The 59,274-nt window shown below is 37.1% G+C and overlaps 4 protein-coding genes, 1 long non-coding RNA gene, 1 other non-coding gene and 1 pseudogene across 6 annotated transcripts; 5 read left to right on the top strand and 2 right to left on the bottom strand.

The window, feature by feature from the left end:
• Positions 1–3,640: 3,640 nt before the first annotated feature.
• Positions 3,641–4,598, top strand: LOC147549503 (protein trichome birefringence-like 4 pseudogene; annotated as a pseudogene).
• Positions 4,599–4,861: 263 nt separating this feature from the next.
• Positions 4,862–5,920, top strand: LOC147549502 (uncharacterized). Its single transcript, XR_015238268.1, has 3 exons — positions 4,862–5,094; positions 5,194–5,348; positions 5,645–5,920. It is a non-coding gene; the product is annotated as an uncharacterized LOC147549502 (long non-coding RNA).
• Positions 5,921–7,267: 1,347 nt separating this feature from the next.
• Positions 7,268–10,162, top strand: LOC147549501 (1-aminocyclopropane-1-carboxylate oxidase-like). The gene is made up of 5 exons (XM_086666209.1): positions 7,268–7,454; positions 7,512–7,908; positions 7,992–8,218; positions 9,039–9,372; positions 9,596–10,162. The coding sequence occupies exons 2-5, from the start codon at positions 7,795–7,797 to the stop codon at positions 9,923–9,925; spliced, it is 1,005 nt and encodes a 334-aa protein (XP_086522335.1). The 5' UTR covers positions 7,268–7,454; positions 7,512–7,794; the 3' UTR covers positions 9,926–10,162.
• Positions 10,163–11,355: 1,193 nt separating this feature from the next.
• Positions 11,356–11,480, top strand: LOC147549500 (small nucleolar RNA snoR111). Its single transcript, XR_015239008.1, has one exon. It is a non-coding gene; the product is annotated as a small nucleolar RNA snoR111 (small nucleolar RNA).
• Positions 11,481–18,069: 6,589 nt separating this feature from the next.
• LOC147549499 (uncharacterized) lies at positions 18,070–36,431 on the bottom strand. Its single transcript, XM_086668313.1, has 6 exons — positions 36,044–36,431; positions 26,184–26,565; positions 23,181–23,286; positions 22,790–22,939; positions 22,335–22,426; positions 18,070–22,210 (listed from the first exon to the last, which is right to left on the bottom strand). Exons 1-6 carry the CDS (start codon positions 36,429–36,431, stop codon positions 18,070–18,072), a joined length of 5,259 nt encoding a protein of 1,752 aa, XP_086524439.1.
• Positions 36,432–47,348: 10,917 nt separating this feature from the next.
• LOC147549498 (uncharacterized) lies at positions 47,349–47,984 on the bottom strand. Its single transcript, XM_086668312.1, has one exon. It carries the CDS (start codon positions 47,982–47,984, stop codon positions 47,349–47,351), a length of 636 nt encoding a protein of 211 aa, XP_086524438.1.
• A 7,694-nt stretch (positions 47,985–55,678) lies between these two features.
• On the top strand, positions 55,679–58,768 carry LOC147549497 (triacylglycerol lipase-like protein). The gene is made up of 5 exons (XM_086671444.1): positions 55,679–55,976; positions 56,155–56,227; positions 56,836–56,900; positions 57,787–57,896; positions 58,426–58,768. The coding sequence occupies exons 1-5, from the start codon at positions 55,866–55,868 to the stop codon at positions 58,643–58,645; spliced, it is 579 nt and encodes a 192-aa protein (XP_086527570.1). The 5' UTR covers positions 55,679–55,865; the 3' UTR covers positions 58,646–58,768.
• The last annotated feature ends 506 nt before the right edge of the window (positions 58,769–59,274 follow it).

Raw genomic sequence — 59,274 nt, 5'->3', positions numbered from 1 at the left:
AAGTCTTGGTGGCTGGTTTTTGGTCTTCTTAAAATAATGTTCATTACTTTATGGGTCAATAGGAAATGTAAGATAGGGTTCAAAGTGATTTGATTGGATATGAGAGAAACCTAACAAAGTTGGATTTTAGTTTTTGGCAAGTCAAATTTTCTCAATCAAACAACTAGCATGTGACCTGAAAGTCAAAGTTTGGCAAGTCAGTTAAGTGGTCAAGTCCAAGTCCATTCAAACTTTAGACTAAAGAAGTGAAGTCCATATTCAAAATATAAATTGTGATCTTCTTTCACACATAATTTACCTTCTCACTCTTTATCTGTCATCTGTCTCATACACAGTGATGATCTGAAAATTAGTTTGTTTTCCAAAGTAGATCTAAAATCTAATTAATTTTTTTTAAATAAAACAAAATTTTATTTATTTAACGAAATTTACAAGAGGAAACAAAGATTACATGAGCTACACACATAAAACTAAAGCATAACACCCCTAACCAGTTATCAGCTGATTCCTTCAAATACTTGTGCTTCTACAGAAATACTGTAGTGGATACTGAAGAAGACAATAGCTGTCAAACTTTCCGTGCGCTAGAAAATTCATGATTAGCAACCAACGAACTACTGATGATCATGCCAATCCAAATATACTTTAAAGACAAAGACAAACATAACCTCTCTCAGTTAGAGTGAAAATAGGAATTAAAACTTTTGGTTAAGGCCTTAGGGTCAAAATAAAAAAGTTCTAAAGTTACCCCCCAGAATTGCATCGACGGAGAAAATGTGACCAATCTTGAGAAGAAAATGACTTAGATATCGGGTAAATAAGGTTCCCAACCCAATCCAACTTAAAAAATTAGTTGATGGCAAAAACACACTCGTGGTGACAAAGACATATCCATATGTGTATCGTCATTATTTTCAATAAGCTTTTTTTTGAAACTACTCTAATAAGAAAAATATTATTTTTTGTTTGGCTCCCTAGTTTATGAAGGTTTTTTGTTTAACCCTCTATCTTTCATGAAATACTCAGACAATTTTGTCTTCGCTTTTTTTGACAAAAATCTATTAGAGTAAGCTATTGTCTTCCGCTTTTACATTTATCATTAATTATATTTCATCTCGGAAGTGTTAAGCGTACAGATGACAAAATTCTTGACTTGATGAGTCACACGGGTAAAAGAACGGCCTAGATCAAAGTCAAACTTTGAAAATTTTTGCCTTTTAGTGAAAGTGAGTTATTAAGTCAAGGATTGTGTCATTGTAACACTCCTCTTTCATCTCAATTGTTTTTTTTTTGTCCATACCGACTTCATCTTCAACATCTTTTTAGAAGCCAACAACTAGTAGTTCTGTTGGTAGTGCATCTACTCCGCAACACGGAGATTTTGGGTTCGATCCCATGGAAGTGCAAATTCATGATTATTGAACATATGTATAAATAAAGTAGTTAGATAAGATTTTATGTATGTGTTTACATTCGGCAATTATCGCGCTTATGACATCAGCTTATCACATCATATCGGTATATCGATCAATGCATTTGTAATGACTATCATAGCCAATATAGAAAAAAACATCTTTTCCATAAAAAAGAATGTTAACACTTTTTTATTTCTCCCTGTCACTTGCTTTTGTTGTTAAAATTGAATCTAAAATCTAAAATAAATAATTTGTAATGACCTTGAAGCAAGTCTTCTTTTCAATAATTCAAACTTATTTAAAAAGTTGAAAACATATGCATTGAATTTGATTTGCTTCAAGATCATCTTAAGATAAAAGTATGTAACACAACTAAATTATAAGTATATATATATATATATATAGATTTATAAATTTCATATACAGGTCTAAAAAATACCCCTCTCCTCTTACTCCCAGTTTTTTCTCAATTTTTAAGGATCACCTTTATTAACGGAGGTCCTAAAAGAAATTTTTCATGTTTTCTTTTGTCTCTCGCCTCACAGTCATCTTCTCTTATTTGCATGTATCTTCATAAATCAGAAGTTTGGGATTAGATTTTTCGAATGCAACTTTTGTTCTTCGATTAGAGTACGGAGAAGGAAGAGGACGAGATAGAGGGAGAAAAATAAAAAGGGGTTTCAGTTGTTTCTACCACCAAGCATTTGTTGTGTACACCCAGTGTAAATATTCTAGAATTTGGATGATCAAAATTGTGAGTAAAATAGTCTTCAAAAGTTCTAAAAATTCTTTAGCCAAACTATAGGCTAAATGTTTTAGATTTCTCATAGAAAAACGAATAACAAGTAATTTTGAACCAATCCACATAGAAATCTAAAGGATCCGACATTACAAGATTATGCAATATGAACCAATCCTTATGTTACCGAACCAAACTCCAGCTGGAGGGTTTGGTACTTTGGTTCTTGGATAACCGGAAAAAACATTACACTTCAACATGAAATTTTGACCTTAAAACCTACTGAACTTTTACCTAAAATTTTGAAAAATAACAATATAATCTAGAGTTTTTGTTTCCTAACCAATTTCTAAAACTAATTAAAAAAATTCAAAATAAATATAATATTTATTGTAGTGACCCGTAAATCATTTTCTACTAACAATCAAACAAGTAATGAAGCAAAGAGAAAGGAGTAGTTGTGGACTCCAAGTACTGTTATAGTCTTGTAGAAGAAGAAGTAGTGGTGCAGGATTGAAGGAGGAGTCATCGAGAAGAAAGAAATATCAAAGGATCCAAGAATGAGGAAGAATCTGTTGTTGAAGAAGAAGATGGACAAAGGGCGAATGAGAAAGAAAGAACGAAGGGATGAAGGAGGAAAAGAAAGTGCTGCTTAGGTTAGGGTTTGTTTTTATTTTTTTCATTTTTGATTTTATGATATTTTACTCTTTTTTTTTTGTTGAATTTCCACCATCCATAAGACCATAACGACCATCATACATTTTTTTTATATATATAATAATACAAAATACATCAAAACAATAGTTTGATTTGGTTTTGTTCGGTTATATCGATCAAACACATCCATACACCAACCCAAACATTTCGCTCATGAACTTTTAGTATTTGAGTCAACTCGGGTAACCCTTTGTTTGGTCACCGAACTACCCAATCCCTTTAGATCAGATTGATTTGGTGGGTTCAGATACTAAATGTACAAACCTAACAAATAACTTCAAAATTCATTAAGAAATTCTGAACCAATAACGCTGACTTTAAAGTTCTGAACCAGTAATGTTCTTAAAAAACAATAACGTTGAACTTTAAGTTTTTATTAACAGTTAAGAACTTTGAAGTTCTAATAAAGGTTCTAAACGAATAATCCTCACTAGAATTCACTACAAAATAGTCTGTTTTTAGCTACGCCCTTTTTGTTATGGACTACACGTACCCGTAGCTATTAGTTAACATTTGTTATGGATATTTATTGATCGTAGCAAATGCCAATCAGTAGCTACAAACTTCGTGTACGCTTGCTACACATGTGTCTGTGTCAAAATCTTCACACACATAAATTTTTGGGAAATCCGAAAGTGTGTTTTTGCTACGGTTCCTTAGGCATAACAATAGGTGATCATTTGTTACGAATAATCCGTTGTTAGTGGGTCAATAGTGGTAGCAAAACTGGATGAAATTTGGTGCCAAAAAAGGGCGCTGAAAAGTTAACATGTGGGCGGTAAAAGGATTCCAAATTTTGGACTCCAAATTTTGGGTGCCGGGTGCCCTAAATTTTCCCATCGAGTTTGAGAAGGAACGAGCAACAAGGAGGAGAGAGGGACAAAGATATCTTTCTGCAAACTACGTCCTTAATTTCAAGGTTTCTTCATCCTTAGATCTTTAATCTCGTTTTCCTTACCTTTGATTTTACCGTTTTGATTTCTGAAATTTATGTATATATTGGTGAGAAGATTGTTCTTTGTGTTTTTTCCTTCAGTTGTAAACCCTAATGTTCTTTATCAATTGTTTTTCCCTTTAGATCTTCCTCTAGGTTCAATCCAGATCTAGATTTCATTGGTCAGAGAGGTTAAGGATTGTGATCATTGCTTCAAGTATAGACGACCTGATTCTAATTTTCTAAGATATCGATGGCACCCCAATGGCTGTCATATTCCGAGGTAATTTTCTAATTTTCTTCTGTCTCTTTATCTTTTTTTTGGATTTTAATTATGTTTGAGGTCTTTCAAAGTTGCAGGTTGGAAGAAAAGAAAATGATGGAGATGTTAAGAGGGAAAAGACGAGTTTTTGTTGGTGACTCACTGGATTGGAACATTGGGGAATCACTAGTTTGTACCCTGAGAAGTTATTTGACTGATTAAAATAGAGCATTTGAGGTTTCAGGACGAGGTGAGAAACTATTGCATATTACTGTGTTATTCAAGTTTTGGTTAAGCCTCTGTCTTGATTAAGCCTAAAAGTTAGATTATGACTATTTGGTCGAGTTTGTTGGATCCCCATTTTTGTTATGGAAAATATCAGATTCAACTGGAGATAGACTCAGAGTGACACTAAGACTAGACTTGGTTCAAAAATCATCTTTGAAGTACCATGAAGAAGATATAACCGTCTTCAATACCGATCACTGATGGACTCGAGAAAAAACTTCTCGCAGGTACGTCTTTATATAGAAGTTGCTTTAAGATAGATTGAAGATCATGAATATAAACTTATTCGTATGATGCTTGACTACATATATAACGAACTAGACATGGCAGAAGCTTACATGAAGGCCTTGCGAACTTGGGCTCAATGTGTCGATGTGAATGTCAATTCTAGTCGTCGCACTCGGGTCTTTTTCCATGCATATGCAGCTTCTAATTTCAAGTAAGAAAAATAGATTTAATGACTATATTTAGTTCAACCTATGTATATGGTTTATGATTTTCATTAGTGGGTGTTTTTCTGTTTGTGGAACAACAGTGGAGGGCAGTAAAATTCAGGTGGAAATTGTGATGGAGTCCGATATGGAAGGAAGAATATCTCATAGCGTATCCACGGATAATGGATATACTCCAATCAGTCATTAGAGATGAAAACTCATGTTTTCTATCTCAATGTAACAAGAATTACTGAATATAAAAAAGACGGGAACCCATAGGTCTTTAAGCTACTTGAGAGCCAATGGTAGCGAGGTTTGTTCCAAAACTGCAGTCATTGGTTCCTTCCTGGTGCTTTCCAAAATTAATTACAATTTATAGGAAAATAGATTCTCAATTATTTAAGTTACCTAGGTTAGGTTTTGATCCTTGCCTACCAGCTCAGACAACAACAATGCTCAAAGGAATTTATACAACCAAAAAGTTGAATTTATTGGGAAGGTTTGTGCAGGTGTATGTCATATCTAGTTCATGGCTCTATATGATGCAATAGTTTCTGAGGTATGTATATGGTGGTCATTTTCTGATTTAATCTTCCTTGCATACACTTGTAGTGCTTCAGGAAGTTGAAACTTATAGTTTTTCTATGTATGTACAAAGTGATATTGTTTCATGTCAAGTATGTAGTGTTCTCCTTCGATTTTGCCAAATACAATATGGTGTTAGTTTTCGTCAAACTCATCACTTATATGAACCAAAATTTATCTATGGTTTCTAAGATTTGGATGGCGAGTCTTGAACATTGATCTGTGGTATTAGTTTTCTTCAAACTCATCATTTTTTCTTCTCTGACACAGGAACTTCACTGAACAACACAAGTTAAATTGCACCAGTACTGACAACAGAAGCTTTCCGTAGCATGCCAAGTTTTGTGAAGATGGTGTTTTATACTCTAATATTACAAGAGATCAAGTTGTAAGAATGCAAATAAGAGAATATTTAATTTTGTTTTTGACTCTTACATAGACATAATCGATGTGAAGTAGTAAAGGTGTTGACAGTTTATTTGATAAGCAAATACTCATGTATTGCGTTTGAATATTAAATAGATACGGTGATTATTTTTTAATGAATTGACGAATGCTTATTTTATAAATGTTAGTTGATCTTTTGTTATAGCTAACCGTTGTAACTTAATCGTGTCTATATTTGCTACCAGCTTTTTGCTACCAGCTTTTTGCTACAGCCTACGCGTAAGTAACTAAATATTTTAATAGCCATTTAAAAAAAAATCACATTTTGTTATGGATAATGTCGTAACTAAAAAACGATTTTTTTGCTATGGTCAAAAGTCGTAGTAAAAAGTTCGTAACTAAAGGTATTTGCGACGGCAATATCCGTTACGGAAAGCAGCCCATAGCTAATGCTCAATTGCTACGACTTTTTGCTTATTTGCTACAGATATTGTCTGTAACAAAAAGTCATCTGTTTTGTAGTGATTAAATTAACTTTTAGGATTTCAATCCACAAAGATATTTGAGTCTGCTGAAGATTGAAGGAAGTCTTTTGGTTTTTTTGGATGTCGACGATCTAAAACAACACAAGAAGTAGGAAGTATTCCTTCGTTTCTTTTTTATGTCCTCGTGATCTTTTTTAAACTTGTTAAGTTTGTGGTCATCCAACTCAAAACCAATTGGCAATGAGTGGAGATGACCTACTCACGTGTGGTGTTCTTTGAGCCTAACACGTGTTTTTTTTTCTCTACGGGTGACGTGGAGCACGTGTGGTTTTTAAGCCTATCACGTGTGGGCCTAGCTCTGATACCATGTTAAGTTTGTGGTCATCCAACTTAAAACCAATTGACAATGAGTGGAGAGGACCTATACTTTATATTCTTGATTGCTAGTTATCCATTCTCCCATGTGGGACTATTCTCACAAAACTTGGTTTTACTATGGTTTATGAGAGATAAGGGAAGAAGAGAGAGCATGGACACCACAAGATTAGTAAAGACATGAATACGAGAGAGGAGATGTAGAAAAAGAACAAGAACAAAAAAGTTTGAGGAAAAGTTGTCGATGATGAAGATGGCTGAAATATATTTTAATGACTGAGATCGACATTTTTTGGAAGGTAGAAAGCTAGGTTGGAACTTGATCGATCATAAATTAGAGGGCTAAACGAAAAACAACCCTAAGAAACCCAGTACAATACTGATAAAATAAAAGAAAGCATACAATATAAGATAAAAGAACTTTATTGTGATAGGATATACAATCTACCAGTTTTTACTACCCCAATTGGATCAAAGTAAGCTACCACTGACTCACTCAGATTATTTTAACAATTTTCAGCAACTTTAGTTCTACCATAATATGGTTTACAATGATTATGTAATCCTCAGAGAATAAAACAAGATAAAATAAACTTAAACCATTAAATTATTTTAAATTCAAAGTTACTAGAGTAAATTGGAAAGTGGATTGTCTTGATAACTAGGTATCCTTATAAAATAAAAGGAAGTGGATGCACATAAAAAATATTATATTATGTAATGAAAAGATCAATCTATACTAGATCTAATCACCCACTTGTGGAAGGAACAAATTAAAGGTATGCATGAGAGAAGTGGGGCATGAATAGAGAGAGATAGAGAGAGAGAAAGGGGTATGAGGGAGAGGGAGAGGGAGAGGGAGGGAGAGAGAGAGAGAGAGAGAGAGAGAGGGGTCCCAAATTAGTCGACAATGCACACGCTATGTCCATTAGTTCCATACTAGATCTTGAAGTTGTGTCTTCCCCCTTCCCACAATCTCTCCACGATTCTAACTTCTTTCTCTCTCTAGCTTTATTACTTTTCTTATCACTATTCCAAATGGCCTATAAATTGGACAACAAATAATACCTCCCCCCACAAACAAGCTGGGTGTAGAGAGAGAGAGAGAGAGAGAATCAGCAAGTTAACTAAGAAGTTACATACATACTAGAGAGAGGGAGATAGAGAGAGAAGATGGAGTCATCAGCAACCTTCCCAATCATCAACATGGAGAAATTGAATGGTGAAGAAAGATCCACCACCATGGAGATCATTAATGATGCTTGTGAGAACTGGGGCTTCTTTGAGGTATACATATTGTTAATTTCTCTCTATACTTCAATTTTCTGGATCAGATTAATTAAAATGTTTTGATCTCTGTTTTTTGTTAGTTGATTAACCATGGGATCTCACATGAACTGATGGACAAAGTAGAAGCAGTAACAAAAGAACATTACAGGAAGTGCATGGAACAAAGATTCAAGGATTTGGTAGCAAGCAAAGCCCTAGATGGAGTTGAGACTGAAATTCAAGATATGGACTGGGAGAGTACCTTCTTCTTGCGCCATCTTCCTGAATCTAACTGGTCTGAAGTACCCGATCTCAGCGACGATTACAAGTAATTTTTCTTTTACTACCTAGTTAATCTTTCGTGGCTGACACCATGCTCGTCCAGTCGCGGGGCTGAATCCCAGAGCGGTGTACGTGGCTAGACCAGATTCGGCCATGTACGTGGCCGGACCAGATTTAGAAAGACAAACACGTACCATGCCGGGGTTCGGCCGGGCATAGAGCCATGTAACTACTTGCATGGTTTAGTATAGGGTTGTGCTGATGAGGCCAACCTTAGAGCTGGTAGCTATACCACATCGGAGTTGCACATGTTGGAAAAAAATTTTTGTTAAAAGCACATGTTGGAAAATTGATCTAATGACTTGATTCTCTTCTTGTTTCTGTGAACCGAGGTCGTCAAAGCTGTAAAAAAAGAAAAAAAAAATTAACGGTGATTTAATTTTTTCAGATCTGAAATCTGGTAGATTGAAAATAATAAACCTAGAATTTTTCTTCAATTTTATTTTTAGAGATTATTGATCCTACAAAGAGATGAAATTGTCACTCAATTTTTAAATTTGAAGATTAATATTAACAATGCTAGAAGAACCACCTTGACGTCTGTCTCTTAATAAGACAAGGGGAATTTTAGTCTTCTACCGAGAGAAAAGACCATAATGTCTCCTGTCTTATTCGCTGCTTAGGCGAGGCGGCCAACCACAAAGTCACCTAAGAAGTCGTTTTACAATTTTGGAATATTTTAAGTAAAGATCTTTGATGAAAAATCCCCCAATTGAGGTAAAAACTTTGGAAGGTTATGGTGAAATTTAGAGTAGCAATACAATTCTTTTGTCTCTCTCTAAAACTGTTTGTTTTGAATGAGACAGGACAGCAATGAAGGAATTCATTGATGAATTAGAGAAACTAGCCGAGCAGCTGTTGGATTTGTTGTGTGAGAATCTTGGACTTGAGAAAGGATACCTAAAGAAGGCTTTGTGTGGATCAAGGGGACCAACTTTTGGGACAAAAGTTGGGAATTACCCACCATGCCCAAGGCCAGAACTGGTTAAGGGCCTTAGGGCCCACACTGATGCAGGTGGCATTATCCTACTCTTCCAAGATGATCAAGTTAGTGGTCTTCAACTCCTTAAAGATGACCAATGGATTGATGTTCCTCCAGTGCCCCACTCAATTGTCATCAACCTTGGTGATCAACTCGAGGTAATTCATTTTCACATTTAAACTCATGACTTCTGAGTTTTTGGAGTAGACGCACAACCAACTGAGTAAGCAGTTGTTGACACATTTAGAAATTCTATCTTGGGTTCTTACTATGTGAAATTGTAAGGCTGCAAGATGAATCTCATTCGCATTTGTCAGACCGTTTCAACTGATTTATTGATATTTGGATGTTTAATTTACGATTTGGTGGTTTTAATTGTAGGTGATTACGAATGGGAGATACAAGAGTGTGATGCATCGTGTTTTAACTCACACTGAAGGTACCAGAATGTCTATTGCATCATTTTACAACCCAGGAAGTGACGCAGTAATCTACCCGGCACCGGAGTTGTTGGAGAAAGAAGAAGTAGATGAAAGCAAGTTGTACCCAAAGTTTGTTTTTGAGGACTACATGAAACTCTATGCTGGGCTTAAATTCCAAGCAAAAGAACCTAGGTTTGAAGCAATGAAGGCTAAGGAAGAACCTAGATTTGAAGTAATGAAAGCAATAGAGACTAATCCTGTCACTTCAGCTCCCATTGCTACTGCTTAATTAAGAGAATAAGAAGTCTTTTTGTGTGTGTGTGTTCCAATGTTGTGTGGTTTGACTACTTTAGAAAGTTGAGGGTTTCAAACTTTTTAAAGATATTGATCAATTATATATGGTGTTATTAGGGTTTTAATGGCTTAATCAAGAAAACTAATGTATGTATTTTGTAAGATCGAGTTGTATTTAGTGTTATTGTGATCCTTGTAAACCATGACCTGAAATAAAGTCCTTGGTTGAAAATTTCGTGAATGATAACGTACGTACTTATGTTTATTCAGTAACTAGTATCATGGCCTTTATGATAGGTTTAAGAAGATAGGTTTACGCCTAACATGGGAATGAGAATGAATCTTTGCAGCCTAACATGCTAGCCATTAGGGAAGAGGTTATAAGATGATATTGTCTTGTGTTGTAGTTAAACAAAATCTTAAAGGGAAATTTTAAATGCACTCACCATTTCTGTTATATACACTCACATCTAAGGTAATTTTAGTTGAAGTCCAAGGAGACGTGAGTGTGGCAGGTAGAAATGGTAAGTGTATATAACATTTCTCAATCTTAAAGTATAAAGCAACTATTACAGTCCTTGCTTTGGGTGGTTAAACTATGGGTAGTTCTATAGCCTATAGGCGCCTCATATTATGTTATGGAAGCCCCATTTACACATGAATGGTTTTTAGTTTCGGCTTAGACAGGGTTTGTAGAGCAATATTATGGGGCGCCTACAGAATCACCGTTAAGACTATTTTCTCGGAATTCAATCCAAATGAGAATTTGAGGGCGGAGATAAGGGGTTTCCTTGGAAATGCTCACACCTGGTATAAAGTTGGTTGTTCATCATTATATGGCCAGTAAGGCTCCTCTGTATCTACTCCGATACAAAAAAAATTATAAGTTTAATTCGTAACTGAGGTAAAATCTTCATTTATTGACTTGGTATAAATAAAGGGGAAATTTTAAATGCACTCACCATTTTTTTTATATACACTCACATCAAAGGTAAATTTTTATTCAATTGAAAGAGGATGTGAGTGCACATAACAAAAATGGTGAGTGCATTTAACAATTCCCTAAATAAAGCCGTGAAAGATGACCCATTCGTTTCTCTCTTGGACGCCTACAAGCCCAGGCTTAGAATACCCATTTCGGCCCATTGTCAGCATCTACTTTCGGCTCTTGAAGTAGAAGTTGGGTGGAAGGAAATATCCAACAAGCTTATCTCAACTTTTATAACTAGGGCAACTCACAATTTTGCTTATAAATTGCCGTAAGATGCTTCATAATACATTCCTACCATTCCGAATTACTTTTTAGGGTTAGGGTTTACTCTTACTTTTCCACAGCCACTCCGCTCACTCTCTCTCTATCTCTATTAAATTTTGGTTTTGATAATTGATTGTTAATTTTGTTTTAATCGATCCCTCTGTTTCTTTAAGAAAACAAGATTGTTATTTAAGTACATCTTGTTAACAAGAAACAGAGGAAGAATAATTTGGTGAGATATCGTTTCAGTCGTCCATTTTTACTGATTGACGATCTGATTGTTGCTCCTCTACATCTTACTTTTATTTTCTTTACTTGTTCAACAAAATCGTTAGGGTTTTCTTTTTATCTGAATTGTGGAGTGCAGATGATGATTCAAATATATTATTCTTCACTTTGAACCTACTGGAGATTAGTTTATATCTCCTTGAGGAATAATTTCAGAATACTGATGCACTAACTTCAAACTTCTCGGTTCTTTTTTGTTTTTGGATTGAAATCTAGGGTTTTGATGAAAAATTAACTTGTAGATTAACAATGGGTAAGAAATAGTACTGAATAGAGAATGGTAATGATTTCAAACTTTGGAGTTGGACAGGATTGTTCCCTATTATCCAGAACGTATCTACCTAGAAAATTGATGATATTGAACTTAAAATAATTGAATATTTGTTACTGATAACTGTGCTGGATTATTCAATACAAGCACAATTTTTATTCTCTTGACGAATCTTTAATGATCCAAGACATAAGATGAAGTTTTTTATGAGTCTATAATAATCTATGATTAAATGGGGTTTGCACAATTTCATCAAAAAAAAAAAAGTGGGGTTTGCACATTTAATAATATCACCACTCCACCTGACTCAGTCAAATGGAACTTCATCCGGTCCATCTGGATCCGGACCATCCCTCGTATTCATTTTTTTATTTGAAAAATCTGTACTAAAGCCCGCCCGATCAAGGAGAGAATAGGCAAATATATTGGCAATATTTTGATTTGTCCTAACCAGGGCTGACCCAAATTAATTTGAGGCCAAAGCCAATTTAAAAGTAGGGGCCTTTTTAGGTACAAAAAGAAAAGGAAAATATAAAATTTGATTTTGCTTGAATGCAGTTTCAATCCTCTGTCTATCATCACCCGAACTAAGTTCCTATCAACTGAGCTATATTTTGTTTTTTGTCAGAAGTCTTGTTCTAATTGTATTTATTTCAGTCGGATAAGTCTATTAAACTTAGAAGTAAGAGGCTCTCAAGTATGTCGGGGTCTGGGCCGCCCCATGTCCTAACTGTACTAAAATAATCAAGGGAGATTTTATAGGGCCCCCTCATTTTTGTTAAAAGGCCTCCCCTCAGTAATAATTTAGCAAGTAAAATGGTTCATGGGGAGGCCTTTTAACAAAATTGGGGAGGCCTTATAAAACTTCCCAATAATCTATTGAGCATGCGTTGTTACATTGTCCCTTAGCTAGAAATATATGTGTTCTATTTTAATATAATATCTGACAACATTACATCTTTAAAAGAATGGATTCTTTCTTGGCAGAATGAAACACAAAGTTGTTATACGTCAAACAACATTCACTTTGTTACCATCTTATCGCACATATCGAAAACCAGATGTGATCATTGTTTCCAGTACTCTATCACCAATACCAGTACAGTGGTAAAAATGATAATGGCTTCTCCAAAAAATACCAACATTAAAGGAAAAATTGCTTCACTTCGGTGGAACATTGGCAACCCCCATCTTTGCCTTACAACAATGAGGAAAGTGAAGCTATAGCAATTCTCGATGGTCTCATTTGGGAAGAAAAACATAACCACAGGAGGATTATCATAGAAAGTGACAAATAATCGGCGTCATCAAATCCAATGGCAATCGTTGATCCATATTAGCAAGATAAGAGCAATCAAAGGCAAACTGGAAAGCGTCACATTCAGCCACACAAAAAGAACCCTCAATTCGCAAGCTGACAAGTTAGCTAAATAGGCTTGAAAGAAGAATAGATCTAAGTCTTGGTCTAGTGTTCTTTATTTTGTAGTTCATATGTATTGTAATGGTACTCTGATTCAGTAATATAAGTATTGTTCATAAAAAAAAGTGGGGTTTGCACATGATGTAGTTAGGTTAGGAGTCCAAAAAGTCACACCTCTGAGTAAATATATGACGTCCCAAGCCGTAGCAGTTGTCGATATTGTCTCCGCTTTAGACACCTCACACAGGTATGGGGTTTTGTTCAAAGCTTGAGCGTACATCTGGAGTACACCTATAGCTCAAGCTCTAGACACTCCCCCCACCTTCTGCTAAGGGGACTCTGATACCACTTGTGATGCCCCAAGTCCTAGCAATTGTCGGTATTGTCCCCCCGTTAAACACCTCACACAAGTACGGGATTTTGTTCTTGGCGAAGGCACCACGAGTCTCCCAAAAGACCTCAATACTTACTATTACTAAGCTTGAGTGTACACCTATAGCCCAGACTCCGAACACTCTCGTTAGCGATGTGGGACTATCACAAAATATCTCCTCAATGCATAGGACATTTACGAATGTACTTGACATAATCAAATGTAAAAGATAATTTGAAAAATATCTCCCAAATGCATAGGATATTTATGAAGGTACTGTACTAATTTTGGTACTGTACTAATTTTGTGTTTTTTTAATATTGTATGTTACATTTTTTAATGTACTTACATAATCAAATGTAAAGAAAAAAAAATTCTCGAACGCGTACATCCATAATATGTAGAAGACATTCAACAAATATATAGTTCAAGCCACGAACGAAATCTAGGACATTTTAAAATGTATAAGGCATTCCCTCGTCAACACTTTGTTGCCCAAGTGGTTGAAAGTTTTGACATAAACTCCAAAAATCTAGAGGTCCTAGGTTTGATTCCCATACGAGGTGGAATCTATTGTCTCTTTCATTTATAGTTTAACTTCAGCAGTTATCATGCTTATCACATCTTGATGATGTATCAGTGCCTCTTAATGACTAACGTAGATCGTAACCCATTTCTAAAAAAAAGGCATTCTCCCAAATTTTCTCAGTGCATTTTTAGAGAGAGAAAATTTCACAACCAAAATTAACTAATTCTGATGGATCTGAAAACCCAACCAGCTGAGCCAAATATTGGTCAGCTTGACCAGTCAAAGAAGTCAACCGATTCCCTAAGCGGCACGTGTTGGATCCCTTCATACGCATGATCGTGACATTGACTATACCAACAAAGATGTTAACCTGAATGAACTCCGCCACTTTAACCGACAACCTGGGAAATATCAGCTCTGCAGAGGCTAGATAACGTCGAATATATGTTTGCCTTATCTTTAGATACAATCGTATTCACAACAAAAGTTTTTTATTCATGATTCTGATTGTCTGCATTACATGGGTCGCCCCTTTTATTTATCTGGCCTCTTTTTTAAGCCCGATTCCTTCTATATTTGTCCGACTATTGTTCGGACCTTTTAGGCCTCCAAATTGAATCTAATCTAACCTTTTACTATCTTCCCTCTAGTCACATGCTTCTGACCAAATTGACACTCTTTAGTGTAACCCGTTATAGGATCCTGTCGTAGTTAGCTGCGAATTGTCAGATTGATTCGACGATCGTAGTTGATTTCTAGCTAAACATTATGATCCCTAATTCGATCGTACTTGGTGATCTTCTTCACTATTTTTCCTACCCGACAAATTTTGGCCGATAACCTTTCGCCGGAGAAGAAAGTATGAGGTGGAGAGAGATATGTGACATGGAGGTGAATTGCGGTGAAGTGGAGGAGATGAGGTGACTAAATGTTTTTGAATTAATTCGATTTTGAAATCATTTTTATAAGAAGGGCAATTATGGCAACAAAAAGGTTAACCATTAAAGTTAACTGACAAAGTTAAAAATGGGGGTTAACTTTGAATTTACGAACAACAGTTTTAAAAAGGAAGCAGATCACAAACTAGAAGGCTAAAAAGAAAATAATTCTAATAATATAATAATAATAAATATCAACCAATTATCCATCGTTGTCCACGGAATCTAGACGTTCACGAAAGTTCAAAAACATATATTCATATAGTAGTAAAATATTTTATTTTATATGATAAGATAATTGTAATTTAAATATCATAATAATAAATATATACCAATTGTCCATCAATAATTCAATATCCACATATACTCAAATGTCCACGGAGACAAGAAGTATATTTCAAATCATAATATATTCATGGGAGTTTTTATAGGAAATGCCCAAAATTGTTATAGGCAATCTCGCTGAAGGCAACCCCTAGTTTGGTTAAAGACAATGTGTGTTTAGGAGGCAATGTCTCAACTAATGTTTGACGTAACGCTGTTAGGTCGTCACCGACCGTCGACCTGCTTCTATCGGCGACCTTGTCTGAATTTTTTTTCTCCCGCTTCCTCGTCCCTTCTTCATCTTCTTCAGATTCGGAAATGTTTCGAAACATACGAGATCTAGGTTGAAGGTGTGGTTTGTCTACCAGGCGAAATCTAGAGAAGATGGAAAAAAAACACGCGAGATCTAGTTTCAATTACCCCTGGATCTTCAACCATTTTTAGATCATCATACTTATCCCCTAGAAGACTTATGTATAAAGTCAAACAAAACAAAAAGAATGTTAACTAACAATAACAACACTAAATTCAAGCAGTTCACTATAAATCAATAAAAGTTCTCCAGACTTCCATCTCTAAGGAAATGCAATAAATCTCAGACTACTAATCTCTTAAAATAGAAAAAACGAGTATTGAGAACACTAGTAAATGTATAATTCAAGAATTAGGGTTTGTAGTTCAAACATAGAAGACCTATTAAAGGGATGGATTTGAAATTCAAAGCCATTATTGATGCTCACAAGAGAGAACTATTAGATTGAGTTCGTCTTTCTTGAACAAAATCAACACGAGATCTGGTGTGGTTGGGAAACAAGACATTCGAAGTCTGGATCGTCGGGAAACCAAACTTCAAAGACAAGACGGAGAGATGGTAGAGAGAAGAAAAGAAGAAGGAAGAGTTTTTTTTAGTTAAGGTCGCCGGTTAGAAATTGTCAGTCGACGATTTTTCCCACAGAAGAATGAAGATAGGCATTGCCTCTAACCTTTTATAGTAAATTTGTTTTGGCCAAGTAGTGAGTGAAAACACATTGTCTTTAACAACTTTGAGCATTGCTTATAAAACTTCCCTATATTGAATATGATAAGATAATAATTTACATCATAATATTAGGATTTTTCAGTTTAAGGTCCAAAAATAGGGGGGGCAATTAGTCATATATCCACTCCTAAATCAATAAATAAAATAAAACCAAAATAAACAAAAAATGTAAAATAAGTCCAAAAATTAACTATTCGGTGGGCCCCATGCATCAATCCTTTAATTTTCACATTTTTGTCCTTTCGTGAATATTTTTTAACTAATGGTTTCTAATGGTTGAGTTAATACAATTGTTCTTTCCATAAATTTTATGAAAGAATATATATGGTGGATATTTAATGTCAATCTTTGTTTCCAAAACTTATATTTTTCTAAAGTAACCTACCAAATCAACGGATATTTACCTAAAACTAGTTTTTCTCTCCCATAAACGAGTTTATCTTTCTGTAACTCTATATTATTTGAATTCAAGAAAATATATTATTTCAAAAACTCATATTTGTCTAAAGTAACCTACCATATCAATTGATATTTACCTAAAACGAGAAGCTCTCTACTAAAGACGAGTTTCTCTCTCTGTAACTCTATGTTCTTTGAACTTCAAGAAAGTATGAATTTGTGATTTGCTTTTTATCCCTACCTTGATCCAATTAGACATCTACAAATTCGTATGTGATGTATGTCCAACTTAAATTGATCGTTAGAAATCTATAAATCTCTATTAACACAATTTCTATTACTACAATCTTCTTAAAAAAATTATTTTATTCTAACAAGAAACTTAAATGTAACATTTTTTATCACTTTTTGGTAAAAGTGAATGTTGAAATCTCTACTAAAATCTTTTTTTCATAAAAAGGTTTTATATGGTGATATTTTTCTTGCTACATTTTCTGTATTCTAATAGCATTTTTTACATTCTATTAGCATCTGTTGAATGAATTTGTTACAGCAGGTTAAAAAGCAAATAATATTTTGCTATCATCTTATTGATTCTAATGACATTTTTTACATTCAATTAGCATCTGTTGAATGAATTTGTTATTGTAGGTTAAAAAGTAAATACTATTTTGTTAGCATCTTATTGATTCTACTAGCATTTTTTACATTCTACTAACATCTGTTGAATGAATTTGATAGAGTTATTTAAAACGCAAATACTATTTTGCTAGCATCTTATGAATTTGTTACAGTAAGTTTACAAATACTTTTTAGTAATTAAAATATATAATGTGAAATTATTTTTGTTACATTTTTTGCTACAGTAGGTTAAAAAAGCAAATACTATTTTGTTAGCATCTGTTATGAATTCGTTACAGTAGGTTAAAAAGCAAATACTATTTCGCTAGCATCTTATTGATTCTAATAGCGATTTTTACATCTTATTAACATCTATTGGATGAATTTGTTACAGTAGTTTAAAAAGCAAATACTATTTTGTTAGCATCTTATTGATTCGACTAGCATTTTTTACATTCTATGGGATCTGTTGAATGAATTTGATACAGTAGTTTAAAAGGCAATTACTATTTTGCTAGCATTTTATGAGTTTGTTACAATGTTGAAGTTTTTTTTTTATTTGAAATTTGTCAGCGGGTTGAAGGGACCCTACCCTTTACACAGAAACATTAAACCAATAAAGAAATAAACCAACTATCCAGAAAAGGGAAACAAAAAAACCGAGAACAAGTAAACAAGAAATTCAATGACCCCTAACTCTTATTATACCCTGTTTGTCTTCCCTCACAATCTTTTCTAATTCTTCTGGTAACACATTTGAACTCATTTCCTTATAGCCTGAATCTGGTTTCAGTTTAGAAAGGTAATCGGCCGCTTGATTTATTTCGCGATACACGTGTATAATTGTGCAATCATCCATACTATTCCATATAGTCCGTATCTCTCTGACTAATCTTGTGATCTGCCATGGTGGCTCTCTCTCGGTTTGTGATAAAATAAGAACAACTAGTGAAGAGTCTGTAGCAATACGAACTTGTCTCTTGCCAAATTTATTTGCTAACTGTAGTCTTAACCGTATCCCCTGCAGTTCGTGTGTTATAACCGAACATCTTTGTGCACGGGCATCTGCTGCCACAATAACATCACCTCGGTCATTTCTAAGTATGGCGCCATAACCACCTGAATTAGCATCAAAAGCACCATCCGTGTTTATGAGAATGTGACCTTCTGGTGGGCCTGCCCATTTACAAGTCGTAGTTGCCTTCAAATGAAGTGGGATCACCAAATTCCACCTTTCAAGGATCTGTTGGGTCCCATTAATCCCAATGGGCCTATGTTTCCAAGCAACCACCTTTATCTTAACATCACTAACAACATCCTGCATTAGCTGTTGTTCGGTCTTTGTCTCTTGCCTGAAAACCCGATTGTTTCTTTCTTTCCAGATGTGGTAGAAATAGCCATTAAACACTAGGCTACCAATGCGACCAAGAACAGAGTTTCCATTAAATGTAGTCACACACCAATCTACTTCCTCCAACCAGATACCCGTATGATTTCTACGTATACCAAGTAAACTTAGCAAGTCTGACCAGATTTGAAGAGAAAATGAGCACTGAAAGAAGATGTGTTCATCGGTCTCTCTCGCTCTTAGGCATAGTGGGCAGACCTCATCCACCTCGAGTCCCCATTCACGGAGCTTTGTCTTTGTCTTCAACCCTCGCTTCATAGCTACCCCTGTGATAAAAGAGTGCTTTGGTATCCCTTCCTGGCACCAAACAAGCTTTGACCATGAAACCAGATTACCATTCCGCCTTATAGAATTATATGTGTCCCTTACTGTGTATTCACCGGAACTAGTTGTTTTCCAGACCACCGTATCACTCTCCAAACCCCCAACTTCCACTCCAGGTAACACATTAAATACCTCACCAAATGTTAATCGAAACTGTTCAGGAATAATCCACTGACCATCTGTGAGGAAATCAGATACTAGGGCGTCTTCTCTCCAGTTCACATCAAATCGGGTTTTGTTGGCAAAATAGTCCATTAGTGAACCCATGGGATGCCAAATATCCCTCCAGAAATAAGTGTGTGTACCATCATGAATGAGATAATGTACTAAATATCTAGCCATACCTCTGCAGCCTAGTATCCTTCTCCAACACCAGGAACAACTACTCGGTTCTTTCATAGTCCAGAAATTTTGCTTGCGAATCAAATTCCGCTTCACCCATCGAACCCATATTGTATTTTTGTCGCTAATAATGTCCCAGACATGCCGTAAATTCAGTGCGTAGTTCATGATTTCTATATCGTGTATCCTGAGACCTCCTTCACTCTTTGGTAGGCAGACATCTCGCCAATTTACTGCTGGTCTGTTGCTTCCCTCTTCTAACCCTTTCCATAGGAATCGATTAAAGATTCGGTTGATCTCCTTATAGACTCTTTTTGGAAGTACAAACACAGAAGTCCAGAAAACCAGCATGCTACCTAATACTGCTTTAATGAGGATAAGACGACCTGCATAGGATAGGAACCGTATCTTCCAAGACTGCACACGAACTTGAATTTGATTGATTAACGGTAAACAATCCTTATACGATAAACGAGAAGCCAGTAAAGGAAGGCTGAGGTACCTAATAGGTAAGGTACCGATCTGGAATCCCAAAATAGCTCTAAAAGACTCCACTTGTTCGACTGTCATCCCTGCACAAAATATGGAGCTTTTCCCAACATTCACAGCAAGTCCGGTTCCCTTAAAAAGGGTGTCGACTGCATTCTGTAAGGCTAAAGCTGAACCAACATCTCCCCGCGTAAAGACCATTAAGTCGTCTGCAAAACAGAGATGAGTAACTATCGGGTCTTTGCAACGGGGATGTAGCTTTAGATCACCATTTCGCTGTTTTTGGCTAATTAAAATAGAGAAAATTTCCATCACCATGACAAAGAGATAGGGGGATAACGGGCAGCCCTGCCGCAATCCCTTTCTTCCCTCGAAATAACCATGCGAGCCACCATTCACCATAACGGAGAATCTTGGAGTGGAGACACACTCTTCAACCCACCCAATAAATTTATCTGGTAACCCAAACTTCTTCAAGATTTTAAACAAAGACGACCAGCGAACCGTATCATATGCTTTCCGTAAATCAATCTTCACCGCACATCGATCAACTCCCTGAGATTTGCCGTAATCTCTAACTAGTTCATGCGCCAGCATGATATTATCTTGTATTAACCTACCGGGGACGAATGCCGATTGGTTTTCACTGACTAAAGTGGACACATACTGCTTTAACCTGGTTGTTAAGATCTTCATGATACATTTATATATCACGTTACAGCACGATATCGGCCTGTAGTCACTTAGCAACAAAGGGTTATAAGTTTTTGGGATCAATGTAATTAGAGTAGAATTTACCTGACGAAGAAGACGTCCTGATTGGAAAAAGCTTTGTATGGCTAGTACGAAATCATCACCCACCATGTCCCATAATGATTTGAAGAACAAGGACGGGAACCCATCCGGCCCAGGCGCTTTATCTGAGCCTATAGAAGCAAGTGCCGCTATTATTTCATCCCGAGATGCCATAGCTTCAAGGGATAACGCTGAATCTGGTCCGAGTATATTCAGGAACTCTAGTTCCGTTAGAACATCATCTTCCTCTGGATGAGGGGAAGCAGTACCAAGCAGTTCTATATAATACTCTACAAATCTGTTTGGAATAGCCTCCAAGTCACTAATTTCAGTACCGTTCTCGTCTTGAATTTTTACAATATTATTGCGAGACCTCCTTTCCTTCACCGAACTATGAAAAAATCGCGTATTCTGATCATCTAACGTGAGCCATTTGACTCGAGATTGCTGCTTCCTTATAGACGTCTCGAATGATAACTTTGATACATACTCTTTGACTGCTATCCTCTCATTTCGTCGTAGGACGGGATCCGAAGGATTTTCGAATAATTGTTTCTGACATTCATGCATAAGAGTGCTAGCCGAATCCACTTGATTTGATAAGTTTGCATACCTCGTTCCCTTCCATTGGATAATCCGGTTTTTAACAGCCTTAAGTCTGGTCATCAATCGATGCATCGGACTGCCAACCGCTCTTATCGACCACGCTGTCACAACCATATCTATGAAACCTGGGTCATCCAACCAGCAATTGTAGAACTTAAATGGGCGTCGACCAATCTGTTTTGTCTCTTTAAGGTTAACCACCATTGGTGAATGATCAGACCAGCCCGGAGGTAAAAACTCGGCCTTAACACCCGGAAAAAGATCAAGCACACTGATGTTCATAAGACATCTATCCAATTTTGAGAGAATATTGCGAGCACCCGCTTGAGAGTTCGTCCAAGTATAGCGATAGCCTGTATATGGGCAATCAAGCAGAAAGGCATTCTGAGTACATAAATAGAAATCTGAATAGTTACTTGGGCGTACCTTATCGCCCCCTACTTTATCGTCTGCGTGAAGAATAGAATTATAATCCCCCATAAGCAGCCATGGTAACTCATAAGTACCCACCAGTTCTTCAATTTCTGCCCATAAAGTAGTTCTACCAGCCGAAAAAGTATAACCATACACCATTGCAAGCATGAACACTTTCTCTTCCCACTCAACACGAACTGCTATAATCTGGGCTGAACAAAAAACTAGTTGAATTGTTACAACATTTGGATCCCAGGCAAGCCAAATTCGTCCATCACCCCCGACATCATAATTATCAAGATAAGACCAAAACGGATTAATACCATTTTGCACCTTTGCTCTGTTTCTTTGAAGTACTTTAGTCTCTACAATCCCACACACGCATAACTTTTGAATACGAATAAAGTCTCGTACCATCATAATCTTCCTATCATCATTCAAACCTCTAACATTCCAGCAATAGAAACGAACAAAAGACGTATCGACAACTGTTTTTTTTAGCTTCGCTCATCAATGGTTCCAGCCAGCGCACCATGTCAACTACCAATTTGACGTTGTATCTATACTACTGGAATTTGTCAATAGAAGAACCATTTTTTTCTTGACCAACAAAATTATACTTTTCCTGCACTTTTATCCTCCTCTTTTTTGATGCAATGTCCTATCAGTGACATAGAAGAATGAAAAACATTAAATCAGTTTCATTTAAATCATAAAATTTCAACTCCCAAAATTTTTATTAACCATGAACAACACAAGCATTTTTAAAGCATTAAGACAGTTTATGCAAAATCGATAAATTTCTATAACATAATGTATTGTACAATGAAATTGTTTTTGCTAAATTTTAAGTATTCTACTAACATTTATATTGATTTTGTTAGCATCTGTTATGAATATTTTTTATTCTATTAGCATCTGTTATTAATTTGTTACCAGACTTTGTATACCTATAACATTCATACATTCATAGAAACAACAGACATTGCATTCACATCAATAAGAATTTCGTGGAAAAACTTACACTTTCAGATTCTGATTGAGCTTCCTCCGCAGAATGATCTATCTTCTTACTTTTGCACTTTGCAGGTCTAACCTCTTTCTCTATCTTTATCTTTTCAACTGGGTCATCTATCAAAATTTTCCTTTTTGTCCTTCCGGGTGAGTCGTTTTGCTACATACACAACACAAATAACATCAGAATTTAAAAAATGCTTAAACATAAAAGTTGTTTTCATTGATATGGCAAAAAAATACTAAAAGATTTCAACTGCTAATTATGTTATAAGTTTTGGAAATAAAATATTAATTATATACCATAACCCAACATCTCTTGATTTCCTCTTCTTTGAATTAGGTTCTACCGTACGCCCCCGTGTCTGTTGTAACATTCTTTTCCTTAAACTTTTTCGCACCTCGTGTTTTTGAGTTACATTATCTTTTGCAGCCACCGAAGTTCGACAATCGAGTTTCTTGTCGGTCTGAAGTTTTAATCTTAACATTTGTCTGAATGTGCCATGACTAACAAAAAAACATATATACTAGTTAAATTACAAATGTGTGTTAACCAAACTAACATACAAAACAAGTTTGGGTAGCCAGAATTTATCTGTTTCTATAAGAAACTAAAAAATGCTAGTCAAACAAGTCAGTTTTTTTATGAAACTAGTTTTGAGTAGTAACCATTAAAAGGTTCTATGATAAACTTGAAAAATGCTAGACAAAAAAAGGAAATTGTTTATGAAATTCGATATGTTCTGGAACTATTACCCATATTACACCATATAATGTTCAATGGTTGTCAAAAAACCAGGTTTGAGTAGTAACCATTGATAAAGTTTTATAAGAAATTTCATAATGCTAGACAAAATATTTACTTTTTATTGAAAGTCACTATATTCTATATCTAAAACTATTCTTGAAATAATCATTATAACTACAATACAAAAACCTAAATTAGATAGAACCCTAAATTGTCGGGCTAAAGTAAATTTTTTTAGAGAAGTTGTAGTAGTAACTAAACTTTATAAAGAGATTAAGCTTTAGATGTTATCAAAACCTAATTCGTATATTAGAAAGTGATGATGCTCTCTCTCTCTCTCTTTTCGGTTTGATTTGGCTCAATTTTAATATAAATCTAAAACAAAGTATTCTGCTAAACGGAAAAGGCAACTTTTTTTCGGAAGGAAAGTTTGTTTTTGAGGAAATCATTTAATGAGTCTCTAAATATTATGGTATATTTTATTTTAGGTTATTTTTTTTAAGTTAGGATAGGTTAGGTAGTAAAAGAGAATGAGAGGATAGACATGTAATTTACTTTGAGTGGATTTATTTTCTATTTCAGTTTATCTTTGGTCTTTAGACTCATTGATCATGCGATTTTGGACTTAAAACTCATCCTCCTAATAATAATAATAATACGTGACATGAATACTTTTCTTTTATGGATTCAATATCTTGAAATGTCTACAACATATTTTACCTATGAAATGTTTGAAATATCAAGGTGAAAACGTGCCTCAGTCTATCAACTAAATATTATGGAATGTCTAAAATATCTATGACATTATGAATTTAATAATCTAGAGAAGAGATTGAAAGATATAATATGAAGAAGTTTTATTCATCAAAACTTGCTTTTATTACTAAGGACCGACTCATTGTTAGTTTTTTTTTTTTTGTTGAACTACTCATTGTTAGTTGTATAACCAAATCATTATTATTTGTTTCTTAACTCGTTTTATCTTTTCACAAGGTAGAGGGAGGACATTATATACTATTAAGTGCATGGATTGATTCACACACCATAGTACACCTCATGGTGCTAATGCTGGATTGGTTCACCACCATGAGACACCTCATTACAAGAGGGTTGGGAGTTATCTTACATTTTAAGAAACTTGATTTCTAAATCACCCGTTTCATTATTTTGAACCCCACATAATCCAATCAAAGAGAATCTTTATGCTATAAGCACTTTTCTTATAGGTACCCTATAGGATAAGACTATCACAAATTTTTTGGGCAGCCACACATTATAACACTCCCCTTGGATGACCACGACTCAAAATAGTTGTCTCGTTAAGTCTTGTCAGAAAACCTAGAGGGACCAAATTTGATAATAGAAAAGACTATAATAAAAGAGATTCTGAGTGGCGCTGGATAGCAAAATACTGCCTCGTTAAAACCTTGTCAGAAAAATCCATTGGGATAAAAATTAGACGAAGGAAAAAGAGTACAAAGCATAGATATCCAGTAGTATAGGCTTGTAAACGGTAGCTTTTCGGATCGGATATAGGCATATCTGTATCCGAATCCGATAAGCTATCCAAATATCCGTATCCGATAATTATCCGACAGATATTATAAATCAATATCCGAATTCGAATCCGAAAATATTAACGGATATCAGATAATATCCGATATCCGAAACTTTAACAAAATTTCAAATTTTTCCTATAAATTTTTAACCATTAGATCTAAATAATAAATCTCAACCATACATTTTATATATTATTATGAATAAATTTAAATTTTTAATATTTTTTTATATTACTTATCGGATACGGATATTTATTGGATCGAATATTAGTGTATCCGTATCCGATAAGCAGATATCCGGAATATCTGAATCCGTATCCGATATCCGAAATTTCGAATATTTTTTTAAAATTCGAATACGGATGCAGATCGGATGTCAAATATTCAGATATCCATTGACAGGCTTACAGTAGTAGTGATGCAAAAATATTCACATGACAATATTCTCCCCCTGATGAACATCATATCGTGGACCTATGTAGTTGTACATCATCAGGTTATTCAAGCTTCGCATTCTGATGCCGTGTACTAGTTTTCTAAACATTGTAGTAGGCAAAGACTTGGTAAACAAGTCAACATAATTCTCACATTATTGTATCTTCTGAATATTAATTTCACCTTTCTTCTGTAGATGGTGCGAGAAAAATAACTTAGGCGAAATATGTTTCGTTTTGTCACCTTTAATATATCATTCCTTAATTTGAGCAATGCAAGCCGCATTGTCTTCATAAATAATGGTAAGTGACTTTGTAATTCTAAAAAGATCACATTAAATTATAATATGACTGATAATTGACCTGAGCCATACACATTCTCTGGTAGCTTCATGAAGAGCAATAATCTCTGAGTGGTTAGAAGATGTAGGGGGCATACTTTGCTTACTCGATCGCCATGAGAAAGCTGTACCGCCACTAGTAAAAACATAACATGTTTGTGAAACTTCTTTATGTGGGTCAGAGAGATATCCTGCATCGGTGTATCCTATTATTTGTGAACCATTTGATGAATAAAATTATCCCATGTCAGTAGTTCCTCGAAGATATCGAAGAATGTGCTTTACTCCCATCTAATGTCGCTTTATTGGTGTCAAACTGAACCTGGCTAATAAGTTTACTGCAAAAGAAATATCAGGCCTAGTACATTGAATCAAATATAATAGAGCAACGATTGCACTTAAATATGGTAATTCTGGACCAAATAGTGCTTCATTAGCTTCTTTAGGACGATAAGGATCTTTTACAGTATCTAAAGATCTGACAACCATTGAAGTGCTAAGAAGGTATGCAGTGTTCATGCGAAATATATTCAAAACCTTTTCAGTATATAAATTTTGATGAACACGTATGCCACTTATACTCCTCTTAATTTGTAAACCAATGCAGAATTTTATTTTTTCATGATCTTTTATCTCAAATTCTTTCTTCAGATATTCTCCAGCTTTTGAGATATCTTCAACTGTTTCAATTAGATTTACATCATCTGTAACACCCAGATTTTTTGAATTGGAAAATCAGACGAATTAGAGCGCCGAGAAGAATTAATTATTTTTTCATGGTTAGTTGTGGGAGGAAAGAGAAAATAAGAAGTTAAATTGGGGGTCATAAAATGATTAATTGTGGTTGGAATAGTGAGTTGTAAATTTAGTGGGACTTATCTGCAAGGGACATAGGAATTGAGGGATTTAAAGCAAAGTCATTTTGTTGGCCACTTTAGTTGTTGACAAGTGGCAACTTCATGCATTTAAATTCTTTACAAACCAACCCACTGCCCACGTATTACTCCAGCAACCCACTTTCAATTTCAATTCCATCAGCAACAACATTGACAGTTCGGGTGAAAGTCACTTAGGCCATGTTTGGCGGACGGGAATGGAATGTGATTCCCGGGAATCACATTCCCATAACGCGATTCCTGGGAATCAGATCATTCAGTTTGATGTTTGGTTTGACCAGGAATAGGAATTCGATTCCCGATAGATTCCTAACTTGGTGTTTGGTTCGTGTAGAATCGGAATATAATTTTTTTGTAAAAGTCCTATTATATCCTTAAACAATATAAATAAAACGTCAATTTTATTATATACTTTAGTCAGTATTATTCATTCAAAATTGTAGATATGAAATAGTAACATGACACACCAATTAAGTAGTATTTAAAAATTTATTTAAAATGCCAACAACTTTTGGTTGGAGCGGTAAGAGGTATAATCTTCCACTTCGGATGTCAAGGGTTCGAGGCACGCTGACCATTCAAAAAAGAAAATTATTTATGGCTAAAAAATTTTCTTTTTAAACATTATGAAATCGATTGGAATGAAAAAAGAACAAGAGAAAAGGAAAAAAACTAGAGGGAGAGAGAGTTACATTTGAGCGAGTGAAAGAATTGCTATGGTGGTGGCTAACCATAGGTTTTTAATTTTTTTAGTTGTCATATTATGTGGAGGACGATTTTAATAATAGTCATTCTAATGTTTTATTAAGGATAATTTGGTCTATAAATATTAAAACAAAGCATTCCCGGGAATGGGAATCACAAACCCACCCCCCTCCCTGGGTTTGTTATTACCCCATTTTGAGGGAATCCTATTTCCCTGGGAATAGGATTCCCCCTGCATTCCCGCGAGCCAAACAATATCGGGATTGTAATTCCCAGAAATCACATTCTATTCCCACGCGATTCCCGCGCGATTCCCGCGCGCCAAACATGACCTTAGGGTTTTATAAAACCTCGATTTTCCCGGTCCAATTAGTTTATCGTCGGTAGTCGAAAAATTGTGCCGTTTCTTCCAGGTAACTCTATTCAACTTCATCTACATTTCTAGCGGTTCAATTTTTTTAGTTTCGTCCCAATTTGAGAGATATTGGATGGTAATATCAGAAGCTATATAGTTGGGTATAATTTTTAGTGGGTTCATATATTGGAGCTATTGGAATAGTTAATTATTAAGTTCTTTCAATGATTTTATGATTTGGGACTCGTTTAAAATCTTTCAGACTTATCTGGGGTACCCATATGCAGGCGAGGTGCTACCGAATTACTTTTAATAGTCGATTTCTGTATAACGAACAGTTTTAGAATAGTTTGGTATATAATGGGTATCTATTATATGTCGGGTTCACTGTTATATAGATGATTTGGCTAAGAAAATTCATATGGTCAAGGTCTATATGATATGATGGCTTCGAAATTACGGATAAGATTATATGGACTTGTCCAGTTGTTTAGGACGCGAGTTAAGTATTCGGTGGAGCTATGTACTGAATCTTATATCGTTCATAAGTTCATTCTCATGCATCTGAGCATCTTATGAGATTGCAGGATCTCCTCGGACAATTTTCTAATTGTCAATTGACCCTCTTGTTTCTTCTTACTTGCAACAGGAAGTGAATACTACGTAGAAGAGGTCTTCGAAGAACCCGAGTCTCAGGTGGAGGATAGTACTGAACCTGAGGTGTATTATATTTGAGGTAGGATCCTATGAATCTTACTTGGGGCACGGGTAATCCCCGTTTCACATATATATATATATTTAGCCATTTTCTTCTTTTTATAGTTCTCTAGTTTTATTTATGATATGATATGGTATGATATGTATGTATGTGGTGTGCTCTATGTTATGGATGTTTCTCTTTTAAAAACAAATCGGTTTTTCTGAAAAATAATCACATGGAGGCGGAATCGCTTGATCTGTGTGATCTTTTTGTGTGAATTGTAAACACGTGGTGGCGGAATCGCTTGAGCTGCGTGTATAACATGGAGGCGGAATCGCTTGATCTGTGTTACGTGTATTGATTGTTTGACGACGGACATTGGTTGGTCCCCTAGTTTATTTTATGTTATGGATTAGCCATGAATTATGTCAAGGGTTACACTCGGTGCGTGGCCAGCCGTTTGGTAACGACCATTCTAGTTTACCCGGAATGGGGTCCGGAGAGGATGGGAGTTGGGGTATTCCGACCCTTGGAGTGAATAGGGGATTGACCCAATGCCATGCTTGTTTATTTATTCTACTAAACCACTGGTGTGTGTGGTTTGAATTCTGTTGTGATTGATACTTACAATGTTTTCACCGAAATGAGAGAGGGTGTTTACCCTAGTTTTCTTAATAAGAAAATACTAATTCCCTGAAAGTGGACACTTGTAAAAGCTTGGCTTTAAACAGGGTTTACCCTACCTTGAGACATGAGAACGCTCTTCTCCTTTTGGTTGATGGGACCTTTAGGAGGGCTCTGTTCTTGTAGCTTTGGGAGCCTATCAGATCATTTAATACTATTATAGGTTCATGCATATGTTTGGGTATTCTTCGAATGGTCAATGAGTTACCTTGCGAGGAAGCGTCAGATCTGGCCGGAGATAGGACGCGCCTCAAGATGAGATAATTGTATCGCCGTGGGTATATGGCTCTGCTACACGACGATGTTCTTATAGTCGTCTGGGTAAGTCATGACATATTCTAAGCGTATCATTGTTTGGGTGAGATTTACTATTCGATGCGTATTGAGATCACAAGCCAGCCCGATGGGCGATGATGATGAAGGGAGAGTTACAGAAGCTCTTACCGGGGTATTACGTGGATCCATGTGTACACTGCAGTAGTCAAACGTTCGATAAGGCGCCGCCTGCCTACATACTAACAAAGGCCGAACGGTTCTTCCTAGCCGAATAGTAGGTGACCCCGACTGAGGGCGTATTCAGTCGTGATCTTGGTAAGCTGGAAAAATTATCTTGCTATATCGCCTTGCTTGATGTGCATATTGATATCTCTGTATATATGTAACATTCATAAACTATTGATATAATAAACTGTTGATGTGTGTGGTGTGGGTAGGATGTCTAGGTATCCTACTGAGCTGACTTTCGAGTTATCTCACTCCTTCTTTTGTTTTTGTTCAGGTACTATATACTTAGATCGATCTCATACTGCCTGTGAGCAATTTCTGATGTAAGATCGATCAGCTTTTGATATTTTCAAGTTATGTATATTATCACAGAACGAACCTTATATATGTATCACTGTAGTATTTAGTTACGTGTGAGATGTTTGGAGTTTGGACTTCGATGTGTGTTATATGAAGTTTATGTGAGTATATATATAAATGTTTGACAGGTTTTTCAGGTTTGATTGTCTCAATTTACAGAGGAGGCTCTGCCCAAATTTAGTCTTGACCGTTTGACTTTTAGTTCGTTTTCAGAAAACATGATTTCTTTTTAGATTTCTGTTGCTTCATTTTATTGGTTTGTTATCGGAGATAAGTGTTTGGCTTTGGTTTATTTTAGAAACTCCGTTTAAGCGAGACTTAGACCTAGTTTCTTTTATAAACTGCATGGCAAACCGTGATTCAGAACACGAGGCGTCACATCATCAACGTATATTGTAATAATAGCGAATCCAATATTTGATTTCTAAATTAATACACATGGACAAATAAAATCATTTACATATCCTTCCTTGGTCAAGTATTCATCGAGGCGATTGTACCACATTCACCATGATTGCTTTAAAGCATATAAAACTCTATTAAGTTTTAGTGAATACATGACAACATGGTTTTCCCTCTGGTAGTTTGAATCCTACAAGAACTTTCATATGAATATCAGTTTCTAGATTGCGATATAGATACGCAGTAACGACATCTAATAGATGCATATCAAGTTCTTCTTGAGCTGCCAGACTAATTAAATATCTAAATGTAATTTCATCCATAACAGGAGAATATGTTTCTTCATAATCTATACCAGGTTTTTGTAGAAAACCCTGCACCACAAGTCGTGCTTTGTAGCGAGCTATTTCATTATTTTCATTGCGTTTTCTAACAAAACCCCATTTGAACCCAACTGGAATTACATCCTTAGGTGTGAGAATCACTGGTCCAAAAACACTAAGTTTATTGAGTGAATTTAATTCTGTCTGAATTGCGTCTTTCCATTTCGACCAGTCGGGTCTTTGTCTACATTCTTCAATAGAGCCTGGTTCATAATCATCATTTTCTTTCAGAATTGAGGTTGCCATGACAAAAGAAAATATCTCATTGACAATTATTTGAGTTCGGTCCCACACTTCTTTCAAACATTCATAATTTATATAGATTTCCTCATTGTTATGTATCTCTGCCTCATTAAGGGTTTCACCCCCTTCAAGGAGTATTTGTTCAGAAAGTGTGAGCATATCATTAATAGTCTCTTCTACAGAATTATTATTTTGCGATTGGTTCTAGAGATAGTGTGTTTAGAACCAATTGATCGTCCACGCTTCTGACGTATTTTAGACGATTCATGTGCTATAACAATTTCTCCTGATTCTTCAGGAATACTAATTCGTGCACGAGCATTAGCAGTATGGATATATGATTCTGTTACCTTTGTTGCATCATTAAATGCATCTGGTAGTTTATTTGCAATGTCTAGCAAATGTATTATTTCCTACTTCTAGCTCATATTGATTTATATAAGGATCAAGATGAGATAAACTTTGAGTATTCCAACATAATTCAATTTGTTTGTTATTCTCTGTAGACAAATTTACTCCCCTTAATGGCGAAATTTTTTTTCGTCAAAATGACAATCTGCAAATCTTGCAGTAAAAGTATCACCTGTCATAGGTTCTAGGTACCTGATAATAGATGGTGAACTAAACCAGCATATATCCCCAGACGTCGCTGAGGTCCGAATTTTGCCTGCTTATAGGGGTAATTGGCACGTGCACCGCACATCCAAAAATACGCAAATGCGCTATGTTTGGTTGATGACCCAAAACAAGTTGCAAAGGAGAATGTTGACCATTTGCTGTAAGTCGTAGGCAAAACTAAGCAGCATCATGTAATACTACAACCCCCCATGCAGAAACATGCAACTTGGTTTTCATCAACATTGGTCGTGCAATCAGTTGTATATGTTTTATGAATGATTCTGCAAGACCATTCTGTGTATGAACATAAACTACAAGATGTTTGATGAGACATGAAAATGTCCCATTTAAATCTCTTAACTCGGGTTAGTTAGTCTAGTTCGAGCAGTTACTCTGATGAATTGTGTATTTCTCTTGTCCAGGTGTCTTCTAAGGAGTTGAGCGCGAAAAACATATAAAATCGGGAGAAACACACATTAGGGGCATTTCGGTCATTTGGTGGTATTGGTGCTCTGGAAATTTTGGTCATTTGGATATTCTGATCAGAATCTAATGTTGATATTTGGATGAGGAGTATAGCCCAAGTCAAAATGGAGTTCGGGCTAGAAAGTTAGATCAAGTCAAACTTGGGGTCAAACAAAATCAATTGACCAAGTCGTCCAGAAACATGTGGCATAAATCCGAATGCTCAACAAAATTTTCGGTATTCTCTCACGATAGTTGCTAAAGAAAGATCCAGTACTTGCGCGCGCCCAAAATCTGGTAGTCCTTGCTCGCCACCTTGCTTCCAAATCTCGTGTCAATTCATTCGATGGTTCCCGTCATCATGTCACATACTAAGTCGGTTGGCCGCGCAATACTGGATCGATTTGCCTTTGTGCCATTAACTTGCACGTGATTGGACCAGGTCTGTTGGTAAGTTGTTATTCTTTCTATCCCTTATCTCCATCTCGTCTCCTCTAATACAGTATAGAGAGAGAAAAAGTTTTGAAACTAAAGAAAGAAAGAAACCGTGAAGACTGGTTAGAGATGTTAAGTTTGTAGTCATCCAACTCAAAACCAATTGGCAATGAGTGGAGAGGACCTATACTCAAACCGAAAGTTCAATTTGAAAATAACTTGATGAGACGATTCTTCGACACATTCTTCCTTAAGGCAATCATGGAATTGGTTGGTCAACAAGCTTTTCTTTGGTGTAAATCGATAAGATTTACTGCAGTAATAACGAACAAACATGACACAATAACAACGAGAAAGGTTGCACTTAGTGAGCATAACCACTCTGGGTTCAGAGGCTCATGGCAACAACACGAGACGTCTGGCTTGTGAAGATAAACCTAGCAAAAACACCAACGGGGAGGCAGCTACTTTGCACTCCAAACGGCGACAACAATGACGGCCATATTATCGATCGGCGAAAACTGTCCTTTATGGATATCGATCGTGCACCAAAATTGAATTGACTTAAGTACCACTTTTACCCCTATTAAAAGAGAGGGAGAGAGAGGAAGATTTACAAAGATGGAAAGAAAGAGAGATAAAAATTGAAGATAAAGAAATATTAGAGATAGAGAGGGATTCGTTGGAAATAACATATTGAACGAGATGATTTGAGAGTGGAAGCAGATTCGATTGAAGCAAGAGATTTCATTAAGAGATTGATGGAGGGATACTGATTACTCTTTGGGCTGCTAATGTTATTTTCTATATTTTTAGAGAATATTCGATTGAGAGGAATGTGAGATTTCTCACTGTTAAACATGAAAGAAAGATAGATGGGTTCCTCTCTCCTTCTTTATATGGAAAATTCAAAGAGAATTGAGATGGATCGATATGGCTGGAAATCGGGAAGATAACTCTTATATTAGAGCAATATTTCCTATTTACAGTAGGGAGAGTAAGAAAAATCTGGATAGAGGAAGACTGGTATTCTTGGCTATATAGAGGGACAGAGCAGAACAGAGAGGGAATCATCTCGGCTTAGAACAAAAATGTTTCAGAAACCTTCCATCTACTTCCTCGCGACTGAAAACCAAAACAGAGAAGTCTTTCTTCTTTTACTGTTTTTTTATCTTTTAGTGAGAGAAAGAGAGAAAATAGATAGAGTGAGATTTTTGTAGTGAGAGAAAGAAAGAAAAGAGAGAAGGAGAGAGAGATTTTTGTAAGGGTTATTTCCAAATAGCCCCCCAACTTTGTGACCGGCTTCCTGCCTAGCCCCCTACTTTATCAAAAATACCCAGATGGGCCCCTTTTTCAGTTACCGTTATAACACCGTTAACTAGTCATCACCTCTCTCTCATCCAACTCATCACACCTCACCTTCTCGCCACCTCATCGTATTCACCGGCGAAGGTCGTCGGTCAATTTCCAGCCGGCGACCTTCAAACATAAAAAAAATTGGTTTATCTCTCTTCTCTCTAAAAAAAAGTTTTTTTTTCTCTCTCTCTAGAAACTCCGGCGAAGGGGTTTCCCTTCGCCGGAGGTGGGTCTGTTCAACGAACAGATCTGCTCGTGAACAGACCCTCCTGCGAAGGGGTTTCCCTTCGCCGGAGTTTTTAGAGAGAGAAAGAGGAGAGATTTAAAGAATAAAAAAAAAATTAGAGAGAGAGGAGAGATAAATTTTTTTTTTTTGAAGGTCGTTGTCCGGCGACCTTCGCCATTGAAGACGATGAGGTGGCGAGAAGGTGAGGTGCCAGAGAGAGGCGGTGAGTTGGATGAGAGAGAGGTGATGACTAGTTAACGGTGTTATAACGGTAACTCAAAAAGGGGACCATCTGGATATTTTTGATAAAGTAGGGGGTTCGGCAGGAAGCCGGTCACAAAGTTGGGAGCTATTTGGGATATAACCCTTTTTGTAAAGAGAGATAAATTGTTTTATAAATTTTAATCTTATATAACATTTCTCTTCGATTTATTTGGTAGTTAATCTTCTGAATTGAAATAAAGAGAAACAGTAGAGAGAGAAAGAAGTCTTGTTGTTAAGGAAGAATATTTTGCTTGGCTTTCCAACGTTGCTGGAAAATAATTTTCAAAAGTTGCTGGAAAATATTTTCTCCAGGGAGCATTTGGCTGCAACAGGGAAAATCAGTGAGAAAAAAATGCAGTTTTCTTTCCATATTTCTCTCTCATGCTTAATACTTATTGTTTTATCTCGTTCAATATGAGTAGCTAACCAATTAGTCTAGGGTTAAAATGAAACCTTAGTTTTGTATGAATATTTGGCCATGTTTTCATAACGAATATCTTCGACATGTTTTTATATTGAAATATTAATTTCTTCTCACTTAGTTCATGATATCTTTCTCATTAGTTATACTTATGTTTTGATGTTTCATATTTGGACTTAATGTCTTTAATGTATCATGCTTAGGATTTGATAGCTAATAGTTTGAGTATCTTTTGAATGTGTGATTTGAAATTAGACGATTAGGTGTGTTTGTTCTAAAGAGTAGATTTTTCGAGGTTGGTATATTGGCTACTTTCCCTTGAGTTATAAAAAGAAGAAGATTTGAGTTGTCGTTGATTAAGCCGCGATTTATACATGTTAAGGTGGATTCCGAAATCCTAGGTTTTCTCCACATAAGATTCTCCATTAATTACTTTTTCGTTGTCTTTAAGTTTGTTATTTTAGATTTAGTTTTCTCATCACAAAACTAATGTCAAACAAAACCGGATTAGTTATAAGATTTAGAATAGGTTGACTTAGTCTCTGCGGATCGACCCCGATTTTACTAGATTTTACTACTTGACACCCGTATACTTGCGGGTGGTGACCTTTTAAGGAAACTTTCTAGGCCCATCAATGTTCAACAACAATACCAATTGATATACAGTATGCATCAAAAGCCTTTGAAGTAAATTCTCCTGCTCCATCAAGGCGTATGGACTTAATTGGAAAATTGGGAAAATGAGCTCGTAATAGAATAATTTGGGCAAGCAACCTTGCAAATGCATTATTCCGAGTAGACAGAAGATTAACATGAGATCATCTGGCAGAGCCATTTATCAAATATCAAAGCGGTCCACGTGGTGGGTGAATAGGACCACATGCCTCCTTGGATTATTTCCATAAATTTAGGAGATACGATATGAACTTTTGTGTGAGACGGTCTTACAATTAATTTCCCCAATGAGCAAGGTGTGCATGCAAAATCCTTACTTATTAGAATCTTTTGATTTTGTAGTGGGTGTCCTTGAGAATTTTGAATTATTCTACTCATCATGGTAGATCCTGAGTGTCCCAAAGGGTTATGCCAAAGTGTCATCACACTTGGACCATAAAACTTCTGATTTATAACAATATAAGATTTGACCGTCATCCTTGTAATATACAATCTGGGGAGAGAGCTGTCAATTTCTCGAGATCATGCTTCTGGCTCGAAGCAGTTGAAGTAATATTCAAATATTCTTCATTATTTTCATCTCTAGTCTCAAGGTGATGAACATTTCGACGTATGTCTTTAAAACTTAACAGATTCTTCAAAGATCTGTTTGAATGCAATGCATAGTTAATGGTTAATTTCGTACCACTTGGTAATATCATAATTGGTCGACCAGAGCCATCAATGAGACTAAATGAACCAGCGATAGTAATCGCATTAGCTTTAAATAATTTTAGAGTCAAGAAGTACTTTTTACTTCCAAAGATGGAATTCGTGGTACCACTGTCTACCAGACAAATATCTTCATCATCTCTTAGAAATGTACTTCTAGAATTCATACCTTAACGAACATAACAATAAATGTAAGATACCGATAGAAAACATGTAATTTTTATATATTACATTCCTATACAATAGTCAAAAGTAAAATATTGATATAATGCAAAATTTACAACTAAAAATATTATTTACTAAGGAGGGTTATGAATTCGATCAATCATTTCATCAAATTCATCATAGAGTAATTGATAGAACTCATTACAAGTACGATTTTCATATCCACTACCATAAATATCATTTTCTTCGATGGGGTACTGCATCACCGATGCATCTCTATTCAAATTAATGTCGCAATCTGTTATTTTCTACTCGGTCCTGACTTCAGTAAGGTGTATTTCTATATCGTCAGTTACATAGTCTGATACATATCTTGTGTTACATGAAGAATGATTCATTTCCATATGATTTATTTCCACATTGGTAGTACGTTTCTTCAAGGATGCTTGATAAAGATCTACAAGATGTTTAGCAGTCCTACATGTTTTTTGTCGATGTCATGTCATACCATATTTTAAACAGGGTTGATTCTTCATTTCAGAAGGTTCATTTACTACCTTCCTCCCTTTATTTTGCCGATTATACGACTTGTATCTGTTACTCGAGTTATTTACCCATCGGCCTCGACCATAGCCACGACCGCGCTCCCTAACCACCGCTTTTGTTATCTATATTAATCGTCACCACGACCATATGTTCGAAATTTTTATTGTGGTAGTTTCCACAACCACGACCCTTTTGGTTCTGTTCCCGTCTGTCAGTAAAGGCGGATGTGGAATAAGTTCCAGAAAAGTTAGTGTATCCAGTTGGACGGACTTCTTGATTTTTCATAATCACTTCCCAATTTTGTTCTGCTACAAGAAGACATGAAATTAACTCCGAGTGACATTTAAAATTCATGTTTCTATACTGTTCTTGCAAATTCATGTTGGATATATGAAAAATGGAAAACGTTTTTCTAGCATTTGCTCTTCGAAAATTGGATAACCACAGTGACCCAATTTTGTAGTTATTTTAACTAAGACAGAATTACACACAGAAACTGTTTTGAAATCTTGCAGTCGCAGGTTTATCTAGTCATTCTGGGTCTTCGGCAAAATAACCGTTTTTAAATGGTCGTATCGGTTCTCTAAACATTTCCATAATACAAGTGAGTCTTTTTTACAAACATTCAGATTTAAGTTTTTCACATAAGTGATGTCGGATCACAATCAGAGTCGCTGATCATTTGTAAAGAGGTTCATTATTTTCATCGCAAATTATTTTCTCAAGTTGTTTGACTTGTAGATGGGTTTCGATTTCAAGCTTCCATGTGATATAATTTTTCCCCGACACGCCAAGGGTTGTAAAATAAACACTTGTTAGATTTGACATATTAAACTTGAAAAATCACGAATTACCTGCAATATTTGATAGTCTTTTTTAGTTGAATGGAATCTCCTTTATAGCCAGAGCTTCGTGCTGATAACGTAATATGAATTTAATAATCTAGATAAGAGATTGAAAGATATACTATGAAAAAGTTTATTACTCAAAACTTTCTTTTATTACTAAGGACCAACTCGTTGTTAGTTGTATAACCAAATCACTGTTATTTGTTTCTTAACTTATCTTTTCACAAGGTATGGGAGAGGACATTATATACTATGAAGTGTAGAGGTGGGAAAATGGTCCGGGAACCCGAGATCCGCCCCAACCCGCCCGGACCGTTAGTACCCGAATTCCGAATGGAACCCAAGCCGGGTATATCCGCGAGTGTGGGCGGGACTCGGGCAAGATCCTTTACCCGAGTCCCGACCCAATATACACGCCCGTTTAACGTCCGCCCGCTCGCCCGTTTAATGTCTGCCCGCCCGCCTTATAGAGTCCGCTTGTACCTGAGAATATTTGATAGATCCAACAGCTGAGGAATCGGGAGATACCTCAGCCTTTGGATTGGAAGGGGTGTCAGGTTAAAAACCCTAGGACGCCCCTTAACGCCTCAAACTCTTTCACGCCTCCTCTCTCTCTAATCTCTCTGTGTCTCTACGTTCTTTTCTTCAATCAAGAGTATCTCTCTCCGTCTCTAGTCTCTCCTTTCTTTTCTTCAATCAATAGCCTTAGTTTCAACCTAACCATAACCCTAAAGTTCTAAACCAACCGAAATCCAGAGATGATCCAACATGAAGAAGTTGATGTATATAATTTCATATTATGATGTATATAGTTTCGCATAGATTATTTCTAGGTTTTATTGATTTGAAAAAAGATACATAACTGTAGAAAATTTCTAGGGTTTGTAGATATTTGTTTTATATTATGATGTATGTAATTTTGCATATTACTTGGGAATTAATGAAATTTCTAGGGTTTTTAAATGTTTTGTTTCTTTTTTTGTTAGATCTGTTATCTCTCTCGTTATTCTCTTTTTATTTCTGTCCCTATCTTTTTTCTACAAAAGTCATGTAGAAAAGAAGAACTTTGATCCTTTGAACCCTAGATTTCTTTATTTTTTTTGTTTATATAATTCTTATTTTTTTTTACAGAGATGTGTGTCTAATTCTTTGCTAAGCTTGAATGTTTGATGATCACTGAAGTGTAAAAAAGCCCTAAAAAAATTTCAAAAGAAAATTACGAATAAATTCAGTTTAGTTTACTAACTTTTTTAATTAATTTTTATTGAAAAAACCGTAACCCGTCCGCCCGATCCGTCTGATAGTCCGATCGGACACAACACTATAGAACCTGATGCGCCCGAGCCCACGAAAGTAGGAGCCCGACCGAACCCGCGCGATTCCCACACCTAATTAAGTGCATGGATTGATTCACCCACCATAATACACCTCATGGTGCTAATGCATGAATTGACTCACCACCATGTGTCCCATCATACAAGAGGGATGGGAGTTATTTTACACTTAAAGAAACTTGATTTCTAAATCATACGGTCCATTGTTTTGAACCTCGCATAATCCAATCAAAGAGAATCTTTGTGCTATAAGCACTTTTTTATAGGCACCCCATAAGATAAGACTATCACAAATTTTGTGGGCAGCCACACATATATAACATATAACACATTTTGTTCATATATGTCTATCAATATTTCCATCCACTACTCCCAAGTCCCTAAGGGGAATAGTGGGCCTACCAAAACCAAATACAAAGCACCCGCCCGAAGATTTATAGGTCCCCCTATTATTGTTAAAGGGGTACCGAATTCACCAGAGACCATTCGGTACGCGTCCACCGAAATTCGCTTTAGTTACTTATTTTTATGAATTTAGTGGGACTCATACGGAATCAGAAGAGGGGTGTTGGAAAAATTCAACATATGTGGGCTCACATATGTAAAGGTGTGTGTATGGCTATCTTAAAGTATGGTCAAGTCAAGTGGTGATCTAATACGGTTAACTATTGACCAAAGGTATCAAAGTGTCATGGAATAAACGTGTAGAGACCATTAAGTGATTTCTAATTTGATGAGGGGCCAAATTAGAAATTAATGTCTATAAATAGGGGGTTATGGTCCACATTTGGGCTTCCTCTCAAGCTCTCTAATTTGTGTGACATCCCTTCATCACAAAGAGAAAATACAAGGGAGGAAGAACCAAATGGAAGTTCATATCAACCCCATGAAAATATTGACATAATTATAAAGCTAAAGACCAAAAGGTACTCTTCCGTTTATGATTTACTTTAATTTCTTTGAACCAAATGGAGTTTATGTAAGTATGCTTGTTCATGTTATTTTATTTCATCGTAATTGTTAGGAAAAATAACCTAATTAACTTGTTCAGGAATATGAAGATAAACGATGCGAAAGTAAAAGTAGAGACACCAAGATTATTTAACGTGGCAAAAAACCCCTCCAAACTAGAAGGTAAAAAACCACGGGACCTAGTCCAGAAATCTTCCACTATAATTAAATAATGGGTTACACAACTCTTCACCAAAAGTATGGTGGATAAACTGAACAAAGAAACAAAGAAATAAAAATCTCTTACTCCTTAGGATTTGAACAAATCCTAGATTACTAAAGGTTGAAGAAGATAACCACAAACTAAATTGCTTCACAAGATTAATAATCTTCTTTTCTTCAAACCAATATTCTGCTCTTTCAATCTCTCTTGAAAGAACCACTTCAGAAATCTCTCTTTCTCTGACTTCTCTTTGTTCTGGAAGTTGTTGTGTATAATCTCTTCCCTTTCATTCCCTTTTATAATGATAAATAGGGAGGTTTACCAAAAGAAATAGGAATTCCTTTTTAGGCTTGAAAAAAATAGAAACTTCTATTTTTTCCCCAAACAAGGAATAAGGGAAATCCTATTCCAACTAGGAGTCCTTTAATTATAAGGAGGGACCCCAACAAACTCCCCCTCCCGACTTATGAAGAGGGACCTACCATCCCCAAACCTGCAACACTGCTACATAGCTCATGTTTGCCTTTGGGTAATGGTTTTGTCATCATATCTGAACCATTGTCGTCAGTATGGATTTTCTCGATCTTCAACACCTTTTCTTCAAGAACATCTTGGATCCACTGGTATCTCACATTTATATGCTTGGACTTGGAATGGAAACTAGAATTCTTACTGAGGTGGATGGCACTCTGACTGTCGCAATGAATAACATAATTATCTTGTTTCATACCAAGTTCTTCTAACAGTCTCTTCATCCATAACATCTCCTTGCAACATTCTGTAATGGCAATATATTCTGCCTCTGTAGTAGATAAAGCTACACACTTTTGTAATTTAGATTGCCATGACACTGCTCCCCCTGAAAATGTAAATAAGTAGCCTGATGTGGACCTTTTAGAGTCTACATCTCCTGCCATGTCTGCATCTGTGTAACCGACTAATACTGGCTTATCATTACCAAAACATATACGAGCTTTAGACGTACCTCTAAGATACTTCAGAATCCACTTCACTGCTAACCAATGCTCTTTGCCTGGATTAGCAAGAAATCTGCTTACTACTCCAACTGCAAATGCAATGTCTGGTCTTGTACACACCATTGCATACATCAAGCTTCCTACAGCTGAAGCATAAGGAATTTTCTCCATTTCTTCTTTCTCACTTCTAGTTGATGGACACTGATTACGAGTCAACTTGAAGTGACTGGCTAATGGACAACTCACTGGTTTTGTTTTGTCCATATTGAACCTTTCTAGAACCTTCTCGATGTATCTTTCTTGTGATAGCCAAAGTTTTCCAGCTTTTCTATCACGAGAGATATGCATGCCAAGAATTTGTTTTGCTGGACCCAAGTCTTTCATATCGAAATACTTGTTTAGTTCCTTCTTTAAACTGCTAATTTTATTAGCATCCTGACCAACAATCAACATATCATCAACATAAAGTAGAAGTATAATCAAATCTCCATCAGGAAATTTATGAACGAAAACACAATGATCTGAAGCCGTCCTGTGATACCCTTGATCCTTCATGAATGATTCAAACTTTTTGTACCACTGTCTTGGTGCTTGTTTCAGCCCATATAAACTCTTCTCTAACTTACAAACCAAGTGTTCCTTACCTTTAACTTCAAACCCTGTTGGTTGTTCCATATACACATCTTCCTCCAAGTCACCATGAAGGAAAGCGGTCTTGACATCTAGTTGTTCAATTTCTAGGTTCATACTTGCAGCCAATCCCAATACTAACCGTATAGAGGACATCTTCACCACCGGAGAAAAAATCTCATCAAAATCAATACCCTTCTTCTGCCCAAATCCTTTCACCACTAGGCGTGCCTTATACCGTGGTTGTGAATTTCTTTCTTCGGTCTTGATTTTGAAAACCCACTTATTTTTAAGAATTTTCTTATTCTTAGGTTTTTCAACCAACTTAAAAGTGTTGTTCTTATGCAATGATTCAATCTCATCTTGCATAGCTTTCAACCACTCCTTCTTGTGTTCATCATCTATGGCTTCTTCATAACACTGTGGTTCTCCACTATCTGTAACCATCACATACTCGTGTGGAGGATACTTGGTAGATGGTGCTCTATCTCTAGTCGATCTTCTCAATTCAGCTGGTGGTTCATGTTGAACTTCCATTTCCTGCTCAATATCATCACCCATAGGAACATCTTCATGAGCTTCATCTTCATGATTTTGTTCTTCACCTGCATTATCATGCATAACCTTAGAAGAGATATGTGGATCTAGATCAATGAGATCATTACTATGATTCTCATGCTTCTCAACTTTCCCAAAGTCCTCAATAGTTTGATTTTCAAGAAAGACCACATCTCTACTTCTAATAATCTTCTTATCGACTGGATCCCATAACCTATATCCGAATTTCTCATCTGCATACCCTAAAAAGATGCATTGCTTGGCTTTATCATCAAGCTTTGCTCCTTAATCTTTAGGTATATGCACAAAAGCCCTGCAACCAAACACCCTTAAGTGTTCATAACTGACTTCTTTCCCAGCCCACACTCTCTCAGCCACATCTCCATCTAATGGTGCTGAAGGTGATAAATTAATCAGATAACATGCAGTACGCATTGCTTCACCCCAGAAGCTTTTAGGCAACTTAGCTTCTGAGAGCATACATCTGATCCTCTACACAATAGTGCGATTCATGCGTTCTGCTACACCATTTTGTTGTGGAGTTTTGGGAACTGTCTGTTCATGTCGAATACCATGGGTTTTGCAATACTCTTCAAACGACCCGATGTATTCTCCTCCATTGTCAGTGCGAATGCACTTCAATGATTTTCCTGTCTCCCGTTCTACCATGTTGTGGAAATTCTTGAAAACTGCAAGTACCTGATCTTTGGTCTTTATGGCATATGCCCAAACTTTCCTAGAAGCATCATCTATAAAAGTAACGAAATACAAAGCACCACCAAGTGTTTTGACCTTTAAAGGTCCACAAACGTCAGAATAAACAAGCTCCAAAACACTGGATTTTCTTTCAGATGCATTCCTTTGAAAAGAAACTCTATGTTGCTTTCCTACTAAACAATGAGAACAAGTGTTTAAATTTATACCTTTTACGTTCGGTAAGTCTTGTCGTTTAGCAAGGATTTGAAGTCCTTTCTCGCTCATGTGTCCGAGTCTTCTATGCCAAAGATCAGTGGAAGAATCTTTTTCAACTGCATTCAATTCTCCTTTACACAGTTTTACTTGAGTTCTGTATAAAGTACAACACTTCTTCCCTCTTGCTATCACCATTGACCCTTTTGTGAGCTTCCACTTTCCATCACCAAAGTGACTGTGGTACCCTTCATCATCTAATACTCCGGTAGAGATTAGGTTATATCGAAGATCTGGTATATGCCTCACATTCTTAAGAATCAATGTACTCCCTGTGCTCGTCTCGATTTTCACTTCTCCAATTCCTACGATTTTTGAGAAACCTAAGTTTCCCATCCTGACTTTGCCAAGGTCACCAGTTCTGTAAGAGTTAAAGAAATCCTTACATGGAATAGCATGATACGAAGCACCTGAGTCAACCAACCATGTTGTTTCTGGTTCTGACTCAGTCATACTTAAGCAAGTGTCTCCACAACCTGAGAGTAAGATAATGTCATCACCTGAGGCAACTGCCGCAACATTATCTTGTTTTTCATCATCCTTTTTATTTTCCTTCTTTGGTTTCCTGCAATCACTCTTGTAATGACCCATTTTTCCACAACCAAAACATCTAACTTCTTTCTTTGGTTTTGATCTCCCCCTTGACTTATCACGGTTATGAGGTTTTCTACTTTTACCTCTCCCCCGTCTTTCTGTAACAAGTGCCTCTGAATGAGACTCGTCTGACGATGATTTCCTTCTTGTTTCTTCATTCAACAAACTACCTGTTACGTGATTCATACGCATCATGCCATCAGGAGCAGAATTGCTAAGAGACACCACCAATGTCTCCCAACTATCTGGTAAAGAATTTAGAAGAAGTAAGGCCTGCAACTCATCATCCAAAACTAACTTCATTGCAGAAAGCTGGTTTACTAGACTTTTCATCTCATTCAAGTGTTGAGCAATTGAGGTTCCTTCTTTATATTGTAATTTTCCTAGCTTTCTGAACAAGTAAGCCTTTTTGGCAGCTGTCTTCTGATCATATAATTCTTCTAATTTCCTCCATAGACTATAAGCGGAAGTCTCCGTCGATACATGATGAAAAACACTGGGTTCTACCCATTGTCGAATAAATCCAACAACTTTACGATCTAATACCTTCCAGTCTTCTTCATCTATCTTCATCGGTTTTGTACCGTGATTTTCAATGGGTGCAGCTAGGTCTTTGCAGTATAACAAATCTTCCATTTTTGCTTTCCACATCAAATAGTTTTCTCCATCTAAACTAATCATGCGATTAGTATTCACTTCCATATTTCTGAACAATAAATCCAACCTTAGCTCTGGTACCACTTGTTAGGAAAAATAACCTAATTAACTTGTTCAGGAATATGAAGATAAACGATGCGAAAGTAAAAGTAGAGACACCAAGATTATTTAACGTGGCAAAAAACCCCTCCAAACTAGAAGGTAAAAAACCACGGGACCTAGTCCAGAAATCTTCCACTATAATTAAATAATGGGTTACACAACTCTTCACCAAAACTATGGTGGATAAACTGAACAAAGAAACAAAGAAATAAAAATCTCTTACTCCTTAGGATTTGAACAAATCCTAGATTACTAAAGGTTGAAGAAGATAACCACAAACTAAATTGCTTCACAAGATTAATAATCTTCTTTTCTTCAAACCAATATTCTGCTCTTTCAATCTCTCTTGAAAGAACCACTTCAGAAATCTCTCTTTCTCTGACTTCTCTTTGTTCTGGAAGTTGTTGTGTATAATCTCTTCCCTTTCATTCCCTTTTATAATGATAAATAGGGAGGTTTACCAAAAGAAATAGGAATTCCTTTTTAGGCTTGAAAAAAATAGAAACTTCTATTTTTTCCCCAAACAAGGAATAAGGGAAATCCTATTCCAACTAGGAGTCCTTTAATTATAAGGAGGGACCCCAACAGTAATCACCTTATAAACATGATAAGATTAAGCATATAAGGTTAAATTTTTTATCAAGGCCCCCTTTTAACAAGGATGGGGAGCCCCTGTCAAACTTCCCCACAACTTTTATAAATGGAGAATTTAATGGTATCTGAATAAGTGACATGGAATGACGTTAGAAGTTTTCGTGAATACTTTTTATTAAAATTTACATGAATGTGGTAATGGGTTCTAATGAATACAGCCTTCAGAGTTACTTTACTCAAAACAGTAAATCTTAGCTGTTGAAGTCAAATAGCTACCCAAACTGAGAATTTGACCTAACAATGCTGAATTGCTGAGTCTTAATTGATAACACTACTCGACAATGAGAATAAGGGTTTCTTTTTGTATGAAATATGAGAGTGAAGTTGAGACAAAACAGACCAGCTAGTCAATAAAGTAGGGCTTCTGATGAACATGTATACTAAAGAAGTAATTAAGAAACAAGTGCTTACTTTTTTTTTATTTGAGCTTGAAGATTAAGTCAAAGATTTGATATTCTTGGTTGTCTTTTTGGGTAAAAGTACTAGAATGCATATTTGAGTTTGAAGATATCAAATTGTCCAATTTACCATGTGACCTAGCTCTGAATAAGCCTCAGAGTCTGCCCTTGTTTTGACTCTTTAAACTTTATATTAAGAGATGGTTTGTCTTGCCCTCACTCCTGCAGGCTGCAGTTATACAATTTCTGATTTTTCCATTCTGTCCCCCACCCCTCTCTCTCTCTCATGAAAATGACCTATCATTCCCTAAACTGTCAATTGTAATCCTATTCTTTATGTCATGCTGACACAACCTCAAATATAAGTAGCTACCCGGATCCCATTTTTATCACCACCACCACCACCACCACTACCACTACTACCATTATCACCACCACAAGTCAACAACCACCATCTACATTTATTCTCATGGAACCAATTTGCAAACAAAATGCAAAACCAAGAACCAACAACATTCTTTACTCAGTTCAATCTTCTAAACCATCTGGGTTCTTAACCATGTCTAAGTCGATTGTCATTTTCTTGAGTTATACTCATCATAGCTATTACAGTAATGTTGGAACATGTTTAAGAAGGATGGAGAAGAATGTTGAGATTTTCTCTGTATGAGACAGGCTATGGCGATATCTTTCTTGAGCTTTTTATTCAATCATATGGTTTTCTTATTTAACCACGATAGTAGAGGTTGTAGACGGTCGGTTAGGTTTTTCTTGACCTTGCAAGTCCAAAAATAAACGGCTTTACAATGTCTGTGATCTTGACATCTTCAAGAAAACCTAAACTTGATGTTTTTGGTTTTTTGCTAGTTGAAGTTTATCTCTTCATTCTATCCCTTCTGAGCTGTCTTTCACTCTTTCTCCCTCTCTCTCCGTATGTATAACCTAGAAAATTTAGATATCTTCTTGCTTCTCTCTCAACATCCGATCTGGTATAATTCTTTTCCAATTCCTCCTCTAGATCTTGCTTTTGTATCTTTCATTTTTTTTGTATGATGTACTTAGCAATGTAAAAGAAATGAAATAAAATAATAAGAATTTGGTTCTAACTCTACTTGCTTCTTAATTTGATTCTAATGAATTGAATCATAGTTAGATTGATGGAGTTCTCTTTTCAGACTTCATGTTATACAATATTTAGCTCTTTAATGAACAGTTGTTTTGGTACCCACTTTGGTTAAGTAGCAACATATATGTGTGACAGACTGAGACTATGGTGGCAATGGTTACCCATTTACCCGAAATCAAACCGGAACCGAAACCGAAACCGTTCTGGTTATGAATCTTCATATTGGGCCTTCTTGACATCCGTGGAGGTTTTTTTGTTACTACTTTGACCCTTCTTGACTGAGTGGTGAGTGTGAGTAACACTTGATTTTTTTTTTTTTTTTTTTTGTTGAAAGGAAACCAAGACGAAGGAATTACAAATTAAGATCCCATTTCATATTGTCCATAGAGTGCCACATCCTGCTGACCTTGTGTTTCCTACCCCACTTTGCTAGAGCGTCTGCCAGGATATTCGATTTCCTCGGGCCAAACTGAAACTGTATTTGCTCGAAATGATTTAGGCGAGCCCTGATCTGTTCTATGTTGTGTATTGACTGCCAGTTTATGGCGGTACTTCCGTCCTTGATATTCATGATCAAATTGTTGTTGTCGCTTTCAATAATGATGTGGTTAAGATGAAGTTCCTCCGCCCATATAACCGCGTTCAGGATAGCTACACTTTCACATTCTTCTGCTGTCTGTCCCCTGATGCTGTTTGCTCTTGCCATCATGAATTCGCCGTTTGCATCGTGGATAATATTTCCAATTCCTGCTGGGACTGTGTAAGTTTTGAAAGAGGCATCAACATTAATTTTTAGAAAAGGAGGTGGAGGTGGCAGCCACTGTGGCTTGACTGCGTTACTTTTAGCACTCTTATGCTCTGGTAGGTTTGTAGCATAATCTTGAATTTGCCGAATAAGCTGCATAGGCTTGATATCGTTCTTTCCGAAACACTTTTCGCATCTAGCTTTCCAAATAAACCACATGATTTTTGCGAGATGCTCCGTCATAGCGTCATCCAGAGTGGACCAATTCGTGATCCACTCAGTCACCGAGCCAATGCCGTCAGTTCTTATGTTGTAATGGAACCAAATGGCCCGTGCAAAATTGCACTGAAGAAGTACATGGGTTGTGGTTTCCCGTTCTTCGCAGAATGCGCAACCGTAATTGTTGCCTATGAAATTCCCTATTTTGTCTTTTACCGGGAGACTGTTGGTGCAGCACTTCCAGAGAAAAAGTTTGATTCTGGGTATAGTTCTAATGCTCCAAATGAAAGCCCATTCCATTGTTTCGGGAATCCGTGTACCATTTCGCAAATACCTGTACATAGATTTTATAGTGAAATGACCAGATGTAGTGAGAGTCCAAACCAGTTTATCTTCCGCTGACGGATGAAGGTTTATGCTAAGAATTGCATTACGTGTTTCATCATCAAAGTATCTTTGGAGTAGATCCGTCTTCCAAGTGTTATTATCAATCAGTTGGTCCACCGTGGTCAGCGGGCAGTTATTGTGGTTAAGTAGGGGCGGCGCCTGATTAGGAATCCAAAAGTCCTGCCATATGTTTATTTTGTTGCCTTTGTTTACATCCCAGAATATAAGAGTCGAGAGTTTGCCAAGAGGTTCTGCCAAGGATTTCCAGACCCAAGAATGATTCTGTTTTGGAGATATTGGTTTTGCCGATTTTGGGAAATATTTGGCTTTTAGGAGCTGTGCCCAGGGCGCTTGAGGGGATTTGAGAAGGCGCCAACCCAGTTTGCATAAGAAAGCTTCATTGTCAAGAGCAGGCATTCGGAGCCCTAGACCTCCGAATTTACGAGGACTACAAATTGCTGCCCAGTTGATTGTATGGATGGTTTTTGTTTTTCCCCACCAGAATGACCGTTGAATGGTCTCTATGCGTTTGCTGATGCCTTTGGGAATGGCAAAGCATTGCATCTGATATCGGGGAACCGCCGCGGTAATAGACGAGATGACTACTGTGCGGCCTGCTTGAGAGAGGAGGTTTGTTTGCCACTTGGACAGTTTATTCTGAATTTGAGCCAACAACGGCTCAAAAGTCTGTTGTTTCTTGGCCCCTATGAATAGCTGAGTGCCCAGATACTTGTCTAAGTTTGAAGCTTGGTGCACTTTGAGGGATTTGGTAATGATACGTTTGAATTTGGGGTGGGTGTTTTTAGAGAAAAAGATAGTAGATTTGTTGTAGTTGATGACTTGACCCGATTCCGACCCAAATACTGATAGAATGTTGATGAGGTTGGTGATGTTGTCTAGGGTATTCCTACCAAAAATGATGCAGTCGTCAGCAAACAGCAGGTGATTGATTGTGAATGTGGACTTCGGGGTGGTGAAACCGAGAAATTTGTGAGGACTGTCCGGGGAGTCAAGCAGACGACTCAGGCCTTCCATGGCTAAGGCGAACAGGAAGGGCGAGAGAGGGTCTCCTTGCCGTAAGCCTCTGGTCACATTAAAAGACGGGCCAGGTCTGCCATTAATAAGAACCGCCATCGAAGAAGAAGAAATACAGGCATGAATCATGCGGATCCACATAGTGTCGTACCCCAGGTTAACCATTATGTCCTCCAGATAGTGCCATTCCACTCGATCGAAAGCTTTAGACATATCCAATTTTAATCCAAAGAATCCTTTCGATCCGCGTTTATTCTTGAATGAGTGGGTTATTTCCTGACTAATGATTATGTTGTCCGTGATTTGTCGCCCCGGGACATAAGCAGCCTGAAAGGGGGAGATGATGTCCGGGAGGGTGGTTTTCAGGCGGTTAGCTAGGATCTTGGTGATGATTTTATATGTTGTGTTGAGAAGGCTGATGGGTCTGAAGTCGGCTGTGGATTGGGGTGCTTTGGTTTTGGGGATGAGACAAATATGAGTATGGTTAGTGGAGGGTGGGAGAGTGGCGGTGAGGAAAAAGGTTTTGATCATCTGGAAGACGTCTGTCTTTACTGTCTCCCAATTGGTTTGGTAGAAGAAGGGGGGAAACCATCCGGCCCAGGGGCTGCCTCGGGTTTCAGGGAGAAAGTGGATGCTCGGATTTCCTCCTCGTTAGGTGCCTGAATGAGGTAGGTGTTTTGCGAGACGGAGATCTGGATGGTGAATAGGGATTTGATGATGCTAGTGGGGGTAGGGGGTGAGGTGGTGGAGATGTTTTTAATGTTGGAAGTGAAGAGATTGGAAATTTCCGGGATATCCGAGCACCACGAGTTGTCTTCTCTTTTAATGGAAGATATGTGATTTTTCCGATTTCTGGTGATTGCTTTGGCATGGAAGAATTTGGTGTTTCTATCGCCCAGCTGGATGTGTGCCACTCTGGATTTTTCTTTCCAGATGCTCTCCTGAAGGTTATAGGCCTCTTCCAGCTGAGATGTGAATTGATGGAAGAACTCTGAGTTAGTCGAAGACTGAAGGAGGGTAGTAAGTTGTTTGATTTTTGTCTCAATGTGCCCAAAGACGTTTTTATTCCATTGAGATAGTTTGATGGCAAGAAGGTTGAGCTTTTGTTGAATCAAGTAGTTGTTCGGGTTCCAGTTTTCAAGGATGAAATTTTGACAGGTTGGATGGGACATCCAAGTTCTAAGGAATTTGAAGGGTTTGGCACTCAGATGTGATGGGGGATGGGTGGAGAGTAAGATAGGGAGATGATCGGATCCCACCCCCGGTAGGTGAGTAATTCGGGAAGACGGATAGGTGGAGAGCAAATCCAAATTTGCAAGCGCTCTGTCAAGACGCTCTTGAATCAGAGTACCATGGAATTGCCGATTGGACCAAGTGAACTGATGGCCATTGAAACCTAAGTCATGAAGACCCATCTCATGAATGCGGGATACTATCTTCCTAGCCATGGGAGGGATAGGTTTGGGAGGGCCGCTTTTATCGGAGGGGTACATAATGGTATTCAGGTCACCTATCACTAACCACGGAGTGTGTTGATCAGTAGAGACATTCTGAAGGGCTTCCCAGGGTTTGAGTTTTTCTTTGTTATAGGGACTCCCATAAAAACCAGTGAGCAATAAGTTTTCATTCTGATCATCCAAATTCAACGACACGTGGATCATGTTTTGAGAGGTCTGAAGCACCGTTAGGTCAATATCCGATTTCCAGAAAAGAACTAGACCACCCGCTTTGTTGATCGGCTCAACCGTAACCTTTTTGTAGCTTTTGTGGAGATTGAGCAGTTTGTCGATGTTCATGTTCATGCATTTCGTTTCGGAAAGAAAGATTATATCTGGATTGTGCTCTTTGAGTAGCGTCCACAGGTGTTTCCGGTTGAGAAAGCTACCACATCCACGGACATTCCAGGCCAAAATGGCTAAAGGGCTCGGGTTCGGGTTATAGGTTGAGGTCAAATCCGGGTCACGTCCAAGGGTCAGGCTGGCAGTAGCCATCCCTAAAACAGATAAACAAAAAACTAAAGGCACACCACAGTATAAAACCAAAGAGAAACTACTAGAAGCGGCCCAATAACAGCCAACAGAAACAAAAAAGAGAAGGCCCTCGACTATCTAGAGGCACCTTCGCCGAACACACCCCCAACAGGGGACAACCCAAGCCCGGTACACTTGGCAAGAGTAGCAAAAAGGTGGGGACCGAGCCACCACACACCACCCGAGTGGACAAAACCAACTCTTGCGGGTGTACCAGGGAACAACAAAAAACCAACAACAAAGCAAGACAACAAACAAACTAAAACGACCAACAAACTAAACGAGAAACAAGACTAGACAGGTGGTATAGGGGCGCCCTCCTCCTCATGAGCCGTGATCAAATCAAGGGACTGGTACAACACGTTGGATTCTTCAAGGAGGCTTCTGGATTCTGCATCATCCACCAACCGGGCCCGAAGCCGAGGGGAATGGGTGGATTCGTCGGATGAGCTGATGGACAGGTGGGATGAGCCGGGTCTGACTCTCTTGCCCGTGGTATTGATCCTCAGGCTAACAAGAGGTTGCCTCTAACGGGTGATGGTGGGGGTGCTCTTAAAATTGGTTCTTCCTCCCTGAAATTTTGTGGTTCCACTTCATCGTCTTCCATAGGCTCGTAACTGGAGTCATCTCCTTCGTCTGATTGAGGGACCGGAGCTAGTTCAGGGCAATGACCGATAGGGTGTTCAATAATTCGACAGGTTTGGCAGATCGCACCCGGGAATTTTTGGTAACTGATATTAATGGAGCATTCCCTATCAGCAAACAGGAAGTTAATGACCGCTAACAGTGGGGTTCTTACATCATAGAGGAAGTGAACTTTGATGACTTTATTGTTTATGAACCCTAAACTACGAGGTTTGATCTCGATGATTTTGCCCATCCTCTCAAAAATCACATCCAAATCTTCCTTATTTTGTATGGCTAAAGGAAGTTTGTAAAGTGTACACCACATGGGTTCAAAGAACAGATCGTCCACCTCCTCCTCGAGAGGAATTTCCACTTGTTTAAGCACGAGAAGTCTACCCCTAAGAATCCAGGGACGACCTGCATTAAGGGTGTTTAGGACGAACAGGCTTTTTGGTTTAATGAGGAAAGTATTGACCGGCCCCTCCACCTGAGAATAGAAGCAGTCTCTGAAGAACACCGAGAGGGGGAATAGCATCCTCCTTATTTGTGCAAGTGAGGTGGTTTCCGGGCAGCACCAACGAGCAACCCAACCCTGCTGTGTTTCTTGGAGTTCATGGTTGATTGATGGTTTTTGGTACCTAAGAGAGAGATGACCACGAGGGGAGATAGCGAAATGGGTGGCCATTAGGGTAAGTGGTGAAAGTGAAGAGGAGACTCTGTAGGGGGAAGGATAAGGGTATGAAGTGAAGAGTTGAGGGGAGATGTTGGTGGATAGGAGAAGAGAAAGGATGTGGTATAAAAAGATCGAGAAGCAGAGAGTCCAAAATAGGGAATGATCACCATGCATGCTCATGTATTGGCCGGCGCCTACCACCCGTCTCGTCTACTCGTCGGACAAGACGAGTGACATCTCGAGAGACAGAAAGACTCAGAGACGAAGAGAAGAGAGAGAATACTCAAGAAACTAAATCGAAATTCGAAACGACCAAAAAAGAACCAAAACTAAATCAAAGCAAAAGAAGAATAAGAGAGAGAAAGCAATTAAGACCAAGAAGACGAAGGGGTTTTCGAGTGACGTACCTTTGAATTCAAACTGTGGCTTGAGTGATAATTGTTTGAGTCATTTACTTCACCTGCATTGAATGAACCTCGAGTTGATGCTCCACCAACGAGCGTGGTACCTTCTTGAGGACAGCACGCCTGCATGCAAGCAATAATGAGTTGGGTGGGAGTAGCGCCGGCAACGATTGGGTAGAGAGATTATCACTTCGACTGCTATCGTGATTATCCTTTGCTTCACTTAATGGTGTTTGAGTTTCAAGGTAGATTTTGAGTGATTCTCAAGGAAGCTAGATGCTCGGAAGTATAGAGATTAGGGTTTCTAAAGCTTGGATTGATCGGCGAAGAGAGTGAAAAGGAGAGTAGGGCTGACGTCACCCGGGAGCCTCTCTCTCCTCAAAAAACTCTCTACAAAGGTCGAGTAACACTTGATTTGATCAAAGTAAATCGACAAAGTCAAATGAAATGAGAGTGTGGATGGTAGAAAGAGTAACTATATATAAACTTTCAAACAAATGATATCACAACATAGTGCCCATTTGCACATCTCCATCTTTGAGGAGGGATTTATGAGTTTTTTTGTTGTTGAAATGGAACAGAAGGAAACAAACTAAACACCAAGATCATTATTAAACTCATGAAGGGAGATTGATAGGAAGTAGGAGATATTTAGATTAGAATTAACTGTTGTCAAACGCTTGGGGTAGGTAATGGTTTGGAAGAGTTTAGACGGAATAATATAAACACCAATGAAATGGTTTCCTTTTTCTTCTTATTACCATGGTTTTGGACCTTCCGTGTGTATGAGGCGTAGGTTAGTTCAATAGAAGAGTTTAAACTAAAAGATTTTATAGATTGTAGCTAGGGGTGGTAAACGGTCCGGACGGGCAGTCCGCATACAACTAACCATCCGGTCCGAGCAGAACGGACGCAACTCAAACTTGTCTGTTCAGACAAGCGGACAAAATGGATAGGCATACATCGTAATTTGTCAAAAAATAAAAGTCACCAAGTTCATTAACTTAGTGAACAATAACAACAAAATTAAAAACACTGAGATAAAGGATCGTCAATTAGAAAAAAACTTCTCAGAAAAAAATCAAAAGAGAGGGAAGCATCGATTAAGATTAAAGGTTAGGATTTTTCCATTGAGAACCATAAGAGGCGTGAGTGGAAGAGAGTCGAAGAAAATAAGAAAGAAAATGGTTGGAGTTCTTCTGATTACGATGGTTATAGGTCATAAGCTCATAACCTAATCTAATCTAACACTACCATCTTACTATAAACATCTAATGGTTTATATTTCTTAAGGACGTGTACTATGGACGGATAAACGGACAACCTAAACAAACGGACTTAGACGGTACCACGGTTGGGTCCTCTTGTCCGCATCTACCCACTACCCATCTATCGGTCGGGCGGGTTTTGACCGGTTCGATCACCGAGCGTCTAAGGACCTTCTGACGCGGGCATCCACAGATGCTTCGGGTGCGGGCGTCCACATATTCTTCAGACACGAACGGGTATCGGACCACGAGCCAAAATCCCACCCTAGTTGTCAGTGCGAGGAATAGTTGTAAATAGACACATCAATGCAATCTCAAAGTGACACTAAAAATTAACACATTATCTTTACATGACAAAAAACTAAGGGTTAATTCCGTTTTGGCCCCCGATTTGTGACTAACTCCCCGTTTTGGCCCCCATAAGTGTCCGGCAGTTCGTTTTGGCTCCAAAAATTTCCTATTTGGCCCCAAATTTTATCCAGCCTCCCAATTCTACCCCGATGGCATTTCTGTAATTTTATATTTTTTCTTTTTGTTTGTCCACCTCATCTTATCACTCCTCCACCACACCACCTCCTCTCCACCTCACCCTTCTTCTCCGGCGGAATGTTGCCGGCCGGAATAAAAAATTCCGGCCGGCCACCTTATTAAAAAGAAAAAAAAAATTATTTCTCTCTCTTCTTCCTCCTTTCTCTCTCTTCTTCTCTCTCATCTTCTCTCTCATCTTCTCTCTCTCCCTCATCTTCTCATCTTCGCCGGAAAGTGTCTGGATCTGGGGTCCAGACTCCTCTTCGTCTGGGATTTCTCTCTTCGTCTGGGATTTCTCTCTTCGTCTGGGATTTTCAGACGAAGAGGAGCACTCTTCGTCTGGAAATCCCAGACGAAGAGGAGTCTGGATCTGGGGTTTTCCCCAGATCCAGACACTTTCCGGCGAAGATATCTTCGCCGGAATAGAGAAAGGAGGGAGAGAGAGAGAAGATGAGAGAGAAAGGAGAGAGAGAAAGGAGGAAGAAGATGAGAGATAAGAAGAGAGAGAAATAATTTTTTTTTTTTTAATAAGGTGGTCGGCCGGAATTTTTTATTCCGGCCGGCAAGATTCCGCCGGAGAAGAAGGGTGAGGTGGTGTGGTGGAGGAGTGATAAGATGAGGTGGATGATAAAGAATGGTGTGATGTGTTTTTTTTTGTTTTTAACCTTTTTCACAAATAATTCTGTTTTGGTCCCCGTGGATAATTTCGTCAAAAATTTAGCCCTTGGGGCTAAAACGGAATTAACCCAAAAACTAATTAAGGTCCGACCCGTTTACTTGTTAAGGAAGGAGGGGATGGAAAAAAGAACAATCTGAATATGGTAAAATCTTTTTCTCAAGAATATTTCGCGCTTTTGGGGTTATGAGTTCTTTTGATAACTGATTTACACCCCAGAACCAGAGAACTCGAGAATTGGGTGAATCCAAACCCATTTCTTGAGTAGGAAGAAAGAATGCAGCGATTCAGGAGCTCTAGGGCTACGATTTTTAATTCTGTTCCTTACATGAGGAAGAAAGCTCTCAACTCATGGTCTGCTGTTCAAGATACTTACTTTTCCACCAAGGTACTTTCTTTTTCAATCCTATTTGGGGTTTACTGTTATGGGTTTTTGATTAATTTTTGTGGGGGTTCGTTATTCAATCTTATTTTTGATTTCCTTTTATAGGTTAAACTGATAGGAATTTGATTTTTATGATTTCTAACGGGTGTGATGTTTTTGATTACCTAATCTCTATTTGAAGGATGTTTTTGAGAGGCATAGAGTGGTCTTTACAGTCGCAACTTCATTGGGATCAATTGGAACTGCATGGTTTGGTGAGTTTTATTTGATTTCTATTTTGTTTTCCCCAATTCAATCTTGTTTTTGGTGAGATAGAATCAAACTAAATTAGGTTTTGGTTTGAGGTCATTCTAAGTGTTTCTCATTTTTCTGCACTGTCGTAAGATTGCTGTTAAAAGAAAAACTAGCGAGCTTAACACATTCCGATTTAATTTTCGTTCTTCGTGTACTTGTTTAGATGATTTTAATGGTGACCTAGAATGAATTTAGAACAGGTTAACTGTTTGTGCTCCAAAGGAAGTGACAGTGGAAATTTCGACAGATCTAGAGTATTTTTGCTACTCCAATTGAGGTACCGAAGAGGAACTAGGAAGAAGTTCACCTACCGTAACATGATATATTGATCTTAAGTAGTTCTTTAGTTACTAGAGTACCCGCTTACCACTGTACGGAAGGACTTCAAATCTACTAACCCGAGCTCCCATTGACTTGCTTGTAGCTTGCGCACTTGCAATATTTGGTTTAAGTTGTGACCTACTGTTTCACAATAGTTACACCATTGATTCTATCAAATCTCAAGAAATTAATCTGCGTGGGAACAATAAACTACCAAAGGTGATCCTCTTTTTTTTTCTTGTGGCAGGTTATTCTTTACGATATATGCATCAAACAAAAGTTGAGCAGAAGCTCGAGTCAATTGAGCAAGCTGTAAGTTTTTATAGGTATTCTTAGTCAAAGTTACTGCTCTTTACGTTTTCCTTTGCTTTCTGAAGTACCTCTTGTTTATATATGTCTAAAAATTAAATATTTGGTGTGATTTAGCATCGGGTACCGTGAGTTTTCCATCAACTAAGGACTAATAACTTCTATTCTCAACTTTCCTGGCCACGTGAAACTAAATCATAGTATAGTAGACACTGTTCTTTCTCTCTTTCTTTTTCTTTCATCTTAATAAATCAAAATGCATTCCGGACAAGTGGTAGACTTGTGTGACCTTTACAACCAATAGAATGATAGATAACTTCCATGAACTTCGTGAGCTATATAGAAGAGAAGGAATGGTGTGGTACTTGCCACATGCCTCATGTAGGAGATGCCGTTACTCGTATTACTTGTCTAGCGGATTAGCCAATAACAATTTTAGCAACAACAGATTCGCTCAGATACTTGTGACTAGGCTTCACTCTTATATTGAATCATGTAGCTAAAGCCTGAATTTGAAAAAGATCTAGACTCTCCGATTTTATTGTTGCTTAAGAGTTCAGCGAGTTTTTCTTGTTGTTGGGACTTAGTTTCTTATAGACGACCCCAATGATGAGCAGAACTCAGTGCTCTATAATTAAGTTCAATATTTGAAGATTAGGTACTTCTAGTAAGAATTTTCGTCTGCATTGCCATAGAGGTAGAAGGTTAGTCTTTTCTGGGTAAATGGAAATACCTTCGTTATTTTATAGCAGTAATAGGAAGTAGCTACTGTTTTTGCTTGGAAAAATCAGACAAGAACTGAGTTTTGCTTCATGTTTTTACAGCTTTTGGTCTTTTCTTCCATTTCTAAAATCAAATTGCCACTTATTGAGTAATTTTCTCGTAACAGATGAAGAACGATCGTCACATTGAACATGCTGAACTTAAAAAGATGGTGGGTTTAGGAAATGTCAGCCCTGCAGCTTGTTTTGCTACTGCTGGAACATCTTTAGTGATCGGGTTTGTTCCTAAACTATTATTTCGTTCTGAACTACTTCTTGCCTCTTTAATTTGGATATTAGGTTTTCTGAACTTCCAAACTCTAACTTTCTTTTAATATCTGTTTTTCTATGTTAAGGATTTTATTACTTGTAGGACACTTGTAAAAATGACAGTATTCCTCTTTTAGACTTATCTATCCTGCCCTCGTTTCTTAGTTCCTACTTCTTAGATAACCACACTTGTAATTATTCGAAGTGTTCTTGTAGGTCGTAAACAAGTTATTTTGCATATATTTGAAGCTCTTCGATTGACAATAACTAAATCTCCACCTTGATGTTAATTCATACACAAGATATTTCAGATATGTTTTCGTAAGTGAGAATACTATGCATAGCGACTACAGAGTTCTTTTACATTAATTTAGGCTTTTGTTTTCATTCAGTATATTATTAGATCTTGCTTTTAATTTGAGAAACTAAGTGTCTTACTTCTCTATTTAATTGTAATTCCTGTTTTCCGATGTCTACAAATTGAATGTGATTATTAGGTATGTTTTGGGTTGGCGAGGTGGAAGATGGTACGCAAATAGGAAATTAAGAAAAGAGCAACTCAAAATGCTCGAGATGAAGAAAACTCCTAGGTTTCAGTTTTTAAGAAGACGGTTAGCAAGATCAAAGGTACCAGAAAATTCTAGTACAAGTACTGAAGCAGCCAAAGATACTACCACAACAGTTTCGAGCAAACATTGGCAATTAGTAAACAGTTAAAAGGTTGTTAGAGGTACTGATGTAAATTTTGTTCGACATTGTCTAGCCCATGATAGAAAAGTGAAACAAAGAATGCTAATCCATTTGTTGGGACCTCATTTGAATTTCGTGAGAATTTTCCCATCTTCATTGTCGTACAGGTAACCTGAAGTGGTCTACATTTTTAAGGAACAAAAAAAAAATTCTGGGGAAGACGGTGGAAAACCCAAAACATTTCACCAAACGCTCCTTACTAGTCGTCAGATATAAAATTTTGAGTAGAAATAGGGAAAGAGAGAAAGAAGGGTTAATCATTTTCATTATTAGTTGAAGAATAATTGAAATTTACAGTTTCATCAAATGGTTCATCAATTAAAGACCTTACTTTTGATGTTGTTTTGTAATATTTTTTCCATGCTTGAGCTAAACTAGATGAAACATTTCAAATCTCAGAATCACCAATCTCAATTTTAAAATCATCTTTAAAACTTCTATTTGAAATAAAGGGAGAAAGATGGTTTTCGATTGAACTAATTTTTGATGGGTTTTGATTCTTTGTCGTTGTCCAGCATGCGGGATGGGTTTGAGCAAAAGTTACATATTGTTTAAGAAATTGGAGAGTTGGGTATTAATAATAGGAGGATGGTTCA

This window comes from Eschscholzia californica, unplaced genomic scaffold (assembly GCF_041429995.1).
Source record: "Eschscholzia californica isolate CP2 unplaced genomic scaffold, dmEscCali1.0.p SCAF_3, whole genome shotgun sequence".
NCBI classification, from domain to species: domain Eukaryota; kingdom Viridiplantae; phylum Streptophyta; class Magnoliopsida; order Ranunculales; family Papaveraceae; genus Eschscholzia; species Eschscholzia californica.
This window is presented reverse-complemented; position numbering and strand designations above follow the sequence as displayed.

What these genes read in the sequence shown, in the direction of transcription:
- LOC147549497 (XM_086671444.1), top strand. Translation starts at nt 55,866, where the DNA reads ATGCAGCGATTCAGGAGCTCTAGGGCTACGATTTTTAATTCTGTTCCT. An exon ending in ATACTTACTTTTCCACCAAG is followed by an intron (nt 55,977 to 56,154) that starts GTACTTTCTTTT and finishes CTCTATTTGAAG; the next exon opens with GATGTTTTTGAGAGGCATAG. An exon ending in GGAACATCTTTAGTGATCGG is followed by an intron (nt 57,897 to 58,425) that starts GTTTGTTCCTAA and finishes TGTGATTATTAG; the next exon opens with GTATGTTTTGGGTTGGCGAG.
- LOC147549499 (XM_086668313.1), bottom strand. Translation starts at nt 36,431, where the DNA reads ATGAATTCTAGAAGTACATTTCTAAGAGATGATGAAGATATTTGTCTG. An exon ending in GACAGCTCTCTCCCCAGATT is followed by an intron (nt 26,566 to 36,043) that starts GTATATTACAAG and finishes TGGGTGTTACAG; the next exon opens with ATGATGTAAATCTAATTGAA. An exon ending in CTCAATCAGAATCTGAAAGT is followed by an intron (nt 22,427 to 22,789) that starts GTAAGTTTTTCC and finishes TGTCACTGATAG; the next exon opens with GACATTGCATCAAAAAAGAG.
- LOC147549501 (XM_086666209.1), top strand. Translation starts at nt 7,795, where the DNA reads ATGGAGTCATCAGCAACCTTCCCAATCATCAACATGGAGAAATTGAAT. An exon ending in GATCTCAGCGACGATTACAA is followed by an intron (nt 8,219 to 9,038) that starts GTAATTTTTCTT and finishes TGAATGAGACAG; the next exon opens with GACAGCAATGAAGGAATTCA. An exon ending in ACCTTGGTGATCAACTCGAG is followed by an intron (nt 9,373 to 9,595) that starts GTAATTCATTTT and finishes TTTTAATTGTAG; the next exon opens with GTGATTACGAATGGGAGATA.
- LOC147549498 (XM_086668312.1), bottom strand. Translation starts at nt 47,984, where the DNA reads ATGACGGAGCATCTCGCAAAAATCATGTGGTTTATTTGGAAAGCTAGA.